Source organism: Mus musculus, chromosome 3, assembly GCF_000001635.26.
Source record: "Mus musculus strain C57BL/6J chromosome 3, GRCm38.p6 C57BL/6J".
Lineage (NCBI taxonomy): Eukaryota > Metazoa > Chordata > Mammalia > Rodentia > Muridae > Mus > Mus musculus.
This window is the reverse complement of record NC_000069.6, coordinates 123731980-123804068: the sequence shown is the minus strand read 5'-3', so window position 1 is coordinate 123804068 and position 72089 is coordinate 123731980. Positions and strand designations below refer to the sequence as shown.

General features: G+C 39.2%; 1 non-coding gene and 1 pseudogene across 1 annotated transcript; one reads left to right on the top strand and one right to left on the bottom strand.

Annotated features, from left to right (window-relative positions):
• Positions 1 to 42133: 42133 nt before the first annotated feature.
• Gm15400 lies at positions 42134 to 42740 on the bottom strand (annotated as a pseudogene).
• A 17925-nt stretch (positions 42741 to 60665) lies between these two features.
• Gm24456 lies at positions 60666 to 60772 on the top strand. The gene has a single exon (XR_003954850.1). It is a non-coding gene; the product is annotated as a U6 spliceosomal RNA (small nuclear RNA).
• The last annotated feature ends 11317 nt before the right edge of the window (positions 60773 to 72089 follow it).

The following is a 72089-nucleotide window of genomic DNA, read 5'->3' as shown; positions in this document are numbered from 1 at the left end:
AACAGCCAAGAAAAAGAAGAAGGAGGAGGAAGAGAAGAAGGAGGAAGAGGAGAAGGAGGAGGAGAAGAAAGCTCTGGTATAAAGAAATAACATGGAAAGCTTGAATGCTTTAGATAAAAGAGAAATTAACTCATCAATGCATTTCCATCATACCATATGCAATATCTCCAAATGTCTCTAAACTTTTCATCTTGCATATGGCTCTTGTTATCTGGCAAGGTTTAGTGGAAAACCAACTTAAATGAGAACCTTATGTACTTGGGGACATATTTGCAAATTTGGTTATTTAATGAGATTGGTGGCAGTCATCAAGAAAATGTTCAATTCCAATTTTATTTGGAAACTTCCCCAAATCAACATTGTTCCTCAGCACATAGCTGTTCCTTCTCCCTGAGTTTAGTGTATGCCATAATGAAACAGAGACAGAGCATCCTGTCATTTTTGCTTCTCTTCCATCTTGGCCTTCTCACAAGAGGAGAATCAGATTCTTTACTCCTTCCCTACCCCCTGAGTCACCTCATGAACTTGAGGCTTCTGCCTATCTCCATTGACTGTCATATCCTTTCTCTCCAGAGTCTGCTGACATGGCATAGATACACCCACCTCTCTTTCCAGAGTAATACTATCCCCAACTCAGCCCTGCTCAACTCAACCAGAACCCCTTTCTCAGAAGTCCTTGATGTTTGGGCTTCCTAACACTTTCTGACAATAACAGGGAGGAAAAAAACCTAAAACCTAAAACACCTCTAACTACCTCCTTCTTTTATTTCCTTTCCATCTTAAATACATGTCTATACTTAATATCTTCAGAAGAACAACCAAAGGAACCACATATGGTAAAAATACTAAGGATCAAAGAGTCCTAAGCATGGATTTGAAGGATGAACTTTCCCAGGACATAGATGCCATCATTAATTCAGAAATCTAATTAATCTCAATGTGCAAGAGATTTTCATTATTAATTGCATCATGCCTGTCCTTTCCCCAAGCACCTCCAGAGCTCCATCTCTAGACCCAAATGTTTCCACTTCCAAAGTTGGTAGGAGCTGAAATTTCCTTCACACCCAAGAGAGATTTATTTGTCTTTTCCTTTTGATTAGCTAAGCTAATTACCACTTAGGCTTCTATTTAAATGTTTGAAACTTTTATTTCTATTTTTCTCATCCTTGTCAATATTTTCCTGTTACTTTAACCTCCTGAAAATTACATACTGTCATTTGAAATGAGTTTAAAGATGGAATTGACACAAGTGCAGTCATGTACTTGCACTGGCTCTTTATTATCCAAACTTTACTGGCATGGTAGCAACCCAACAGCGGGAACTTAGCAAGCTGGGTGTGAACATTTTAGGAGCTCCAGGCCAGAGAGTCTCGACAAGATAAGAACAGGCTGGCCAGAATGCAGGAACTAAGAGGATCAGGTCACAAGTATGGGAACATGCCGGTTCTTTTTCTTTTTTTTTTTTTTTTTAATATTTCCCACAACACGGCTAACACCAGAGATAACGAGATGGTGAGAGGCAAGAGAAAGGCTACTTGGCATCATCAGAACCCAGTTGTCCCACCAGAGCAAGCCCTGGATACCCCATCACACCAGAAAAGCAAGACTCTGATTTAAAATCACATGTTATGATGATGATAAAGGACTTTAAGAAGACCATAAATAACTGTTGGGGCCAGCCAGTGGCTCACACATCCGGATTCGAGCCTGGAAGGCATCTTGGAATCTGGAAGAAAAGAGGGAGCCTAGGGGGGTTGAGAAATAATGGAACCAAGACATGCTAGTCTGCTCAAGGTGCAAATTTTTAATGGCGGACAAGCTTTATAAAAGATGGGAGGTGGAGAGTCCATTCCCACCAATTCATCCTTGGAGCCTGGAACCAGCTGCAGGTGATGACATGCAGAATAGGGCATAAATCCGGAATAGCTCTGGGGCCTCTCAGCAGGTAGCAGTATCTTGGAGAGAAACAGCAACAGAGGCAGAACAATAGAGTGATCTAGGGAGGAAAGCTCCACCCTAGATAATCTCCTTAGTGGCAGCAAGGTCAAGTTCAAACTGGTGAAGGAACTGAACAAAACCATCCAGGATCAAAACAACAACAACAATAAATAATCACAAAGGGAGACAACATTGGAGATAGAAAACCTAGGAAAGAGATTAGGAGTCATAGATGAAAGCATCACCAACAGAAAATAAGAGAGAGAAGAGAAAATCTCAGGTGCAGAAGATACCATAGAAAACATTGACACAACAATCAAAAGAAAATGCAAAATGCAAAAGGTTCCTAACCCAAAACATTCAGGAAATCCAGGACACAATGAGAAGACCAAACCTAAAATAATAGGTATAGAAGAGAATGAAGATTCCCAACTTAAAAGGCCAGTAAATATCTTCAACAAAATTATAAAAGAAAACTTCCCTTACCTAAAGAAAGAGATGCCCATGAACATACAAGAAGCCTACAGAATTCCAAATAGATTAGACTAGAAAAGAAATTCCTCCTCTCACCTAATAGTCAAAACATCAAATGCACAAAACAAAGAATATTAAAAGCAGTAAGGGAAAAAGGTCAAGTAACATATAAAGGCAGACCTATCAGAATTACAGCAGAATTCTCAGCAAAGACTATGAAAGCTAGAAGATCCTGGGAAGATCTCATACAGACCTTAAGAGAACACAGATGCCAGCCCAGGCTACTATACACAGCAAAACTCACAATAACCATAGATGGAGAAAACAGATATTCCAAGATAAAATTAAAATTACACAATACCTTTCCACAAATCCAGCCCTGCAAAGAATAATAGATAGAAAACACTAATACAAGGAGGGAACTATACCCTAGAAAAAAGAAGAAACTAATCTTTCAACCAAAAGAAGAGATGATAACCACAAAAACATAAAAATAACACCAAAAATAACAAGAAGGAACAATCACTATTCCTTAATCTCTCTTAACATCAATGGACTTAATTCCCCAATAAAAAGACATGGAATATCAAACTGGACACATAAACAGGACCCAGCATTTTGCTGCATACAGGAAATGCACCTCAGTATCAAGGGCAGAAACTACCTCAGAGTAAAGGACTGGAAAAAAACTTTCCAAGCAATTGTTTTCAAGCAAGAAAAAAGTCTGGAGTAGCCATTCTAATATTGAATAAAATCGACTTTCAACTAAAAGTTATCAGAAAGGATAAGGAAGGACACTCCATACTCATCAAAAAAAAAATCTACCAAGATTAACTTTCAATTCTGAACATATATGCTCAAAATGTAAGGGCACACACATTCATAAAAGAAACTTTACTAAAGCTCAAAGCACACACTGTACCTCACACAATAATAGTGGGAGATTCAACACCCTACTCTCATCAATAGACATATTATGGAAATACAAACTAAACAGAGACACAGTGAAGCTAACAGGAGTTATGGACCAAATGGATTTAACAGACATCTATAAAACATCTCACCATAAAACAAAAGAATATAACTTCTTCTCAGCATCTCATGGTACCTTCTCCAATATCAACCATAAAACAGACCTCAACAGAGGCTGGGCGTGGTGGCGTACGTCTTTAATCCCAGCACTTGGGAGGCAGAGGCAGGCGGATTTCTGAGTTCGAGGCCAGCCTGGTCTACAAAGTGAGTTCCAGGACAGCCAGGGCTATACAGAGAAACACTGTCTCAAAAAACAAAAAACAAAAAACAAAAAAAACCCAAAACAAACAACAACAAAAAAAGTGGGGTACAGAGCTAAACAGAGAATTCTCAATTGAGGAAATTTGAATGGCTGAGAGTCACCTAAAGAAATGTTCACTATCTTAGTCATCAGGGAAATGCAAATCAAAATGGCCTTGAAATTCTACCTCATACCACTCAGAATGGCTAAGATCAAAAACTCATGTGACAACAGATGCTGGTGAGGATGTGGAGAAAGAGGAATACCTCCATTGCTGGTGGGATTGCAAGCTGGTACAACCACTCTGGAAATCATTCTGGCAGTTACTCAGAAAATTGGACATAGCACCACTTGTAGACCCAGCTATACTACTCCTGGACATATACCCTAAAGATGCTCCAAAATGTAATAAGGACACATGCTCTACTATGTTCATAGCAATCATATTTATAATAGCCAGAAGCTGGAAAGAATCCAGATGTCCCTCAACAGAGGAATGGATACAGAAAATGTGATGCATTTACACCATGGAATACTAGTTAGCTATTAAAAACGACTTCATAAAATTCGCAGGCAAATGGATGGAACTAGAAATTATCATCCTGAGTGAGGTAACCCAATCACTTTGTGAACACTCATGGTATACACTCATTGATAAGTGGATTTTAGCCCAGAAACTCAGAATATCCAAGATACAATTCACAGACCAAATGAAGCTCAAGAAGAAGGAAGACCAAAGTATGGATACTTCAGTCCTTCTTAGAAGGGGGAACAAAATACCCATGGGAAGAGATACAGAGACAAAGTGTGGAGCAAAGACTGAAGGAATGACCTTCTAGAGACTGCCCCACCTGGGGATCCATCCCATATACAGTCACCAAACCCAGACACTATTGTGGATGCCAACAAATGCTTGCTGACAGGAGCCTGATGTGGCTGTCTCCTGAGAGGCTCTGCCAGTGCCTGACATATTCAGAGGGGTATGCTCTCAGCCAACCATTGGACTGAGCACAAGGTCCCCAATGGAGGAGCTAGAGAAGGGACTGAAGGAGCTGAAGGAGCTTGCAGCCCCATAGAAGGAATAAAAATATGAACCAACCAGTACCCCCAGAGCTCCCAGGGACTAAACCACCAACCAAAGAGTACACATGGAAGGACCAATGGCTCCAGCTGCATATGACAGAGGATGGCCTGTTGGACATCAGTGGGAGGAGAGGTCCTTGTCCTGAGAAGGCTCAATGCTCCAGTGTAGGGGAATCCCAAGACAGGGAGGCAGGTGTGGGTGAGTTGATGAGTAGGGGGTGTAGGGATGGGATGGGGGTTTGGGGAGGGGAAACCAGGAAAGAAGATTACATTTGAAATGTAAATAAAGGAAATATCTAAGAAAAAAAGAAAAAAGAAAAAAAGGCTAAACAATAGAAATATTGGGGAAAATTTTTAAAAAAGAAAAGCTAAAAAAAAAAAAAGAAAAGAAAAGAAAAAAAGAAAACCTTGGAGTATATCTTAGTTCTACAACTTTAGGTAGTCTTAGTTTTACTACCTCACTGAATATTTTTGTCCCACCTGAAGTATTTTGGATCTTCCTGTCAAAATGTTAACTCTTTTTTTCTACTGCTTAATAAATTCATGCTCACCTTTTAGGCCTTGAGGTAAGTATGTCCAGCATAGCATGTCCTGGCACCACATCAAAATTAAATCTCTTGATTATTATAGCTGGCAATATCTCATATTTTTACTGTCTCACTCCTCACTCTTGTCATGATGTCTCTCTCTCTCCCTCTGTCTCTCTGTCTCTCTCTTTCTGTCTCTCTCTGTCTCTCTGTGTGTCTCTCTGTCTCTCTGTCTCTGTCTCTTTTTCTCTCTGTGTCTATCTGTCTGTCTGTCTGTCTGTGCCTATATGTCTATGGTAATATCTGCTGTGGTTGCTTTTAAACTCAGAGGTCAAGATATATGCTAAGGTATTAAACAAATCTGTGTAAAGTTCATGGAAAAGATTCAATGAAGACTTGTTGAAAAGAGAATGAAAAATAATTGAATAAATAGAATTTGAAAAGCTATCCTAGTCTTGTGATGCATTGCCTAGGTTGGATATCTCATAGACAGAAGCAAGTATACTTCTTATTTTATTTTATCTGGTCTTGGCAGGACTATAGTACTGAATATCTTTTTAAATGTGATGCATAAAATATTTAAATTCCACAAATAAACTTTTCTTCTCCCTTTTATTCTGCAAGCTATAAATATTTAGTACTCTATCCCTTTCACATTTTCTAGCATAAGCTAATTTCTCTTCTCTACAAACAGATAAGCAGGGCTAGTAGAGTCTGTGTGAATGGTGGTGTTAGCATTTGTGCTTCCTAATCTTGGCTGAGCACTTGCATACATCACAACCATGTGATTTCTTTCAGCTTCCCTTATTTTCCTCATTTCCTCTCTCTGTGATAATTTTTCTTTGGACCTATTTTCTTTTCTTTACAGTGCAGAGGCAAGAAAGCCAGTAAATATCATTAACAACTTAAGTATTGTTCTGTGCAGTTTAAAATGATTTATGTTTATGATTTGCTTTTGTTTCTCTTTCTCAGTTTTTGTATTCGATGTTAGTCTTGTTATAATTTCTTCTTTTTCTTTAACTACTTCCACTAAATGTCAGCTTAACCCATTACCCATGTCATTTCACATCCTAGAGTTTTTCGGCTAAGCCAGATGTTTGGTTCATTTAGGAGTCATTGAATGAATATTGGTTAAATGAATGAATGGATTAGTAAGTGATTATTTATTGTGTGTATGTATTGAATGAATGGCCCCTAAATGAATTAGCTATTTGGTTTTATGAACTAACAATACAGAAGATAACAAAATGGGACCTTGCCATCATGAAATTTAGTTTTAGCAAAATCATAGAAAATAAATATTATAAACAACCATGTCAACATAGTATATATGGACTCTGAAAAAATTATAAAAAAGACTAAATAGAAATGGCTATGAGAATGGTTTCTACTATGAACACAGGCAAAACTTTGTGTCAGATTGTTTCAGAACAAGGATACAGGGAAGGAGGCAAGGATGAAGGGAAATGGGGAGACAGAATAAGGAACTGGCTAATGTAATGAGTATATTGTGGTGAATATGAAACCTTTCAGGACAGTTGCTGAATGCAGTAAGAGTTAATGTTGCAACTTTGTGTTGCAAGCAAGTCTGAAGACAGAATTCCTCAGGAGACTTCTACCTCCTTTAACACTGACCTCTGACTGAATGAGGTCTGAAAGATGACCTCTGATTGGATGAGTTCTATCTGTATTACAGAGAGTAATTTGCTTTATTTATATTTTGAATTTTAGAGTCATAGTAATTTAAATGTTAATCATATCACTACCATTTAGACTAGAGTTTGACTAAACAACTTAAATGCTACAGACTAGCCAAAGTGATGCATAGAATTAACTATTACAGTCTGATGTGAGAAAAGAAAGTTAGAAAATGTTGCAAGAAGGACTTTGTGAGCATCAGGCAGCAAGAAGGGGGAAAGATTCTATAGGCGGGTAAATGGTAGTGCAAAGCTCTGAGGGAAAGCATTTTAGGACAGAAAGGAGTGTTGATGAACTAAATATATATGCACATAAGGAGTCTGGGGAAGGGAGTCAAGCTCTTGAATGTACGGAAAGATTGGATTATGGAGCCTTTTGCAAGAACAACACTGGTTCTAGATTTTTGCCTTGAGGCATAGTCAGAGGTGGTTTCGATTTTTGCAAAGATAATGTTTAGCAGTAAGTAAAAGGTAAAGAGGTGTGGGACTGAGGTTCATAAACTAGAGAGCCTCTGAAGGACTAAAGTTCTGCCTCTATCTAGGTCACAGAATTGTGCTTATGCCCAGGAGTTTATACTCCAGCAGTCCTGGAGTTCATCAGGGGGCACAGGTTCTTCAGTGGACACAGAGGTCACAGAGGGACTGAAGTTCTTATTTAGCCAGTTCACAGGGTTCAATGTGTAACCAGAGTCCCCACTCCTGTAGACCATCTTGTTGATCAATATGTGTCCCTACCCAGGTCCTGTCATCACCTAGATCAGATCATGTCATTGCCTCCACCCAAAAATTAGTACTAAGGTTGACCAATTCCACTGAACTTCATGCTGATATCTCTCCAGGAAGATGACTCTCAGAAAGCAAAATGATCAAGTAAAATTAGAAGAAAGAAGAGCCAAAAGTTCATTCCAACAGAAACTTACATGGGGAACATAAACTACCCACTGCATCCACTATCCCCATTACCAACCTCTGGAGGATTAAAATCACAGTGATAGTCAAAATGTCTGAGAAATAATTCAAACCATACCTTTTAGAATTATTACTCATATGGAAGATTCAAACAACAGGTGCATGAATTAAAGTAATATACCCAGGACCTTGACGAGACAGTCTCCAACATGAATGAAGACAGTATATTGGGAGAAAACATTGAAATATGTAGGAAAAAAATCAGCGATGAAATTGAAGCATTAAAAAAAATGCCTTAGGATTTCTTTAGCTAATTTGAAACTCAGCTGGTAGAGCCTTGCCCTGAAAGCATCCGTTCCTATGTTCCATGGCAGAACAGGAGGTCTCTCCTTATTGATACTTATCTCTACCTCTTTTGGCACAAGCCTTGGCCAGAACGTTAAATTTGCTGTGCAATTTTTTCTTCAAACTATATTTTGTATTTCTTTCTATCCCCCTTTTGACTCTTTTTCATTGTAGACCTTCAAAGCAGGCATGAATAATAACCATACTATAGATTAAGTATTCTGCTACCTTGAAATCTTCTTTACCAGCAATGTTGCTTTTTAATTTGACCTCTGCCTAAGTACTTAGGACAAGGACAAAAGATATCCAAATTCTTTGCCAAAATAGAGGAGTGGTTTCTAGCTCAGTTGCTGTTAAGTTATTGCTTCCTTCAGAATCCTTGTCAGTCATGCCTCCACAGCCAACTTTGCTCTCAAAGCTGCCTTGCAGGCTCCTATGTGGATGGATGGCCTGCCAAATTCTGCTTACAGCATTCAACCCCTTTTCTAGCTCAAAGTTCCAATATCTCCCATATGCCTTCAAAAACTAACAGAATCAGGTTATTCACAACAATAGTCCACTCCCCAGTACCAATTTCTATATTAGTTATTTCTGTTGCTAATTCACCATGACCAAAGAAAAATTAATGAGGATAAACTTTATTTGGGTTTATGGTTTCAGAAGAATAAGAGGCCATGGTGGTAGAGGAGAGGTGTGGCATTAAGGGACAGGCAGTATGGCAGGGACTGGAAGCTGGTAGTTCTCACCTAGAGTGACAAGCATGAAGCAGAGAGAATGGACTGGAGATGGCATCAGAAATATATCTCAGACCTCATCCTCAGTGATGCACTTCCACCGGCAAAGCTGCACCACATAGACCTACCCAAACAGTGCTACCAACTGGAAACTGTGTATTCAAAACCACAAAACTCTGGAGGACATAATTTATAAAAGATGGGCCTATACTATTTTTTTTTTGGTTTGGGGGTTTTTATTTTTATTTTTATTGTAAAAAGGTGAAATGCAAGGAGGATTCCATCTTTTTGTATCTTAAAGAATAATTTGAGGAGTACTAGCATTAGTTCTTCTTTGAAGATATGATACGATTATATATTGAATGTACCCAGCTCTGAACTGCTTTTAGTTGAGATATTATTATTATTATTATTATCATTATCATTATTATTATTATTGTTATTACTTCTTTCTCATTGGTTGTTATGGGTTTATTTAAATTATTTACTTCATTGTGGTTTAATTTTGCTACATATCTAGACATAAATCTATCTCCTTTAGATTTTTCAGTTTAGTGTAATATAGGTTTTTTTTTTTTAAATCTGTCCTTAAGTGTCTTTAAATTTCTTTAGTATCTGTTGTAATTTGAATTTTGGTCTCTTTCTTTTGTCAATGTTGTCAAAGAACCAATTCTTTATTTTATCGATTATTTTTATTGGTTGTTTGTTTATTTCCTATGGGAACCTGTATAAGTGCTTGCTTCTCACCCTCAGGGTAGCCAGACATGTTGTACACTGGGCTGGACTAGAGGGAGAGGAGTTTAGATGGGCAGATGGGTGCAGACAGGATCTTGGTTGGTGGTAAGTGTATGACAAAGGACACACACTAAGAGCAGCTTTGAAGAACTGGTTGAGTTTATTTAGGAGGTGACAGACACAGGCTATTTAAACCTTTAGGTGTGAGTAGAGATGACTGGGATGGGTGTACATTATTGCCAGGGGCAGCTGGGGATGCTCATTTGCATAAGGAAGAATTTCAAGTGTTGTTGGACATGACTACCAGCTACATAGCCTCCTCTGGTGAGGCAAAGGTGGGACTACATGTCCTGGAACAGGCAGGCCTGTAGCAAAGTGGGGAACAATCCTACTTCAGAGGATCGCAGGATGGGATTTCCAAGGTTTGGACATGCCTGTGGGAAAGATAAAGACCTAGGAGGAAAATTCTTGGCTTTTTCACATGATCAAAGATAACATTTGTAAGAAATAGCACAGGTATATCCCCTTACTCCACTTGTATTTGCTTAAGCTAACTGTAAACATTACCTCATGTTTTAGTTACTTTAATAATAAAAAACGAGAAGTGCTTTGCACTACTCTGCTCAGATGCCTTGCGCTCCCTGAGCCCCCTTCAGATCATTGGTATTTTTTTCAATTCACTGGTGAGGGGAGTCAACAGTCTCTATTGCATGAATGAATGAATGTCTGTCTGTCTGTATGTATGTATGTATAATTTTTAGGCTTTTACCCCTGTCTTTCCCTAGATATTTCCAGGTGAAATAAACTTGAAATTTTATTTTACTTTTGCTTCTCTTCAGGGATTCTATATCTTTTTAAAAATCTGATTTAATAGTTTTGAGTATTTTACAAATATTGAAATATTTTCAATATCTTGAATAATTCTCAGTATTTCCTTCAACTATTTGTGTTTCTGTTGTCTTTGTCCATGCAATTATTCATATCCTCATTGAGTTCCTTGAACATATTTATATTTACTGTTTCAGAATCACTGTTTTATAAGCCATCCTTTTTAAAAGCAAGTGTGTTAATTTATAATGGGATGATCATTAACTACAAAACAAAGCAATAAAATAATATTACATATTTATTTAGTTGAATATAACTTTTAAGTGGACATATCCAAATGAAAAATCTGTTCAGCATTTTTCAATTTTTTTGTTAGAAATCCAAGTTCTCAAATGTGTACATGTACTTAAAGACTAGAAAGAGATATGTCATACTATATGTCAGAAAAAGAAAATGATAGTTTCTCATTATTATTATTATTACTATTATTTTATTCACACTCCAGCCATTGACCTTCTCTCCCAGACCCCTTCCACAATTCCTCATCCCATATCTCTTCCCCCTTACCTCTAAGAGGGTGCTCCTCTTCCTCCCTAACCCAGGTCTCTCCTTTCCCTGAGGCCTCAGGACTCTCAAGAATTACTCATCTTCACCAACTGAGGCTAGACCAGGAATTCAAGGCTTACTTGGCATTTGCAAACATGGATCAAGTTTATCAGACTAGCATAATAAAGAGACAGAAACACATGCATGAAAGTTTAGCTGTCCACCTCACACACCTAGAAAGACAGACTCTTTATTCAAGACCTGCCTCCATCAGATGAATTTTAATCCAGCAGCATGGTTACTCTGGCAAGAGATCACATCTAAAGACCTTCTAGGGCTATGTGATCTGGCTGGAATACAGACTCACCCTTAGAGCACAATTTAATCTCAAACAATGAAGTTGTTTGTAAAAGCAATCAGCCACGTTTGAAAGCAGTGTCTAATTGAGTGGCAGGCAAAATGATAAATCAGAGAAAAGTTGGTCAGAATGAATCAGAGACAGGATACACCCAACTGTCATGAGAATACACAAGAAAGAAAGGCAACTTAAGAGAGCAGTGCAAAGGCAGGGGTGGGGAGAGGAGGCGGTTTTACAGAGGTAGGTTGCAGGTGAAGACAAAAGAGCTAGAGAATGGGAAGGAGCCAAAAGTTTAGAACAGATTGCCAGAATTAGTTTGAGGCCAAGAAGAACAATTTAGTCAGAAGCTGAGAGAGGCTGGTTTGAATCAGTCAGGTTGGAGAGGAGTTTGGGTCAGAGCAGGTGAGTTGAACCAGACAGCCAGAGTTCATATATAAGTAGAAAGGGCGAACTTATTCAGCAGTAAGCCTCTAAGATGACAATTACACCAGGCAAACAGAAGTCACATTTACAAGAATGACCTGTAGCCATGTCTGTGGGACATTTTTACTTGCTAATTGATGTGCCTGGGCTCAGCCTATTACAGGAGGGCACCCCCCCTTCTGGGCAGGTCCATCTGAAGGTTGACTGGAAGTAAGCCAGTAACCAGTGTTTCTTCATGGTCCTTGCTTCAGTTTCTTAGCCCAAGTTCTTGCCTGAGCTCCTGTTCTTTGATACTAAACTGTAACCTGGAAGATAAAGTCTTTCATCCATTAAGTTGTTTTTGGTTAGTGTTTTACCACAGCAGCAGAAAGCAAACTAGAATAGTATGTATACAAATATATACAAATTTATCAAAACCCAATAAACTATATACTTTTAAACATATTTATTTGTATCATATATATATAAATAAAAATTTAGTGAGACTAGTTAGCTTCAGTATTGCCTTTATAGAACCACATCCACAGACTGGAGGTGGCCAGAGGATACTTTGGAATTATCAGTCTAACAACTTTGTCAAGGGGCTTTATACGGAGTCTGGAAACAGACTTGAAAACATAGGGATTTTTTTTTTTGCCTGTTTCATCATTGCTGTAAATTACAGTAAACGCTATAAAGATTTACAGCTACCACCTTGCTTCTAGTTTCCCAGACTGCATCCCAGTTTCTTTACTACAAAACCCTAAAGAGAATTCTGGGAAAATAAATTCGGTATTAACCAAGTCGATAACCTGCAAACCACCTCAGTCACTGAATTACTTTAGTTCTCTTTGTGAGAGACCCCAAGCCCAACAATTCCCTGCATCAGAGTTAGAAAAAGATGCCTGTGGTAATCATTTTCAGCTGGGTACTTTCCACCTCATTTTACTTCCTAGTGTTTACCGCCTGGCTATTATTACTAACAGTTTGTAAACATATAATTACACGCCATGCCACGTTTCTCTCTAGCTGAGCAGCCTTCTCCAGCGGGACGGAGGTCTTCCGTAGCATAGTTGCTGTTATTATTGAGCTGTTTTTCAGGCTTGCCACCCAGGACCAGAAATAATAAAAAGAAAAGGGCACACTTCTGTTCATTATTCTTCTGGTGCTGTGAAATGGATTTGTAGTGGTAAATAATGATTTTTCTTCTACCAAGTTTAGATACCAGATGTGACTTCTCTTAGGCAGCTAATGAGCAACTCCAGCATATGAGTGAGCTGCTGCAGAGAGAACACCCATTCTTACCCTGATAGCCTAATGCATTCATGGCTTCCAAACTGTTTCCCAAGTTCTATCTGCTTCCTTTGATATTAACATTGATAATGTCTTCATTTGTAAATATACATATGTGTGTATATGTGATATATATTTTTTTCATTGTACTCTCATTGATTAATCATCAAATTCCATTACTACCCATCTATTCCATTTGAGACTAAACCTTCATAAGGTATTGGAAGAACATGAGCTGAGAGGGTGGTAGGGGAATGGTGAACAGGGCCATAGTCACTCTTTTCCCATGAGTTGTACAGTTCTTTCCATGCCAGACTCCAAAAGCCAGCCACTTCCTGTCCCAGCAAAGCTCACTAAGCTTATACTGTCTGTCCTCTTGAAATCACTTGCCACAGCTTCTAGCAAACTCAGCTGTCCCTCCCCATCACACCAGTCTCCAAAGATAGGGGAACAGTCTCAGCATGACAATTTCTATCTACACCATTCCTCCACTGCATTAATATCCTGCCTGTGCTTTTAAAAACAGCTTTCATAATAGCAGAAGGTACTAGGCAACCATTCTAAGGAGGAAGGCAACCAACAGTGCTACCCAGCTATAGCACCTATGGCATGGTAACACTGTGGGCTCCGTAGTGGCATACACATTTTGATGGTAACCAACAACTCTCTGGCTGGACCCATTCAACTGGAGGAATAGAACTGTTATTGGAAACCTAGCTAACTATGCAGGGCTAATGAAATCATGGTTATTGAATGAAAATCTACAACTACTAATGTTCTAAACCAGCATAATCTGAAACAATAATCTATGGACAATTGTCCTTGTACTTACAGATAAGTATAGTCTTCATGTCTCATCAAGGAAGCTACTACACTTTTTGCAACAGACAGAGACCACTACAAAACCAAAAAATAATAAAATAAAAAAATAAAAAACCACAACCAATCAAACTGCAGAGCTTTGGAACTCAAGCCCAATAGATGAATCTACAAAACACTCTTGTATCTAGGGCTCAGGGACAATAGACTGAAAAGGGGCAGAAATATTGTAAGAGTCAGAGTACCAGGGAGTTTTCTGTGAGAGTGTGTCTTCTAGAAACCTTAGAAGCTACACCTGCAAAGTCATATGAACTTGACCCCTGGAATGTGAGCTGAACAGGATGGCACCACTGAACGTGCCAAACCTGATGAGGAAAAGGCTCAATCATATACAAAGAACTACAGGCAATGGAGTCAAACTGAGAGCAGTGGTGTGATCCTCCCCAGGAGAGAATATATCAGTTGGTTATCCAGTGTGAAAGGTCATATATAAATAACATTACATGGCCTTAACTGATTATATTTAGGAACATCTTAGTAGGTAAAAAATACATATATGAATACAATAATAATTAGTGAAAGGGGACCCTGAATTTGAAGCAGAGTGGGGAATGTTTGGAGGAAGGAAAGGGAAGGGGGGAAATGTTGTAATTGAATTCCAATCTCAAAAAAAAAAAAAAAGAACAATGACAAAAAAAATGATGCTGGCATTTCCTATCAGGAAATGTTGCGTCCTAATATAATTGTTTTAATCCATTGTTCTTCCTTTGTTTGTTGGGTGCCTGCTCTCCTAAGTAATTTATTAAGGAAGCTTCACTTGTTTTATAATCTGTATAACGTCTGGCAGGTCATCTAATTCACGGGCAGTGGTAATGTTGGGAGGATGAACCCATATCTGAAATTCCATGCTGGATTTACAGCTTAGCTACTTACTGTATGATCTTGGGCTCACTGTTTAATTTCTCTCTGCATCAGTGCCTTCATCTGGAAAGCACCGATAACAGCATTAGCTCTCGAAGGGCAAGAGGAAGATTAAACAGTAAAACTACTGGCATGAGCATTAGAATAGTCCCGGAAACACTGCGGCTGCCAAGGAAATACCGACTATTATTATTGGCACTAAGGAAGTACTTGTTTCCTGGGAACAGAGGAATACGTACACTAGAATAAACCAAATACTTAACAAAAATACAGGCAAGAAGCTACTATTTCTGTCAAAATATATAATCTCCCAAGTTTCTCCACATATCATGGTCACCTGGCAAACGTCCTATCCTGAAAACTCTTTAAGAGGTTCTTCCTCCACTGAAGTTTTCATCTTCATAGACAAGCATATGTGAGGAAAACCAACCACACTGACTGCTCTCTGAATTCGTGGACACCGAGAGTGTCCAGTCCACAACAGCCATCTTGCTTTCATAATCCTTATCTGGGTACTTCACACCTTCTTACGTTCTTCTCCTTCCACTCTTTCTTCTTCATAAGTGTCACATATGTATAATGTTGGATTTAATAGAGAGAGTTTGTTCCTAGAAAATACTTTGGCCCCTCAACCCATATAACATTCCCTTTTGCCCCTCTCTCATCTTTCCCAGCAGTCTCTCTCTCTCTCTCTCTCTCTCTCTCTCTCTCTCTCACACACACACACACACACACATACACACACACATCACAATATATTGTATAAATAATATATAATATATAAATATATTTGTTAGAATTTGGCTTATTTCCCAAAATATGATGATCTCCAGGTACATCTTTCAAATGACATAATTTCATTTTTATGAAGGAGTAGGAGTAAGGCTTCATTATGTATATATATGAATATCAAGAGAAATTGATAAATATATCACGAGAGAGAGACTGATGTATAACCAATTTTGAACAGTAAGCATGAGTTTTCAGGCATTTCTGAAATACCCTGGATTAGAATCTCTGGGTATATTTACAAGATAAATATAACATGTTTATGCAGTAACTCTATTTTTAGCTTTTTAGGGGAACCTGCATATTGGTTTTCAGAATGGTTGGACTTATTTGCAGCCCCACCAGCAGTGTGTAAGAGTTCTCTCTCCTATTCATCCTTAGCAGCCTTATTATTTGTGTGTGAAGGTCAGAAGACAACTTGTGAGTGGCAGCTCTCTGTTTACACCATGTAGGTCCTGAGGACTGAACTCAAGTTATCGGGCTTAGCAGCAACCATCTTTTCTTTCTGCGTCATCTCACAGGCCTGTAGACCACCACTTGAAATGTCTGTCTTAGTGGTCATGCATTGCGTTAATTTGTGCTCATCTTAGAAGGTCTTTCTATCTGCATGGATGTCTTTCTTATGTATAATTACCTTGGTTGGTGGCTATTTACTTTTAGGATTTAAAGTATATTATTCTGTTTTCCTTGATTTGGGGGGTTTTGACAAGGATTCTTATATTACTTGGATAGGTTTGCCTGTGTGAATAGTGTTTTTCTCTTGTGTCTATCATTGTTTTTTTTTAATTCCTCTGTAGTTTTAGCATTCCATCTATAATGTGTCACACTGAGTTTCTGTTCTTGTCATGTCTATTTAGAATTATAAATAACTCTTGTATATGGATTTCATTTTTCCCTAGCTTGGGGGAAAATTCTATTTTAATGAGTAGTTTTCTGTATCTTTATTTTACATTTCAGCTTCTTCTACTACACCGATTCTTAAACTGGTTCCTTCTTGATCATATCAGAGATGTCCTGTAAGCTGGGGTCATACTTGTTTTATTGCTTCTTTATTAATGTCTTTATAACAAACTTTTCCTGGGGAGACATGGAGGCATAGCAAGCACACACACACACACACACACACACACACACACACACACACTCATCACAGAAAGTGAAACCACCAGAAAGTAAAATAATGACTGTATCAAAGTCCAATTTAATAAACCAGTGAGTTTGTACTAACAGGAATAGGAGTGAGGGGTTACAGGGACAGAGGCAATTCAAAAAGGCATCTGCATTGCCTAAAAAGCAGCCCTCCCTAAGTGACAATGTGCAGAAGCTGCAACCCCAACAGTGTGCAGGTTACCTTGTCAGCCTGAACCTAGCCTGGACCTCTCGTCTTTACAGCTCCTTGATCATCTCATTCCTCAGCAGTTGTTGGTTGTTTTATCAAGCTGGAGAGGGGACTTTGAGAATCTGTGAAGTTTCTGCTTTTCCAGGTATGGCCTTTTGTCCATATTCTGAGACTCGTGGGTCTCACCTTCCTTCCTAGAACAAATATTTCAGTTTGAAAGAGACTGCTATATAACAGGTCTGAAGGTAATATTTCCTCACTACGTCTTCTATTGCTGATATTCTATCTTCTACTTTATCTATCACATTAATGGTTCTTTTTAGTCTGTTGTTTTATCTTCTTTCTTGAGTTATTTATTCCCAACCTTTCTCTCTGTGTCCTTCCAGCCCCCAACTTCACCAGAAAAAAAAAAAATATCAGCAGCTAGGCTGAATTTCTCATCCATGTTTATGATTTCTTAATCTAGGTTTTGAATTGATAATTATAGGTTGTTCATTTACCAATTTGTATCCTCTATGAAGTCAGTGATTAATCACGCTATTTTTGATCTAGTATTCCAAACACTTTACTATAATTGGATTTTGCCATAATCTTCTGGAGAAGTCACCCATCCTGTGTTGCCTGTATTTCTGTCTTCTGATGTACACACTGCTGGACTGGTCAAGCAAGGGCAGCATTTACTTCAAGGGCTTCCCTGCTCTCCCCAAATTCCAAAAGCTGCTGCTGACATGGTAAGACTCTCACTCAGACTAAAGAAAACAAGAACTGGCTAGTGTTCTAAACAAGGGGCACCTCTGTAATATACTGAGGAGCCATGGCAGGGTGGGAGTGAACGGTAAACTGGTCTCTGAGACCTGGAGGAGTCTCAGAGTTGTCATGTCCTGTTCTGCAGAGAATATTCTGCCAGAGGGAGGAGACTGCAAATTAAATGTTCTGCTGAACCCAAGCTTAAAGCTTTCTGTACCATGGGCTGGAAAGATGAATGAGTGGGTAAAGATGCTTGCCCCTGAGCTGGACAAGCTGCGCTTAATCCCTACAACACACATGGTAGAAGAAGAGAACTGATTCCTGCACACACACCCACACACACACACACACACACACACACACACACACACACACACACACCACCACACCACACAAACATCTACACACATGCATGCACACACACAAAAAAATAGATTTCAAAAAGGAAGAGATTAAAAAAGAGACAGAGAGGAGGGAGGAAAGAATGGGGAGGGAGGGAGGGAGGAAGGAAAGAAGAAACAAAGAGAGATAAAAGAAAAAAGAAAACTGTAAAGTTCTCATTCCTGCTGGCAATAAATCATGTAGCAAAAAAGGTAACTGCAGAGGCCCTGGAGGTTGCTGAATGAAAGCTCAGAGTGATAAATAAAGAAAAAAGTCAGGTGATAATTTAGGTCTCAGGGCAATAAGTACATAGGCCAAGGAGAGTGTTGGCCCAGGACTCAGGGTTATAAGCCCAGTTCTCATCAGGTGAATTTTGCTCCTTGCAACTGTGTTAAGGCCTCTGATCACTGGGCCTTCCCAGCCCTGGCATCCTGCTGCATTCATTTCTCAGTGGGCTGACTTTTAGCCCACCTCACAAGACATTGCTCACTCAGGGACCGAGGCACGGTGTCCCTATTTTCTTCATGTGTGATTGTTGCTTGTGTACAAGCCCAAGTTATTCTCACAATAGACCCTCAGTCAAGATTTCACTTGTCTAAAATCCTCTTAAGACAATAGTTTTCAACCCGTGGGTTGTGACCCATTGAGGGGGGGGTCACATATCAGATATTTACATTATAACTCATAACAGTAACAAAGTTATGGTTGTGAAGTAGCAATGAAATAATTTTATGGTTGGAGAATCATCACAACACGAGGAACTGTATTAAGGGTCACAGCATTCAGAAGGTTGAGAACTAAGGCTCTACGAAATAGAGATGACAGAATAAGATTCACCTCCTGTACCAACTCACAACATAGAAGTTACTACTACATCTAATCCCCCAAGTCAAGTCTTAGGCAAACAGTGAATATTTCCTGTAACTGATGCTGACTTCTGGTATCTTTTCACTAGGTGTGTTTGGCTCCCCACTAGAGATGAAGGAGGATCCAGGAACGCTTTCTTGCATGTATTGTGCAGTCCCCCTTTCTGTTGTCACTTTATCTCTAGTGTGGTTCCTTATGCCCTTCCTCTCTTTATTTCACTGGATTAAACACCATCCTTTTCCTTACAGATCCCTCTCATTCACAGGACCCCAGCACCTCATCATCACCATCATTATTACATCATTGCCATTTACAAACCAAAAGGTTGCCCCAACTCTCCATCAAGTACTTTTATCAAGTTCAGTTTTCAGAAGACCACAAGTTCTCTGTCTTGTGTGTGTGCTTTGTGCACCATTTTTGACAATCCTCACATCATTCCAAGGTTTTCCTTATGATGTTCTCTGATGGCCTGCGATCTACCACCTTAATCCCACTATTCCAATTGCTCCAAGGATGCTATGGACCATGCATAGAGAAGATGGCAAATGAAATGAATAATGGCTGTCTTCTTACTGTTCCACTGCCTGGTATCCTGCACATATGTATATATCCCCTTCTAAGTTTCCCGATTTCCTGAGAAAACCAGTGTTGAAATCATGCCAATTAATCTCTTTATAATGGCCTCTAAGTGTCAGAATGAAGGAAGAACAGAAGCACACCCCTTACTTGAAACCAACAGCCAGAAATGATTTCATTTAGTGAGTGAGCCATGTTGAAAGCTTGGCACCTTGAGCCAATTAGACACATTGTGAATGCAGAGGAAACATTCATGAAAAAAAAATCAAAAGTGCTATTTCAATGAATTCATGAATAATAAAAAAGCAAAACAACCTTATTGCTTAGGTAAAAAGACAGTTTTAATGGTTTGTGGAGACCAAACCAGTCACAATAGTTCCTTAAACTAAAATCTAATCCATAACAGGGTAAAGTCTTTCTGATTTATAAAGACTTGGAAATAGGAAGAAGCTACATAAGAAAGTGATTGAAGTTTAGCAGAGGTCGGTTCGTGATACTAAAGACAGAAACCATCTTAATCACCACATCCTAGTGCACGATTAAGCAATGAGTGCTCAATCAGAAGCTTCTGGAAGCTTGCTGGGGAATGGCCCTGTAATTGATGGTTACCGTTAAGCACCAGAGTTTCCTTTTTAACTTTTTAATTCTATTTTATTTTATTTTATTTTATTTTATTTTATTTTATTTTATTTTATTTTATGAGGGCTTTGCCTGATGCATGTATGCATACCAGTTGCAGGCCTGGTATCAAGGGAGGCCAAAAGAGGATATCATAGTCCCTGGATCTACAATTGTAGATTAACCTGAGCCACTGTGTGTGTGCTGCAAATTAAACTTGAGTCTTCTAGGTGAGGAGCAAGGGCTCTTAACCCTCTTCTGAGCCAACTCTGCAGTCCCCAATTTTTAACACAACTAAGATAGCCTTTCTCGAAAGTTGACATCTAGGATCTTCACAGCCATAGAGAAGAAACTGCTTGCTGGATTCAAAGCTTCAAGAATCTACCGAATCTCTTTAAAAGACTAATAAAGATGGTGAATTAAAGTCAAATTCAAGACCCATTTACACACACACACACACACACACACCAAACTCTAGCATACTCAATAATACTCAATCTTCTCTGCACATGCTTGATAACTAGAAACAGAGCCGGGCCTTGTTGGCTTTGCAACTAACGTCACCAGAGAAGAAGGGACATAAGCTGATGATTTCTCTCCATCAGATTGGACTCTCACCATGTATGTGAGGCATTTTATTGATTAATGATTGATATAGGCGGTCCTTGCCTTCAGTGAGTGGTGGAAACCCTGGGCAGATGGTTCTTTATTGTTTAAGACAACATGCTAAGCAAGCCATAGAAATCAAAGCAATAAGCAATATTTCTTTATAGCCTCTGCATCAGTTCCTGACTCTGGGTTTCTCATTGATAATGTACTGTAACCTATAAGCCAAATAAACCTTTTCCTCTCCAAGTTGTTTTGACCATAATATTCATCACACAAACTGAAAACTAACTGGAATACCTGTATTATGTTACATCCTCTTACAACATGTTTAACTGAATAATTTCAGCACATTCTTCAGATTGACTGCTCTGGAAAAAAAAAAGATTCTTTAAAAGCAATAATGTCCATTGTCAATTAACGTGGGCCCATGAGAGCTCTGATGGAGGTGTGTAATGAGAGTAATGCTAGACATGTGCTTGCGAACACAACGTCAACTCCGTAGACAATAGAGTGAATTTAACCTTTCAGTCTTACATATCACAAAACTACACCTGCCAATGGCAGTGTATTTTTTGTTCTGCACAAAGTGGACTGGAACTTTCTGGAAAGTATTCTCCATTCTATGCTCTTCTAAAGGTATACATGTTGTCAGCTGATGAAGTTTATATCTGTAACCCTATCTCTTAGGGGGGCATAGGACAGAAGACGGCCAGTGTGAGGCCAGCCCAAGCTTCACTCTTCCTCAAAAACATTCAAAGGAAGTCAGCATACTTTATTAATGGGAGTTTGGAAGAAGTCTATTGTTTATTGATTGTTTTGAGAAACTCAAAAATTCACAAAAGAAAGAGTGGCCACAGATGTGGTGGGAGTAGAAAACTGCAATAGAGAAGTAGGCTAAGTGAGTATTTGATGGAGGCTACTTGAGATGGAGTCAAGCTTTGTGAAGATTCTGTGACTTTTCATGAAATGGATTTGAATATAGCCCAAATTTTGTGGATAGAGCAGCAACATGATCCCTTGCTTGACTATTATTCTAAAAGTCCCAAGAACGTTTGGAAAAGGACATTAGTGTTAACTTCAACTGAAAGCTACCATCTGCGTGAGCTTCTAGCAAGAGACCCAGCATTGAAAGAACTTACTTCAGTTCTGAAAGGAGGTCTCACCTGTGGGCAATGGTTTCAGATATAGATGTCTCCCGTTTGTCACCAGGCTGTGTTGCTCCTGGGAGATGACAGAATTTTTAGGAAGTGAATCCTAGATGGAGAGATTTGTCATTGTTTGTCTGCCCTTTGGGGGAGTTATTAAGATCCTCAGTTCTCATTCTTTCTCTCTGATTCCCAGTCACCAAATCAGTCTCTGTCTTGATGTTCTGCCTCCCCATGATAGCCCTCTCCAAAAATAAAATGTCTTCAAGTGACCAAGAACTGAAATCATATGCCACAAGAAACGTTTCCTTCCCATATTAAGTCACTTACCTTGGGTATTTTATCAGAATGAGTGAAAGCTGACTAATACAGTAAGCACATGAAACCACAGCATACTACAAAGGAATTACTCATCAAAGTCAATCAGCATAGCAGACACCTTTGTTGTCTTCTCTTGTGAAGCATCCAACCTACTGCAATCAACAGAATGAGGGTCTCTGATCTGTCAGTAGCCACCAGCATCAGGCAACACACTCTTGATGATAACAGCAAAACCCAAAACTTATTATAAACTTAGACCATCATTAAAATTTTTTGACAAAGAAAATTTCAAGATTAGAATATATACATTTTAAAAAGGTGTATTTAGTAAGTCGTTCATTTACCGAGCACATAATTGTGTAAAAGTACTTTTTATATAATTGTATATTATTCTCTAAATTTATTTACTATTTCATATATTACATCCTGACTACAGTTTTCCCTCTCTCCTCTCTTCTCATCCCTTCACTCCTCTCAGTCTACCCCTGGATCCACTCCTCTTCCAAATCCCTTCAGAAAAGAGCAGGCCTTCCAAGGATATCAACCAAACACGATATAAAGTCATAATAAGACTACGCACCTCCTCTCATACTGAGGCTGGAAGAGACAACTCAGTAGGAGGACAAGGGTCCCAAAAGCAGGCAAACTAATCAGAGACACCCTTGACACACTCCCACTGTTAAAGTCCCACAAGAGCAAGTACACGGCTGTAATATATGTGCAGTGGGTCTAGGTGACTCAGTCTATATGAGCCCCCATGAGACCAGGTTAGTTGATTTTGTTACTCTTTTTGTGTGCCCTTGACACCTCTGGCTCCTAAAATCCTTTCTCCCCCTCTTAAGTAAGCTCAGCCTAACGTTTGGCTGTGAGTCTCTGCATCTGTTTCCATCAGTTACTGAATGGAACCTCACTGATAACAACTGAGCTAGGAACCAATCTATGAATATAGCAGAATATCATATCATCACATATCATTTCATTGATTTATTGACTTTATTTTTTCATTTGTGTTTGGTTCTATTCTAGGTCTCTGGGCTATGCAGCCTGTGGGTCCTGGCCCTCCATGCAGTGTCAAGAATGGGCTCCCTCTAGTGGCATGAATCTCAAGCTTGACCAGCCATTGGTTGGCCTCTCATGATTTCTATGTCATCTTTACCCCTGCACATGTTGCAAGCAGGACAGATTGTAGGTAGAAGGTTTTATGTCTTGGTTGTTAACTTTTTTAAAATACTAGATATTTCTTTATTTGCATTTCAAATGTTATCCCCTTTCCTAGTTTCCTCTCTGAAAATCCCCTATCTGCTCCCCCTCCCCTTGCTCCCCAAGCCACCCACTCCTGCTTCCTAGTCCTGGCATTCCCCTATAATGGGCCTAGAACCCTCACAAGACCAAAGGCCTCTCCTCCCATTGATGCCCGACTAGGCCATCGTCTGCTACGTATGCAGGTAGAGACACGAGTCCCACCATGTGTTTTCTGTGATTGCTGGTTTAGTCCCTGAAGCTGGCCAACTCAGTCTCTGTATTTCCCTATTAGCTTAGCTTAGAGTCACCTTCCTGGATTCCTAGGAGTTTTTAATTGCACTAGGCTTCTACCTAACCCTCTAAGTGTCCCCCAATTCCAGTGGTCTCTCCCAAAACTCTCTCCCTTCATCTTCCTCCAACTTTATTCCTCCTGGTCTCATTTCCACCAGCCCCCCAGTCCACCTGCCATATCTATTCTATTTCCCCTTCCCATAAACAGTCATGCATGCCTCCTTGAAGTATTTTTAGAAGCAACAGGAAAGTGAAAATTCTACAACTACCTCTGTTGTGATGGCAGCTTTATTATTGCAGCCTCCAATATTTAGGAATGAGCCTTGAATTCCTGATCTCTCCAATACTTTTAACATGAAGGGTTAGTGTTAGTGTTAGGGTTAAGATTAATAATGAAAATAGACCCATATTTGTCACCTTGCACAAAGCTCAAGTCCAAGTGGATCAAGGACCTCAACATAAAGCCAGATACACTAAATCTAATAGAAGAGAAAGTGGGAAAGAACCTTAAACTCATTGGCACAGGGGGAAATTTCCTCAACAGAACTACAATGGCTCGTGCTCTATGATCAAGAATTGATAAATGGGACCTCATGTAACTGGAAAGCCTCTGTAAGGCAAAGGACACAGTCAATAAGGCAAATCAACAACCTACAGATTGGGGGAAAAAAACTTCACTAACCCCACATCCAGCAGAGGGCTAATATCCAAAATATATAAAGAACTCAAGAAGTTAACCACCAAAAAAACCAAACAACCCAATCAAAAAATGGGGTATAGAACTAAACCAAACATTCACAACTGAAGAATCTCGAATGGCTGAAAAGCACCTAAAGAAATGTTCAAAGTCCTTAGTGATCAGAGAAATGCAAATCAAAATGACCCTGAGATTCCACCTTATACCAATCAGAATGACTAAGATCCTCAGGTGATCACACATGTTGGAGAGGATGTGGAGAAAAAGGAACACTCCTCTATTGCTGGTGGGATTTCAAACTGGTACAACCACTCTGGAAATCAATCTGGAGGTTCCTCAGAAGATTGAAAATAGATCTACATGAAGACCCAGCTATACCACTCTTGGGAATATACCCAAAAGATGCTCCACCATGCCACAGGGGCACCTGTTTTACTATGTTCATAGCAGTCTTATTTATAATAACCAGAAGGTGGTAAGAAACCAGATGTCCCACAACAGAAGAATGGATACAGAAAATGTGGTTCATTTACACAATGGAATACTACTGAGCTATTAAGAATGAGGACACCCTGAATTACTCAGGCAAATGGATGGAACTAGAAAATATCATCCTGAGTGAGGTAACTCAGACACAAAAGGTATGTACATGGTATGTACTCACTAATAAGTGGATATTAGTCAAAAAATAAATAAAATTACAGAATACCCCGAATACAGTCCACAGAACTCAAAAAAGTCAACAAGCTGAAGTACCCAAGTGAGGACACCTCAGTCCCACTTAGGGGAGAGAAGAAAGCAATTGCAAGTGGGGACAGAGGGAGGGACCTGGGAGGAAAAGTGGACTGGGGGGGTTAGTGGGGAGAGGGAAATCTGATCTGGTATTGGGTGAGGGAAAAGGCCTGAAACCCTGTGGTCCAGCAGAAAGAATGGAAATAGGCAACCTCAGGAAATAGGAGGTTGGAGGAACCCTCCAAAATGCACTAGAGACCTGGGAGGTGAGAGACTCTGAGGACTCAAAAGGAGGGACCTTAGATGAAATGCCTGTGAGTAGGGAGAGGGAATTTGTTGAACCCACCTCCAGCAGGAAGACAGGGCATCAAGTGAGGGATGGGGTTGCCATCCCACAGTCACATCTCTGACCCCATAATTGTTCCTGTCTGAAAGAATTACAGGGATGGAAATGGAGAGGAGCCTGAGGAAAAGAAGGTCCAGCTACAGGCCCAAATTGGGACCCAGCTCAAGGGGAGGTCCCAAGGCCTAACACTATTACTGAGGCTATGAGTGCTCACAAAAAAAAGTGTGTGTGGGGGAGGGAATCTATCCTGACTGCCTTCTGGAAGACACAATAAGCAACTGAAACAGATATTTGCACCCAACCAATGGACAAAAGCAGCTAAACCCTCTTATTGAATTAGAGAAGGCTGAGGAGAAGGGCGATCCTGTAGGAGGACCAGCAGTCTCTATTAATCTGGACCCCCAAGATCTCTCAAACACTGGACCACCAAACAGCATACACCAGCTGATATGAGGGCCCCAACACACATACAGTAGAGGACTTCCAGGTCTGTGTTCATTCAGACATGATGCACCTAACCCTCAAGAGACTGGAGGCCCCAGGGAGTTTAGAGATCAGGTGGGGTGGGGAGTGGGGGCATCCACAAGGAGACAGGCAGGGTGGGAGGAGGTATGGGATGTGGAGCAGTCAGAGGGTGGATAGGGGTGGGGAATGGGATATGGAGTGTAAAAAATAAATTAATTTTTTTAAAACAGTAAATTCATGTGAAAAAGCAGTGTAACTAAAACTCAGTGATAGTGTAAATGTTCACTGAAGCACAAATATAGTATAAAATTCCATTGCTAATATGGAAGGTAAGATTATAAAACCCAAAGAATGCAGGGGACAGGATAAAAAGAACATAAGAAAGAGGGGTTGTTGCTGCTGTTTCAATTTGTTCCCTTTCATTGAAAATTGTTTTGTTTCCAGTGGGACTCCCTTACAGAGCTAATTTTTCAGTTCCAAGTGATTATCAATTGGAAAGGGCTTCTGGGTAAAGGATGGGGTGTGTGCCCCCTTTCAACCTTAGGAATCTGCTGGTGCAGACACACCTTAAGGTCCTGCAGTATTGCCAATATGTGCACCTGCTCTGTTGCGCCTGGTGCCCTCCATCTCTGGATCGCTTACCATACACTGCAGAGTTCCCTGAGCAATAGAGACATCTCATTTAGGCCATCGTGTTCTAAGATCTATCATTTCCTGCATATTGTCTGACTGTGGATCTCTGAACTTGTCCCCAATTCCTGAAGGAGGAAGCTTCTCTTATGGTGGCTGAGGAGGACATAGATCTAAGAGTATAGCGAAATAAAGTTTAGAAGTCATTTTATTGCTACAAACCTTCAGCAGAAGAGTAGTGTTTGGATTTTTACTAGGTCTTGGAGTGTCTAGTCTCAGGTTCTTGGCCATCCAACAAGCGTTATTAGATATGGATCCCATCTCATGGAGTGGTTCTTAAACCGGATATTGGTTGGTTGCTCCCACAACTTTGGGCCACTATTGCACAGTGTATCTTGTAGGCTGGTCACTTGTAGACTGAAGGATTTGTAGCTGGGCTCACGTTTACCTTTCTCCTTTGGTAGCATGCAGAATACCTACCAATACCATGAAGCTGATAGAAGTGAAGACTCTGGATGGGTACCAGTTCAAATTTTCTGCATTCAATGAATTATGTAGTGTAGTGAGTTTTGCTTTTTTTTAAAACCCAGTTATATTATATGATTATGTTTTTTATTTTTATTTTTAAATATTTTATTTATTTATTTTTAATTTTACTTTATTTGTAATTCATTTTTTACACTCTATATTCCATTCTCCACCCCTCCCCATCCACCCTCTGACTGTTCCACATCCCACATCTCCTCCCCATCTCCTGTCTCTACCTGGATAACCCCATTCCCCACCCCACCTGACCTCTAAACTCCCATGTTTTTATTTTAACCCCAGCTGTGGGATATGGGGCTGCTTCGATTTGTCATAGCCATTAACTATTATTTTCTAGTACTCTCATGGGGCATGATTTTTGCTAGGTATAGATAGTTTAATTCTGGGGACTCTGGAGAGGGCATGAATTTGAGAGTCCCAAGAGGACCTGTAGCACCTACTCTCCCCCCCCCCCCACTGTTGCTGCCCACACTGCTGCTGATTCATTGAGTTTGCTATTGCTGGTTTACTGGACTGCTGGACTGCTGGACTGCTGGATATTCTGTCAACAAAGGCTGGACTTGTCCCCAAGAAATCTGACAAACCTAAAGAATTTTACACCCCCTTTTTCCTTGTTATGTTCTTTCTCTTCTACCTAGTGTTAGGGGGTTGGAAGGGATCAAGATGGAATAAAGGTTGGAAGGGAAGTAGAGGTATAAGAACACAATAAAATCATAAAAACAAAAGCAAACAAGCAAAACACTGCCAACAGTGTAGGTGCTGCCTTCAGCAACAGGGCTTTGTCATCAGCCTTTGTAAAGAGACACCAATATCTTTGGCAATAGCCTGGGTTGTTTGGGATTCCCATGGGACCCCTTTTGCCAACAACTCAGTTAGATGTAACCCATTCCCAGTATTGTGAGCTTAATTTGATAACAAGAGATGACTAGTTGGGGCTCAGTCTCTGCCATTATTTGGCAATTTCATTTAGATTACCTCCATATATCTATGTATGACAGGAGCTTCTACTGTTTTAGGCTCCCATACAATCCCTCAAATGTCCCTTAGTTTTAGCCTTTCTGTATTTTCTCCTCTCGTCCCTTCCCTTCCCTTCTCTGTTTGATACTCCCATTCCAGTCCTCCCTGCTCATCCATCCATATCTATTTATTCTATTCCTAGGGAAATCTACCTCTCCCTCCCAGTCCCTTACTCTCGAACTAACCTATCTTTATATGGTTTGTAAATTGCTTATCAATGACTCAATAGCTAACAGTCACATACAGTATTTGTCCTTATGAGTCTGGGATATCTCACTCAGGATAATTTTTCTATTTCTATCCATTTAACTACAAATTTCATTATTTTCTTTTTTAATGGTTGAGTAGTATTCCATTGATAAATGTACCACATTTTGTTGTCCATTCATGCATTGATAAAACATCTGGGCTGTTTCTAATTTCTGGCTATTATGAATGGAAAAGTAATGAACACACTTGAGCAAGTATCTCTGTAGTAGAATAAAATGCCTGTCTGTATGTCCACAAGCAGTGTCGCTAGATTGTGTACATAGGTTCTCAACTTCCTGAGGAAACGCCACACTTCTTTTCATAGTGGCTGTACAAGTTTGCACTCCCACTAGAAATGGATCTGTGTCTCTCACTCTGAATCCCCATCAGCATAGGCTATATTTTATTTTATTGATCTTGGACACTCTGACTGGGATAAGATGAAATCTCAAAGTAATTTTGATCTGTACTTCCCTGGTGACTAAGGATGTTGACCATTTCTTTAAGTGAGTCACATCCATTTGAGTTCCCTCTTTTGAAAATTCTGTTTGGATCTGTACTCCATTTTTAAATTGAGTCATTCATTTTCTTGATTTCCAAGGGACATTGTATACTAGCTCTCTGAAAGAGACATGCAATTGGAAAAAAAAAAAAACTTTCCAGTTCTATAGCCTGGTACATTGTCTGAATGATGGTGTTCTTTTTCACACACAAGCTTTTCAATTTCACGAAGTTCCACTACTTAATGTTTATTCTTAGTGCCTATGCTACTGTTGTTCTGTTCAGAAAGTCTCCTCTTGTGCCAATGAATTAAAAAACTATTCACTATTTTCCCTTCTATCAGATTCAGTGTATCTGACCTTGAGATCTTTGATCCATTTTGAGTTGAGGGTGATAAGTATGGATTTATTCTCAATTTTTTACATATAACCAACCAATCTTACCAGTACCATTGATGAAGATGATGGCTTTTTCTCCAGTGTGTATTTCTTCTTTATCAAAAATCTGGTGTTCATAGGTGGGTAGATTTATTTCTGGGTCTTCAAAACCAATACCATGCTGTTTTCATTACTATATCTCTGTAAGACATTTTAGTATTATGGATGGTGATACCTCCAGCAGTTCTCTTATCACTCAGAATTATTTTAGCTATCCTGCGTTTTCTGTGTTTCTATACAAAACTAAAATTGTCCTTTCAAGATTTATGAAGAATTGTGTTTAAATATTAATGGGGATTGTATTGAATATGGAGATTATTTTCTGTAGGATGGAAATTTTTACTATATTAATTCTAGTGATCCACAAGCATGGAAGCTCTTTCAATCTTCTGGTATCTTCATTAATTTCTGTCTTCTATGTCTTAATGTTTTTATCATAAAACTCTTGTAATTATTTGGTTAGAGTTACCCCAAGATATTTTATATTTCTTGAGGCTATTGTGAAAGGTGTTCTTTTACTGATTTCTTAGACAACTTGTCATTTGTATATAAGAAGGCTACTAAATTTTGTGTTAATTTCATATCCCACTTCTTTGCTGAAAGTGTTTATCAGCTGAAGGAATTTCCTAGTGAAGATTTTAGGGGGTCTTATGCATACTATCACATCATCTGATTTTGTCAAAGGTCTTTTTTGCATCTAATGAGATGAGCACATGCCTTTTGTCTTTCAGTCTGTTTATATGATAGAGTACATTTATTGATTTATGTGTGTTGAATCATTCCTGGATCTCTGGGATGAAGTCTACTTGATCATTGTGGATGAACTTCTTGGATTAGGTTTGCAGGTGTTTTATTGAGAATTTTGACATCTATATTCATTAGGGAAATTGGGCTATAATTCTCTTTCTTTGTTAGGTCTTTATGTGGTTTAGGTATTAGTGTAATCAAGGTCTCATAAATTGAATTGGTCAATGTTTCTTTTGTTTCTATTTTGTTATATCTATTGAGATTTGCTTTCTGTCAATTTTTGTATATGGTAGGTTTCAGAGAAGGTTCTATGAGCTTTTGAAAATATGTATATCTGTATATATACATATATATGTATACATATATATGTGTGTGTATATATATATATATATATACATATATATATATATATGACTTTTAAAATCTTTTTAAAGTTATTTTATTTATTTACATTCCAAAAGTTACCCCCTCCTGGTCTCTTTCCCTAGAGTTCTTCATCCCTGGCCTCTGAGAAGGTGCTCGCTCATCCTCCCTCCCCCATCCTCAGCATCCCCTTTCCCTGGGGTATTAAGTAACTACAGGATTAGGCTCATTATCTCCCACTGGGGTCAGACAAGGCTGTCCTCTGCTATATATGTGCCCAGGGCCACTGACCAGCCCATGTATGCTTTTTGGTTGGCAGCTTAGTCTCTGGGAGTTCCTAGGGGTCTGGTTTAGTTCACACTGTTGGTCTTCCTATGGGGTTGCCATCTCCTTCAGCTCCTTCAATCCTTCCCCTAACTCTTCCATAGGGGCCCTCTACCTCAGTCCAATGGTTGGCTGTAAATGTTTGCATATATCTCAGTCAGCTGTTGGTAGAGCCTCTCAGAGGAGAGCCATACTAGGCTCCTGTCTGCAAGCACAACATACCATCAGTAATAGTGTCAAAGTTTGGTGCCTGCCCATGGACTAGATCCCAATTTGGGCTGGTCACTGAATGGCCTTTCCTTCAGTCTCTGCTCCATTTTTGCCCCTGCCAGGAACAATTCTGGGTCAAAAGTTTTGAAGGTGGGTTGGTGACCCCATTCCTCCATGGGGGAGACCCTGTCTATCTACTGAAGGTGGTCTCTTCAGGATCCATATCCACACTTTTGAGCATTTTGGCTAAGGTCATCCCCATTGAGTCCTGGGAGCCTCTCACATCCCAGATCTCAGGAACTTTCTAGAGGTTCCCCTACCTCCTACCCTGTCAGGAGCCATAATGGGACAAGCTAATAACTAGCAGGTGATCATCCTGAAATGGCCTGCTTTGGATTATTATATAGTCTGTGACAGGTGTGCCCTTATTAAGCAAGGCTATACAGGATTCATTTTAGGAAAGATTTCTGCTATTAATATGCTTTTCCTGTATTATTAAACATATATAATAATCACTAAGTAATAGCACACCCCTTTGGAGTGGATGTCTGCAGATCCACAAAGATGTGCTGTCTTATAGTTATGCTATATAGATAAAAAGATGACTTAAGTCCTTATGATGATCTTATAAGAATTCCTAAAATTATATCTGTGATTATTAAGCTCTTTCATAACAGGACTGCTATTAGGTCCTTTTCTGATAGTCAAAACTGCAATGAGAACTTTGCCACTCACAAGTATCACCAGTTAATTGCTCTTAGATGATAACCAGACTTTCTCCTACTCAGAGCACATTCCAAGAGGTTTGTAGAACAATTAACCAAAAGTCATAAAAAGGGAACTAATGATTTATTATAGGTGCTAGACAGAAGATAAAATATTAAATGGGTTTATCTATACAAAACTTCACTTATAACTTAGTTATGGTTTTAAATCTTTGGTGAACCTGTGGATCTGAGACAGGTGATGGATGTTTAGCTAGATAACTACTCCTAATAGATATGCATGTAAACATTCTCTGTTGTAAACTTCTATTTCAACTTATGATCTGATTTTCGGTGTAAACTTTTGATGAACTTTTTAACATGTGATCATGTATTCTGAAAGATGTTTAAGGGCTGAGAACAAGGAGAAAGGTCAGAGCTGAGGGACTGAGGTGAGAGAAACAGGTGAGAAGAACTGAGCTGAGAGAGAAACTGAGCTGAGGAGAATTTTTCAGAAAAACACTTTTTAGATTAGAAGGAGAATGCAGAGTGGAATAACTTAGAAACTATAAGTAACATAAAATACTAAGAGAGCAGTGTGCAGAATGCAGAGGGAAAGAGGAAAAAGGAAGATGCTGCAGAGAGCAGAAGGCGCAGGCAGTTTCTCCTTACCATGGGACAGAACAGGACAAGGCAGGCTTAGTCTTATTAAAAGAAGCAAAGCTATTTTTCTTACAAACATGGGTTTAGTTCAGTTAGCATTAAAATGGTAGAAGCCTTTTCTTTCTCTATGCAATAAAGATTGGAGCTCATTTTTCATCCAGAATGAGTGAGTTCTTTCTGCACTGGTGCTTGGTCTTTTGCTCCATATGCATATGTAAGTATGGATGTGTGTGTAAGCATGTAAATTGTGAGAATGCATGCAAGCTGAGCCCAACTGGGTTTGAATAGAAATGTACAAATGAATAAATGAGCATGTGTGAATCTGTATACGAATTTATGTGAGATTATGCAAATTCAGTTATGTAAAAGTTTCTCCTTCTGCAAATGTTAATCTCTTCTCCTGGTTCAAGTGAAGTTTGTTGCTCCAAACTTCTCCCTAGCCTGACAAGCAAGAGGCATCTAGTCAATAGTGAAAAGGCTCTAGCAATTAATCCTTTACTTAGTCTCCTGCTGTTTTAGGATGAGGTGTTAAGTGCCTGAGACTGTAGTCTTTGGCCTCAGAGGAACACAGAAAGCAGGTCAGCTACAATAGCATAGTAACTTAGACTTAGATAAGTAAACTTTTTATTATACAGCAATCCTAAATTTCTTGTAAGACAAAGTTTTACCCAGAATCTCCTAAGACAAAGTCTTACCCTCTGCCTATGCACTCTTCCCCCTCCGATGCCTCAAGAAGAACCAACAAGAAAGAAGAAACCCCATGCCAAGGCTGGCCCTCCCTTCCCCTCATACCCACCCCCACCCCCCACACTGCCCCCAGCAGCTGCATATTTCCATGTATTCTCCTGGCCCTCTGGGCTTCTTTCCTGCCTCCCCCCCCCCCATACCTGATCCTGACCCCTTTTCCCTCCCCCTCCTCTCTCTCATTCAGGTTGCTCCTTCCCTAAGTGGAATTGAACCATCCTCATTTGGGTCTTCCTCTTCATAAACGTCTTGTGGTCATGTTCTGTGGGTTGTATCATAAGTATTCGGTGCTTTTTGGCTAATATGCACTTATCAGCATGGTATGTACTCACTGATAAGTGAAGGCATGTTCTTTTATGTTTGTGTGAAATGTTCTATAAATATCTATTAGGTCTATACTGTTTATGATGTCAGTTAGTTCCAGTATTTCTCTGTTAATATTTTTTTTTCTGGATGACATAACTATTGGCCAAAGTGGAACATTGAAATCTTCCACTAACATTGTGTGAGGGTCAATATGTTATTTAAGCTGTAGTAGTGTTTCTTTAATGAACTTGATTGCACTTGCTTTTAGTGCATAAGTGTTAAAAATTGAAATATCCTCTTAGTGGATTTTTTTCCTTTGATGAGTAAGTATGTAGTATCCTTATATGTCTCTTCTGATTAGTTTCAGTTTACAGTCTATTTTAGCAAAATTTAAAATGGCTATACCAGTTTGCTTCTTAGGTGCTTGAAATATCCTTTTCCATTCTTTTACCTTGAGGTAATGTCTATCCTTGATGTTTAATTGTGTTTCTTACATACAGCAGAATGATGTATCCTATGTTTCAATTCATTCTGTTATTCTGTGTCATTTTATTGAGGAAATGAGACCACTAATATTGAGAGTTATTAATATTCAGCACTTGTTGATTTTTGTTGTTTTGTTATTGTAATGTGGTTCTGCTCTCTGTTTAATTTATTGTTCTGATATTATTTTTTGTGTTTTTTGGATATAGTTATCAAATTCCTTCTTAGTCATGGAATCTCTTTGTTTACCTATTGTGATTGAAATTTTTGCTGGGTATAGTAGCATAGGCTGGTATCTGTGGTCTTTTAGAGTTTGTAGAACACCCTGTCTAGCGTCTCCATTGAAAAAAAAAGATGGGTTATCCTAATAGGTCTTCTTTTATATGTAACTTTGTAGTATTACATTACAGCTTTTAATATTCTTTGTTCTGTACATTTAGGATTTTGATTAGTATGTGCCATAGAGAACTTCTTTTCTGCTCCAGACTATTTGCTCTTCTGTATTCTTCTTGTACCTTAATAGACACCTTCTTGTTTAGGTTATGGAAGTTTTCTTCTATGATGTTGTTGAAAATAGTTTTTGTTCCTTTGACCTGGGTTTCATCTTATTCCTATGTTCCTATTATTCATGATAAAGTCTTTTAATAGCATCTCAAACTTTCTGGATGTTTTGTGCCTGGATTATCTTAGACTTAAGTCTTTTCTTTGGTGGAGGTATCCAATTCTTCTATCGTGATGTCAATACCCAAGCTTTTCTCTTCCATCTCTTCCAATCTGTTGGTGAGTCTTACCTCTGAGGTTTCTGATCAATTTCCTAATTTTTTTTAGTTTGAGATTTTCCTCAATTTGGGTTATTGATTATATTTCCACTTGCATGCTTTGAATGTTTCATTCTACTGTTTCTTTGCATTTTCATAGATTTCTTTAATGGGTTTGTTCATTTCCCATTTAAGGACCTCTAACTTACTCATAAAGGCTATTTTGAGGTTCTTGTCTTAGGCTTCAGCTACAGTTCATTTCCCAGCATCTACTGTAGCAGGATAGATGGGCTCTAGTGGAGACATTGTGCTGGTTGTTATTGATTGTGACTTTACACTGGAGTACAGGCACCTGGGTTTGGGATGATTTTAATTCTAGATGCTGATATCTGTTCTTGTCTTTATTAGGCCCATATTCTGTTCCTTCTATCTCTGGTTCTTAGATCCTATGTTTGCTAAACATTTCAGTTCATTTAATACTAGTGATAAATAAACCTAAATTCATGTAATCATGTGCGTCTGTACTAAACATGTATAGACTGGGTTATTTTTTCTCATTCCTGAAACAGCACAGGTATAAAAAGCTTAAGAGGCACTTTTGTTGTATGAAATATTGTAAGTAATTGAGATGGTTCACAGTATGCTGGACGTACACCTGAGGATTTTGGTATAAAGGTTATAAGAAATACAAAAGCATGACTATTTAGCTATAGATAATTCTATAGAATACTAATGCTAGAATGGAATAAACATGTTACCATCCATACTAATACTTCAATGGAATTTAGTTTATTCATTTTATTTTTATGTGAATGTGTGTTTTGCCTTCGTATATGTATAGGCACAGAAAGCTGAATAAAATATAAATAACGAACTACAAATTGATCTATGGTGTTGCCCTACCTATACAGAGAGAGTCAAATGACTAACTCAGGACTCAAGGAAACTAAGAAGCTTGTCCTGTTACTGTCTGATTCCCCAAACTTGCCATTACATTGCCCTTTTTGCTATATTTGAAGTTCAACTGATATTTCCATCATGATTTCAAATGCATTTTCTACAAAAGTACAATGCAATGTTTTCTGGACTGAATCTGTAACTGGCAACATTTTAAACCATTCATTTGCACAGAATGAAATTCAAAACTTCCAAGCTAGCCAATATAATTGAAGATATAGGATTATCTCTGGACAAAATTGACATGTGTGTACAAACACATAGCTATGCAAATGCACAGTATTTTAAGGTAATAAGTGCAAGTATGTCATCTTGGAAGATAAAGCAGTGTTCGGTCCCCTATCCTTTGCTGGACCAGTATCTCATCTCTAGCCACTGTAACTCCTTGCTTATAATGGCCCATCATTCCTAATTAATCTCTGGAATTGTCCTTAGCTCAAAGGGAAAAGGGAAGGGGATGGTTCCCAGATCCCTGTCCACCTATGCATACACACAGCCAAGAATTATCTACTTGTCAGTCACTTACTTGAAGGAACCAGGGAATTGTTAGCCATCAATAGATGCTGTGTTTGGGCTCACACTCCTGATTCTCCCTGTTCCAAGGCCTTTAAAGCTCCCCTTTAGGTAAAGCAAGTCTCAGCTCTCTGCCTCCATCCTGCCGTACTCACTCTTTCTAAGCAATGGCATGCCCTTGATGAAACATACACTGGAAACCTAAATCTGCTTCCAGGAAACCCCGTGAAAACAGTACGCTGGCTTCTTTTCTTGGGAATTCCGTGACATCTGACTTCATTACTTTTTAACAGACTGACAAATACAACAACCACTTGCTAATAAAAATATAGTGAATAAAACAGAGGAGATGGGACATGCATCTGTTTCTGAGTATTTATGTTTTCTTTTTCTCTATATAAATAAATATATGCATTCCTGAGTCATATGGATCATGCTTCAAGCCAGAAATAGCTCCTCTCAAGCTCAATATTATTCATAATCTTCATGACTTCTTTCACAAATCATTTCTACCCAAAAGCCTGCTTGGATCATCAAACTCAATGCTCATTACCTGTGCATATGAATAAATCTATGCTTTTGATAGGGAACTTCCTGAAGTCACTTTGTCAAATTCCTATTTTAGACATTTAGACAGACTTCACGAATCCATTACATAACAAGCAACAAGATACTTACTGAAATAAAACATTTGCTTAGAAATAAAACAGTAGACGCAGAGCAACTGTGTTTATAATCCATTCGTGGGGTGGGGGTGGGGGAACACAAGCATTTCTACTTTCCAGAAATGCATGTGCGAGCTTCAATGTTTCAGAAATATTTTCTCCTGTTTTCAGCTTCTTCGTTAATGAGCAAATAAACCATTCTGTCACCTGGAATATAAAGGTAAGGGATTGGAAAAGCAAGCATGCAGCTTGAGCAATTTTCATTGCAATGCTATAGTCTGAACTACAGAGAAGAAAGGAAGCTTATAATAAGACATAAGTAGTTGTGAGAAAAGACATCACAGGCGGTTTCCTGACAGAAAGACTGAGGTTTAATCACCCCAAGCTGTGGCTGAGGCATGTTAGCTTCAGTGTCAGGAAGCAGGCTGCCCATCAAGACCGCTGTAAAGCAAAGGGACTGAAGGCAAACCACTGCCTGCAGACAACAGATGAGCGTCGGCTGCCATTCATTTCACTCCAGCACATTGTGAACTTGCGCTGTGTTATCTGTAGGAAACATACAGCTCATGTATCACTACAAAGGGGCAACAAGGACGAAAGCCAGGTATTAATACCATGAAGTGGGGGGTGGTGAGTGTCTTTGGAGGTTATTTAAGATCCTCAACAGAATCCTGCTGCTCAGCACCATACAGATTCATTTAATCATAACTTCAAAAGCTATTACATCCTAGAGGCACGTAATTAAAATTTCTGGCATAGAAAGAGAGATGGGGTAATGAGCTTTATATATTCTGTGTACTGTAGTAATGGCTATATGTAGAGATGTCCTTCAAGCCAGCCAAGTCAATGACACTGCTAATGTGACCTTGAGTAAATGACTTCACTGTTGTGTCATTCTCATGGCACCTCCTCATTTAATGGAAGAGCAAATGTGTTAGTGTATATAACAACCCTAAATGGATTCATTTCTTTCTGTTCCAGAATTAATTTCCACATTATCAAACTTTATGCTCTGTGTCATCTCCAAATCACTATTACTCGTAATGGTTTGAGAAATACTTGGCATGAAAACAAAACAGAAGTCATAATTGTATGTCCTTGTGCTTGCTTCACGTGGGCACACATGAGGATACAGAGATGACTGAAAGAGGAAAAGAAGTGGGCTATTGTCACAGTGGAAGAGAGGCTAGTGCAAAATTGCCATTAACCTCAGAATGTTTCCATTTATGACATTGTAGGCTCAGTGGGAGAATTACAGGAAATTTAATTCAGACAATGCATTCAAACAACTTTTACAAAAGAGCTTTTAGTATCTATGTAATTATAAAATAAAAGCATGGCACTGCCTGTGGAGCAGATAATATACACCCTACAGAAGCAAGTTGAGTCATGTCTTACATGAAAGCCACATCTTCCCAGAAACTATGAATATGAATATATTTTCAAAAGGATCATGATATTGTTAAGTCTCTTGATAGGAAATCACTCTAGATTGGGGAGGGTGTGTATACCCAATGATATACATCTTTATGAGAGAAACAACAGAATCAAAGGCACAAAGGAGGACTGTAGAGGTGCATTCGAGTCTACAAAGATGTAACATGGGGTGCAGAGTCACTGTGGGTCATGACTGGAGCTCACAGTGAAACAAAGCTCTACGCATATCTTAGCATAAGCTATCAGGATAACAGCATTTAAGAGAATATTTTCCTGTCCTTAGCCTCCAAGTGTGGCATAGGCAAGCTATACAGTGTTTTTTTTTTTATGTTGTTTTTATGACAACTATAAGAAATGGAGACCTGTCTCCCATTTTCCAGTTAAAGAAATTTTCTCAAACACAAAGGTGCTGGTTTGAGGGAGAATGGCCTCATAGGTTTATATATTTGAACACTTGGATCTCAGTTTGTGGAACTGTTTGGGAAGGATTAGGGGGCATGTCTTTGTTTAAGGAGCTGTGTCCCTGGGGGTGGACCTTAAGGTATCAAAAGATTCATTTCATTTCAGGTCTCTCCACCTCTCTTCTCTTACTAGAGGATCAAGATATCTGCTCTCAGCTGTCCTGTCAACAGGCCTTTGCTTTGCCATCAGGAAATTGTGACTACAAATTAAATGCTTTCTTTGATAGACTTTCTTGGTCATGGTGTCTTATCACAACAATAGAAAAAGAACTAAGACTCTCAGTCCTTGAACTGGAGACTAAGCATAGGTGTGTGCAACAACCCAGATTTCCCAACAGAGGGACTTCTTCAAAATTAAGTCTAAACCTCTTCCTGAAATAATCCTGAAATAGTCATTTAATTTATAGATTTTTTTTCTTGCCATTTGTTAGATTTCCCAGAGAATAACAGTTTATTCTGAACATGCATTAAGGTCACTTAATTGTAACTTTTTACGGGCCACTGAAGTTCTGCGTAGCCCTGGCAATTCCTATCTGAGACACTGTTGTCTAAATTGCTACTGTGAGTACTCAGCCTTGGTGGCTGCTTGAAGCTCCCTGACTCCTAGTCATTCCTGATTTCTAAAAGGGCCTAAGGGCTCTCAAACATGATTTGACAAGGATCTGGGAGTTTCAAGATCGCCCCAGAGACAACTATGACGGGCACCAAGAGAAGCAAGCAGCCATGTAAAAATAGTGACTGCCAGGAGATATCTCAAAACAGAGCCAAATCTGCCAATCAAATGAAACCTTAGGCATCCAACTGCACTTTCCCAGGGTTATTTGTCATAGACTATTTATACACAAATGCCCAGAAAAATGTAATTTCCTCTTCCTATAGATTTATATCTATTTTAAACAGTTTTTACAACCCATTTAGTTGCAATAAAATTAATCATTTAAGTATGCACTTCAAGCAATTGTCCTGTAACTACAGTCATTGTACTACTACTGCTCTACAGAATATTGTTTTTAACCTATGCAGCGTAATCATTTTCATCACTACACAGCCTTATAAGTTTTTAAAGACTAGTCTCCACCCCTCAAATCCAGCCTTGGACATTCCTCATCTGTTTTCTGTTACTATGGCTCTTAGAGCATCATATGAATGCAGTCATGGAGTAGAAATGTTTTGTCTAATTTCTTTCACTGAGCATGATGGCTTGCTCACTTAAAATGTCTTTTTTAATGTTCAGTAATGTGTTTCTACTTATGCTGAATTTCTATGACACAGTCATTCTACCACAACTTATCATTGATGAATTGATAGACATAGGGATTATCATTAATTCTAGTATGATTATGAATAATTTTAATATCCAATTCTATTTGCTTCAAATCTTCCTTTCTACTATACTGTTAAAAAAAAAAACCTTCCTTTTCCTTGTCTCAATTTATAAAAAAAAATAGAATTCCATATTTCTAGGACTTTGCCTCACAATTAGGGATAATTGTGGGTCCCAGGAGACCTGCAATGGTACCTGAAATTGCTTTCATAATTACACATTGAGGTGTGCGTTATCGTACTGTCTAGGATAAAGAACCTAGGGATGCTTACAAATGCCCCAGAAAAACAAAAGAAAGATTTCAATCCAAAATGTCATCGATGGTATGATTGAGAAAGAAAACCCTATAGAATAATCTTGCAAAGAAGGAGTATTCATGGAAACTATTGCTATGGTCTGAATGTCATTGTCAGAATTCATCTGCTTGACCTTAGTAGCCAATGTGGTCATATCAGAAGGTAGAATCTTTTGTAATGTGACTAAGAAATGATGCCTGTGTAGTCATCAAAAATCAAAAAGTAGAGGGCATTGGGGCCCCTGGGACTGGAGATTCAGATTGTTGTAAGCTACCATGAGGATGTTGGGAATCAAACCCAGTTGTTTTGGAAAAGCAGCCAGTTCTTTTAATTGCTCAATCATCTCTCATTTGAATTAATGATTCTACTTGAGAGACATACCATTTCTTTTACCTTGTTTATGATTCCCTTGTATATGCCTGATTTTTTAATTTTAATGTCTTCCTTTTGAATTGCAAAACCATTTGAAATGCATTGTGCTTAAAAGGTATTGTAGAAAAAAATCACAATGCATTATCATGTTTTAAATTGTAATGTAAATATGTTCACACCTCAAGTGAAAATTTAAGTAGAAAACAGTGAAGGAAAGAGAAAGGGATGAAGGAAGAAAAACACAGATAGAAAACTGCCTGCTTCCTTTGAACAACAGCCTAACACCCTTCTGTGTACAAAGACCTTTGCATCGTCTTATCTGGAGACCTTATTTCTTAGTCTCTGGGTCTGTCCCCTCATAGAACGTGCTAAGCTCATGATAGTAATGTATTCAATGATGTATAGAAAGTCTGTTCTTCCTCAAAGGGATAAAGGAAACAGATGTCTTTCTTTATGCAGGGCTCCCTCGGGGAATTACATAACTTGAAGAAAGGGGCTGAAAGAAGTGGCAAGAAGGGCTATACACCCGGAAGCATAAATACAGAGTGAAATTTTATGTGGTGCTCTCCTGGAGGTTGTGTGCACTGTTGGAGAAGGAGAGGCAAGCATTCTGCCATTCAGAATGACTTTTCCAAATACAATTTTTAAGTAGATAATTCCAGATGTATTTTTAGTACATTTAGTTAAAACCCAAGTGCTGATTTTTGCTTAGAAAGAGACATGCAGGCATTTCAACATTCTTCCCTAACAGCAGTGTCAAAGATTTTATCCTACCTCTAAACTGTAGGAGGTAGAGTTTAAGGTGAAGTAAAATCAAGTCTTGTAAAAATATGTAAGAAATGAGGGGAGAAAGATTGAAAAATATCAAAGAACTGTGTTAAAATATACAATTACTTGCATTTACATTGAAAATGTCTTCAAAGTCATTAAAACAAGTCTAATCCTGCTGCCTTTGGGATCAACTTTTTTGTGTGCTTTCTGTGAGAAACTAGCTTGAGTTTGTATCGACTTTGACCACTCGGGTCTCCCCGAGACACTCACCTTCAGCTATGTTGCTCCTTGACATGGGATACTCATTTGCTCATACATGCCTTGGTCACTTCTTGTCACTGTCACTTCCTGGAATCCAGCCAATTTTATGTCCCAAGGTTATATCTTCTATGGCAGGGTCCTGGTTCTAACTAGCTGACTTTTTTTTATTATTCTCTATGACTCTGTATCTTCCTGCTGTGTGGACATCTAAATATAATTATCACTGCTACTGTTAGCTACCAAATCACATTGTGAGCATGGAAATTCTTCCCATAATTATAAACTTCTTCTTTTCCTGACTATCCTAAATTGTTTATTGGATACGGATTTTACAAATATCACGTGTATTAGTGGTAACGGTGGAGCTGGAGAGTATTGAGCCTTCTCTGGGCTGCACGGCGAGAACCAACTGTGTAGTGGAACTTGTAGCCCTTTCTGAGGCCAGGCTCTTTCAGCCAGCAGATGTCAACCCATGTATTTCTCTGTGCTTGTAGACTGGTTTGGTGATCCAGTGGGTGTCAGGATTTCTTCTGATAGCTTTATGGAACTGATCAATGAGGATAACCTCGAAATATTTATATGTGGAATCTTCACCAACCCAGTAGAGATTCGGGACTCTCAAAGCCCTTCAATGGCGCCCAGCTCTCTCCTCAGCAACAGGCTAAAGGCTTTGGGCAAATGTCAGCTGGTTAACACCATGGTTGACAGGCTTGCTGTAAGTTGCATCCCTAGGAACCCGGCGCTGGCAACCACCGTGGTGGATATAAATCCTGTAAATGACATAACCTTGCTTAGCCTTGTATCCCAGACTTTGCGCTTTATCAGGCCGGGTGGGTCAGGGAGCCCTGTGCAGCGCAGAGTGCTGGTGGTGTTGTCAGCAGAGGACACTCAGAAGAAAGCACATCACGTCGGGCTGCTTCTTCATAGCTCCTGGATGTATTTGTATGCACCCATCTTGGCTTGCCTAATGGCTGCCACCAGAGGAAAGAAAGAAGCCTTTCTCCCACAATCCCTTTTGTGGCTCCTCCCCTCCCCTCAGCCACCCTCCTATAACTATGAACTTCTAATACGGGTTTGTGGCCTAAAAAACGTGAGTGCACAAATTGGCAGATTGATGAAACTATAAAGCGGACTGTTTAAAACCCAAAAGGTGCATATACACCCTGAACAGCACCTCAAGTTGGAAGAGGATCAATATTGGTTTATACAAAGAGTTTAAGAAATATAACCTGAACACCCTTTAAGACTCTATTTTATCACCTAAGCAGTCACCCAAACACACCCACATATAAGCCTTCTGTTCCTGTTCCCACTTACCACAAAATATTATGCTTTCAAACTTCTGCTCCATAGCACTCAAAGCTTTTACGGGTTGCAAATCTACCTTTGCCACGTGTCTCTCAGGCTCCATCAAGAAGGTGCCTCACTGCTATGATTCCCAAGGGAGCTTTCCTCAAGGCCTCAACAAGATACCGTCTCCAAGGAGCCCAGATCCTCTGATTACTGGCAAGATCACCTGCCCCTGTGTCTGTCGGGGCTCATCCGGAACCTCTATTTGAACCTGCAGCTTCTCAAGCAAACACATAGAAATCTTAGCCTCCCTCCGTGGTTGTCTGCATGTCTGCAAAGATCTGTGTGCCAACCTCTTCTCTAATCCTGCGACAAGAATTACCACGATTTCTTGTAAATAGATGACTGATTGGTCCTGACAAAACAGAGCCAAAGTAATTTGAATTCTCCCTAGGATCATCAAACATTTGTTCTGGTTACAAAGTTATTACCCTGATGTAATAATTTCAGAATCTTTCCCTCCTACCCTGAAGAAATCACCTCTAGGCCCATTTCGTACAGTCTTTTTCTGAGAGGAGAGAGAGAGAGAGAGAGAGAGAGAGAGAGAGAGAGAGAGAGAGAGCCCAACAGCAACATTTAGGACAAATCTTTGCTATTCACCTTCTAGAAATTCAGAAGACATACTTACATGGCAATACAGAGTATAACTTGTTTATAAATGAGAGGATAGCGTAGATAAGACACACAGAGAGTCAAAATATATATAATAAAGGAGAAAATATAGGTTGCCATGTTTCTAAAAAATTGCTATCTCTTTTGTCATCGGCAACAAGTAACTACGTAATGAGTGTGGCATCAGTTGAATCAGACAGTGACAGATTTCTCCAGTGAACACACTACTATAACCCAGCTGCTCAATGACAGCACTCCACTTTGGAACATCAGCCACTTATGAATAGGCTTACTCCAAGAAACAAGTCTCTAAGAGCCAGTCTGTCAAGCACACTTACCTAAGCAACTGTGTTTCTATCTATGTGACATCAGTCCACCGCTCAAGCACCAGCTCCCAGACTCAGTATTTCCTAATGACCATTTATGAATCAACTGCTTGTTCTGCTCACAAAGGTAGTAATTAACTAATGTAACACTCTGCCACTCAGTTAAGCAAAAGTCCCACCCATGCATATTTCAAGGTACTAAATGGTGCTATTATCCTTCACTATCACCAAACTTGAATAGGTACCATTGGCTGGAAGCACTATCCCCCCCCCCAAAAAATTAAATATTGGTGGTAATTACTAACAGACAACTTTTAGCTTAATATCAACCCAATGTGCGAAGAGCAGTTATTCCTATTTCCAACAACAAATTTACAAATTTATATTTATTATTGTTGTTATGGCTATTTATTGTGTGAGTGTGCACAATGTTTGCATAGGGGAGGGTGTATATGTCATGGAACGCATACACAGATCTGAGAACAACCTTGCGGAATCCATTCTCACCTTAGGACCAAGTAGGTCACCAAGCTTGAGCAGCAAGTATCTTGACCTGCTGAGCTGACACCATGGCCTCCATCAGTGATTCCAACATCTTAGTTTCACAAGCTTTATGGACCTAAACATTCTTAGCCTTCCATTTATACCTGTGATATAGATACAGTGTCTTTTAGTGCTAATATAATTGTTACATTAAGTAATAATGGCTTTACAGATTACAAAGCATTAATATTGGTAAAATATCCATTAACAATTTACATAGCCCTATCCATTCTGGAAATCAAAAAAGGGACAGAGAAAAGAAAAGAGGGAAGCACATATGCACACTCACATACACACACACATACACACACACTCACACATACACACACACTCACACATACACACACACACATACACACACACACACACACACACACACACACACACACACCTCTTCCTCCTTCTTGGCCCTGCACTGGCTTTTGTTCTTCTCATTCATACCCCAAATACAACAAATGTCAGGAGTTTCTGGCAACTTCTCCCAGACTCATTCTTATTCTAATGTAAGTATTTGAGTATGTTTTTACAAGTGTACAAGTTTATTTCTATTTTATTCCTATTCTGTGTCTAACTTTTTTTTTTCATCAGCAATTGACCCAAAGTTTCCTTCTATAACAATAAATGGACTCGCTTTGTTGTTAATGTTTCTGTGTTTGGGATGTAATAGTCTGTTCTACCTCTGAGGTTTTGATCACATAGATAAAATTAGCTTAGAGGCAGTATAATCATTGAATACCCTTATCTATTACTCCTTACAGTAATTATGTAATATTTGTGTTAAATCATTATAATTTGTTATTTTTCTAACTTGGGTGTGGTAGTGCACACCCATAACCAAGCACTAGGAAAACGGAGACAGGATCTGGAATGCCAGTTCAGGCTAAGATATATATAGTAAAACACTTCTCCCCAAACCACTACTTTTTTAAAAGATATTTTTAGCTACGAACTGAAAGGAGAGTGTTTTGCTTTGTCTGTTGAGCACAATAATAGTGTCCAAGACACTGCCAGTCACGGGTTCCAACCCAGTTAATGATACAGGTATACATTCCACCTTTTGGGGTGGGCTTTAAGTTCAGCCCAAAATTGGTTGGTTGTTTCAATAACATTAATGCCATTACTGTACCAGTGGACCTATTTTGCCAGGTCAGTTATTATTGCAGCTCAACAGGATTCATAGCTAATTATGACAGTTGATGAGTTTTCAACCCTGGTATAATGCACAGAAACTTCTAAGCCTATAAAAGTTTTGGAACAGGCTTGATTTTCATCATGTCTCATGACTCGTGTGTGTGCTATCTTTAGCAATAGGGTCTTATCACCAAGTTCTGAAGGGTAGCAAAAAGAAACAGCAATAGCCTATGATGTTTGTAGAAGTATCTATGGAACCCAGTTGATCACAATGCAAAAATAGGTGACTAATATATACCACTGGGCTTCTTATTCCATAGGCTTTGAGGAGACATTTGCCACATTGTAGGATAATTTCACTTAAACCTCTCTTATTAATGCGTATGTATATATTTTAGGAAGTTTCTATAGTAGGATTCCTATGGTGTTTCCAAAGGTCTTTAGTGTTATTCTTCCCCAGCCTCCTGAGAGAATCTATAAAGATGGGAAGGAAAGTGGTGGAGGGGACTTGCAGGAAGACATGGACAGGAAGGAATAGAAAACAGATTTTATTAAAACATTATATGTATATGTAAATATTAAATAAATTGGCTTTTTATCACTTTAGACAAAAATAATATTTCTGCATATTAATTTAATTTAATTAACTCATATACAATGGAGATCCTGTATAATGAGTGAGATTTATGTTTGCAGAATATCTCACCCCTCCTCATAATTTTATCAAGCATATGAGTACTTGTAGAACTTGACTTTATAATTTCTGAAAGTATATTATATGTGTAATTTATGATAGAATTGAACTAAGCACTTGAGGTCATAAATGAAACAAACTGTAAAATTGAAAATGTATAGGAAAAAAAATCACTCTTCAAACTCAACATGCATTTGAAATAAACTCTTTCACTATCATTTGAAAACAGTCGCCTTTACTCCTGTATCTCCATGCTCATAACCACAAGGCAAAACTCAAAAGGATATGTTTTGTTCTGGTTGTTCACTGCCCTGCAAATATATACTGCTTCCATTCAAATGTAAGCCTTGGAGCCCTGATAAGACCTAGCATCAGGAATAAGAAGAAATTCTTAAGTAATTTTTTTTAACCTTCTCAAGAAGATGTGAAACTGTTTGTGATACAGGAAGTAAACATTTTCCCCCTCTGTAGGTGGCCGATTTAAGTTGGGCTTTTAGATGGCCTTGGGTTAAAATAAAATAGAGGGAAAAGAATATGCTATAGATTTTAATTACTCCTTTGCCAACCACACCATGAACAGGAACTATAAAAGTTTATCATCTGATAAATGTTCCCTTCTCCTGAAGTGTAAACCCAGCTCTAACAGCCATTGTGTTCTAAGCTATTGACTTCAAACTGCTCGAAAGGGAAGAAAGTGCAGGCAGAGGTGCCAGGCTCCGCAGATGCTGCACCTTCAAAATCTCAGCAGCTTCCCTTTGGGGATCAGGCAGCCTCAAGTGACTGCCAGTGTCCCGCAGAACACAGAGTGAAAACATCCGAAATGCCCCCGCTCAATGCTGTGTGAAACAGTGTCGATGTCCTCTCTTCAAGAACAAGTCTAAAACTCTGAAAACTGCCATGAGACTGGGGACATAAGCAGATGTGAATTTTTGTTTGTATTACATCAGTTAGAATAAACAACTCTGTTCTTTCCCGTGTGTGTGTGTGTGTGTGTGTGTGTGTGTGTGTGTGTGTGTGTGTGTGTTTATATGATGTAAATGTATATATATGATGAGTTCATCTACATTCATTCTAAGTAAGAATACATACTTGGGAACTTATGTGTCAACATTTAGAACTCATTCACTCATCCACAAACTTTTTGAAAGCCTCGTGATTCTTTTAGGCTTCAGCAAGGGAGAAAAGAGGAGAGGAGGTTTGAGAGAGGGTCCCTGAAGGAGATGGATACTACAGATCTGATAGCATGGCTCTGAAATAAAGCTACAGCCTCATCCCCCATCATAAACAAAACAAAGTGTCTTTTAATTTCTCTGAAAAGAAGTAGAGAGCAGGGAGGCTGTGTAGTTCAGGAATGTAGGGAACGGTCTCTCCATGGTACCGAGTTAGGTTTGAAAGAACCTATTTGCCCTGTGATCTGGGCTGGAAGGGCCGGTACCTGGGAAAGCTGGGACACAGTTTAAGCTAAATATTGAAATGGAGACTTTTGAAGAATAATGGCCCTGGTTAATATGTATCATGTAGGATGCAAAGGGGTGGTAAATAGGTGATCTGTGAAATGTGATGGTAGTTGGGCTGCCTCTAACCCCAGGGGACAGGGAAGGCAGTATTACCTAAAATGCATCCCTCCCTCCCTTTGTAACATCCATGCGAGGCAGAGCAACACCAACAACAAGAATTGTGCATGCTGTGTGAAAGCAAAACAAAGCAGTACTCACACAAAGATTTGATTCCATATTGCTAGTTGATACTCAACCAATTCATATACAGGTAAATGTATGCTAAATAAACATTAATAATAACACCATCCATAACTGCTCATATTTATTGAGTGCAATCATGTTAAATAAGATGTTTATGTGTATTCTAGTATAATTTCCACAGAAAACTATATAATTCTTCAATATCATTCATCAAGTCCTATGGTGGATCTTCTAATACTTCTGGACACTCAAGCAGTCATGGAAACAATTCCCCTTTCCTTTCTCAGATGAGATAATTTCAGCAGAGAATCATAGATTTCCCTACAGTTGTTCCTAGTAACTTGTTATTACAATCTACCGCCCATGTAGACAGAGCAGGACCACCGCTACTGTAGCAGTTCCTGAAAGGTGGGAGTACGTGAGAATCTCTACACTGTACTTTACTGATTGCTGGACCTTTTGTCGTCATCATCATTGTCATCGTCAGACAATGGTCCAGTGATTGCCTACTGAAATGAGCCGACAGAGATGGAACACCACAGTCACCCCCTCTCTCATTGTCTTTGGTGTTATAGCTCTTGTATCTGACGTTACAGAAACCAAGGGTACCAACTGCCTGCTCAGAGGCATACATCCCAGCTCTGATGGCTGTTAGTATGAATATACATCATAAAAATTACTATACCCCTTTAAGAAAAAAAAAAATCTCAGGCCAGTCAGAACCATCCGCAAAGCTGAAACAACCATATGAAACAGAAAATGACAAGAAGGCATAGTTAAGGATTTGCCCACATCCTTTCTGAATGTATTAGCATATGACTCAGAGCTTCTGGAAGCTGCAGAGACATTTTCTCCTGGATTCTCTAAATGACTCACCTTTATCACTCAGCCTTGGTTTGTGGCTCTCAAAGTTTAAAGAAATTACTTGCTTGTTGGCTTGCTTGCTTTTCATTAAGTTATTTATTTATTTATTTTACTTATTCACTTTACATCCTGCTCACTGCACCCCTCCCAATCACCCCTCCCTCAATCCTTCACCTATCCCCCCATGTCCTTCTCCTCTGAGGGAGGGAAATGACTTTTTAAGGGGTACTCCAAAGATCAGAAATCCAAGAAGGTATCTCAACGACCAAATGGGAGAGATTTCAAAGCATAGGTATTTAAGGAGGAAGTGTTTGCACATTTTTATTAGTGTTCAAATGAAGCAACCCCATTCAGTATGAAGTTAATGACTGGGGAGGGGGGAAAGTGGTTCAACTATTAAAGAATTTTGGAAGGCCATTGATTTAGTAACAGTGTCATCTGAAAGATTTGTGAAATGAATATGTAAATCCCTTGATACAGATTGCTACTATGCATATTCTTCAAAGTAGTGAGTCATCCAGCCCTACCCAAGGTCTAATTTATAATTCTCACAACAGCTGTAGACTTGAAGTTATATAAACTTATCTGTTAGGGAAAGAGACAGACATACAGAGCTGAAAGAGCGGTGCGAGGAAACCAGTCCCCTTGGGAGATGAAGACATGTGGAGAACATGTTCTATTTTGGGCAGCATGCCTTACAACAAAAATGTTAAGGGTAGGGGTTGGAAAGGTGGGGGGGTGGTTTAAATATTTAACAGCTCTCAGTGAGATTTTGCTTTAACACATAAACATAAATTGTGAAGCTGCGCGGAGATGTAGTGCTATAAATGTTTGCCATCCCTGTGCTGTGGGTAAAAGGCATTCTGTCAGACAGCTCTGTGGAGAACTGTCATAGGAGGGGGCTACGTCGTGGGGACCCACAGGGAGGAGAGGAAGAACTGAGAACTTGGGAAAGTTGCTCGATGTCACAGGAGAGAATCTCAGAGAACAGATGGATATTCAAACCAGCATTTGCATGCATGATTTCATAAAATAATGTCAGGCATAAAATACAGGTAAATGTCTTTCTGAGGAAGCAAAACAAAAACAAAAATCAAAAAACAACCGACCAAACAAGCAAACAAACAAACCTTTTGGAAACCCTGGAACATTAAACTTCAGAATGGCTAAAGCACTGGAAAGTAGAGGCTTAGACAGTGCTCTGAAAAATCAACAGGTTTTCAGTTCACCTATTGAGAAACAGGAGTGTATTGCACCATTGTGTTTTAATCCCTTTCCTGCTTCTGCTATGTTCTCCTTTTATATACTGTCAATAATCAGACCGATTCCAGTGTGTAAAACTGTCCTTTTTCTTTGCTGTTATAATCATTGCATTGTTACCTCCCTTCCCTTCCCACCCTCCAAACCCTCTCATATATACCCTCTTGCTATCTTTTAAATTCATGACCTCTTTTTCTTTAATTGTTATGATGCAAGTGTGAAAGTAAGAGTGTGTGTGTGTGTGTGTGTGTGTGTGTGTGTGTGTGTGTGTGTGCTTGCGCGCGTCTAAACATACAAATAAATCCTCCTTGGTCTGTATAGTATTACTTGTATGTATGCTTTCAGTTAACCATGTGGTACTGGATAACTATTTAGATCTCTGCCCTGAGGAAGACTATTCTCCTACTGTTAGCATTCCTTAGTTACCTGTAGTTCTGTGTATAGAGTTGAAGTCTCTTGAGCATTTTCTCTTCCATGTTAGCATGTATATGGGTGTCTTCTTTGCTCAGGTCATGTTTAGGCAGTCATGCTGGTGAGGTTTCATGGGTGTAGCTTCTTTGACATCATTAGGAGACACAACAAACTTCCATCATTTCTCTGTATGTCTCTGTCAACTTTTGGTTCTACTAGCTAATCTCCAGCCCATATTTCTAGTTCAAATTCATTGTCTGATTTCCCCAGCTAATCTTGGTTTAAGCCAGTGGTTCTCAACCTTCCTAATGCTGTGACCATTTAATAAGGTTCCTCATTGTGGTGATCCCCAATCATAAAATTATTTAATTACTATTCCATAATGGTAGCTTTGCTACTGCTGTGAATCATAATGCAAATATCTGATAAGCAGGATATCCAATATGCAACCCCTGTAAAAGGGTCCTTCGACCTGAAAGGGGTCTCAATCCACAGGTTGAGAATTGCTAGCTTAAACAGTATCCACACATCAGAACTCAGTCTGTTTGAGCTGAGTTCCTAAGTATCCCTCTTAAGGAAGGTAGCTCTCTTTGAGATATGAGAAACTCATGTAGCACAGACCATGGTCACTGTTTTATTCTGCCAGTACTGAGACTTTTTGGGCACCATGGACAAAGCAGTTTTTCTGAAATGAATGGAAGAAAAGGAACGTACACACTGGGGAAAGTCTGGTACAGATATCATGTACCAAATCATAGCTAGAGCAGGGAAGGAGGTCCTAAGAACACTTTCTCAAATAATGCTGATTTGTTGAAGAACCTGTTTTAAATGATGCTATACCTCTTGGGCTGATAAGACTCATCACAAACAAAAAAGACTATCTAATGAAATTTCCAATACTAAGTATGAGAAACTATCTTTTTTGAGTTGTTGCTTAGGGGAGTTCAAGGGGCTCCCAAACTAATATAGACTATTGCTATTACCATTTGTCTCTAAGAAGTTGAAATCTCTATTGCTGAAGATAACATGGACTTCAGACCCAGGACTAGGAGAATTTGAGCAGGATCTAACTCCAAAGCCTCTCTCCTGGGTCCTAGCTTTCATATTACCAGGAGATAACATCAAATTAGCAAGCTGACAATGGAAGGAAGCTATCAGTAGACCTACCCAGTCATAAAATCTAAGAACCAGGACAAGCAAGCGCCAGTGTGGCAAGATAGGTCTCCAAGTGCAATAGTGGCACACAACCTTTGGCAATAACCAACAACTCTCTAAAAGAACCTAACGCCTACTCAATGAAAAGAAAATCATACCAGGTAGCACAAATCCAGCCAACCACCTGTGGTCAATGAGTCATGAATCTTAGAAAAGATCATACTATAGCCACTTTCATAAATGAGTATAATTCCTAATAGCGTTTTATATATTTCTCTTTATAGTCATAGATTAAAAGTATCTCACCCCTCATCCTTTTTCAGCTCCTTTTTCAGTGTACAGAAACCATTTCAGGAATTCATGATAGGCCAAAATGCCCCAGCTGATACACCTATAACACAATCCCTACATCTATGGCTCATGAACAATTAAGGAAGAGGAAGCACACAAATTATAAAACTGAAGGACCAGGCATTAAACTTTTAAGTGTCTTTAATACATGACAGGGAAGCTACACCCAGTGAATTTCAGTAATATGGATATCTAAACAAGACCTGAACAAAGACAACACCAGCTAACATGACAAAGTATATAGGGAAACTCTCTTAAGGTCCTACCCTAGATAAGGAGCTCCAGGCCATTAATAACTGCCAAGGGATGAGCCCCATAACTGGTTTTTCAAATGGTCAGCCCTAAACACGAATACATATAAGCAAGACTAGCTAGACTGAGCAAGTTGTATTTATATATATAGTCGTGTGTGGGTGTGTGTGTGTGTGTGTGTGTGTGTGTGTGAGAGAGAGAGAGAGAGAGAGAGAGAGAGAGAGAGAGAGAGAGAGAGAGACAGTAGTAGTTAAAGAAAATGTAGCTATTAATCTAAAGGATTCAGTCATGAGAGGAATTAAGAGGAGAGATGGTAAGCTATATAATGTTTTAGTTAAAAATTAAAAGATATTTTTGAGAAAAGAAGTAGTGCTGAGTTGAAGAATGTTATCATAAAGTCAATGTCGTTTGCATAGTCTCAGAAAAAAATAAATGACAGAAAAGAGTAGACTAACACTGTGCCATTTGAATGCTAAGAAACAACTACATTCCTGCCAATACTTTATCTTTCGCATGTGCACATAGCTCTATTAGCAGTGCCTCATTAAGTTAGCAGCTCCTCACTCAGACTCACATCAGGTCCACGTTAAATAAGAAAACCATGAAATCCATTTCACATCAAAACGTCATATCTGCAATAAAGCAAGATGGTAACAACAACAAAAAATTAGTTTATGCAATTTCAAATATAAAGTCATGTGATACAGAAAAGGTAAACACTTAAATAATGAGTTAATATCCAAACAGACAAATTATTTTTTAACTCAAATCAAGTTTATTACTACTTATGGAAGAAATTGCATTTGTTTCTTAATATTCAATTTCCCTTTTCTTCTATAAAAATACAGTATTAGGAAAAACATGATGCTAGTAAGCTGACGTTACAGCTAGTGCGGTTTTGTACCAACACAATTAGTCAATGACTTATAAAGAGAAATGCTGGGTCCAGATTACAATCACTGTCCTTATCAGAAAAATGAATGCCCTTCTCCCTGACCTTCATCTTTACTGTCTGCAAACGTAACAGCCATATCTGACATCAGGCACATGACTAGAGATCCTAACACCATTCTTGGATTTGAAGATCAGCTCACAGTAGCTAACCAGACTCATGGAACCCAGAAAAGCTATAATACTCAGCATAGATTATTACATATGAAAGGAAACAGACTTAATTAACAAAGAAATGAGACAGACAGGATATCGTCCAGGAGCTGGGGGTAATTTGATCATAGGGCTTCTCTTTCATGACCCGATCACTTCCCTAAGATGCCACAACCTAATACCAATGTCTTGGCCAAGCTAATCAAGGCAACTGCAAAGAACGGATTGAGGGACTGAGGAACAGACAGACAGAGGGAAATGTAGAGGAGTTCTCTGAGAAACTGAACAAAGAGTTTTGTATTTCCACAAAGAAAAAAGTCAAGAAAAAAATTAATTCTTCCCTAATGAGTGGAAGAGCAAGGATTAGTAGTGACCATGAGATGCATCTGGCTAACCCTGTCCAAGTCAATATGGCAGAGGTGGGGCCATTTTTGCTTTCATTGTTAGAACCCAGCAGCTTCTTATATTAGCAGATTGACATGACCCAGATTATCTGTGTGCCCCATTCACCCTGGATTCATGTTTCTGTAACCTTGTCTACAATTTCTCCCATTTAATGCATTACTATATAGAACAGGCTTTAATTTTTGAAGGGTCATTTATTGTTTATCTATTGACAATAAGCATCTGCTCTGAGTACCTGAGATTACTATCTTTATAATTAATGCCAATTATTTAATGTTATCATGAAAAAGGCTATCTTGATTTCTTTTTCATATGGTTGGGTATTAATGTACATATGTAGTATTGACTTTTATACATCAATTTTGCAACACAAACTCACCTACTAGTTTTTTTTTAATAAATTAGGTATTTTTCTCGTTTACATTTTCAATGCTATCCCAAAGATCCCCCATACCCACCCCCTCCAATCCCCTACCCACCCACTCCCCCTTTTTGGCCCTGGCGTTCCCCTGTACTGGGGCATATAAAGTTTGCAAGTCCAATGGGCCTCTCTTTGCAGTGATGACCGACTAGGCCATCTTTTGATACATATGCAGCTAGAGACAAGAGCTCCGGGGTACTGGTTAGTTTATATTGTTGTTCCACCTATAGGGTTGCAGTTCCCTTTAGCTCCTTGGGTAATTTCTCTAGCTCCTCCGTTGGGGGCCGTGTGTCCCATCCAATAGCTGACTGTGAGCATCCACTTCTGTGTTTGCTAGGCCCCGGCATAGTCTCACAACAGACAGCTATATCTGGGTTCTTTCAGCAAAATCTTGCTAGTGTGTGCAATGGTGTCAGCATTTGGAAGCTGATTATGGGATGGATCCCTGCATATGGCAATCACTAGATGGTCCATCCTTTCGTCACAGCTCCAAATTTTGTCTCTGTAACTCCTTCCATGGGTGTTTTGTTCCCATTTCTAAGAAAGGGTAAAGTGTCCACACTTTGGTCTTTGTTCTTCTTAAATTTCATGCGTTTGGCAAGTTGTATCTTATATCTTGGGTATCCTATGTTTCTGGGCTAATATCCACTTATCAGTACATATTGTGCGAGTTCCTTTGTAGTTGGGTTACCTCACTCAGGATGATACCCTCCAGGTCCATCCATTTGCCTAGGAATTTCATAAATTCATTCTTTTTAATAGCTGAGTAGTACTCCATTGTGTAAATGTATCACATTTTCCGTATCCATTCCTCTGTTGAGGGGCATCTGGGTTCTTTCCAGCCTCTGGCTATTATAAACAAGGCTGCTATGAACATAGTGGAGCATGTGTCCTTCTTACCGGTTGGGACATCTTCTGGATATATGCCCAGGAGAGGTATTGCAGGATCCTCCGGTAGTACTATGTCCAATTTTCTGAGGAACCGCCAGACTGATTTCCAGAGTTCACCTACTAGTTTTAATAAAACTTTGGTGGCATTTTTTTTTTTAGAAAAAGACGTCAACAAATAAGATGTACCATCTCTAAGCAGAGGCAATTTTGTTTCTACCTTTCTGGTTTAAATATTGTAAAGTTTTCTTTTAGTTATTCACTTGCTCTGGCTAGACCTTCCAGTAATACGTTAAAAAGAAGAACTGAAAATAGATACCTGTAGTAGTCATCTTTTCACTGCAAATTACCTATGGTACACCTAAGTTTACAAAAAAAGAGAGTTTGCTAAGTTCCTAGTATTTTAATTTCACACACATGACAACTGCTTTGGTTCAGTTCTGTCAAGAAGCCCTCTGACTGCATCACATCTTGATGGGAGTATTTGACGAAGGAAGCAGTCATTTAGGAAACAGAAGCACTTTGTTGTATGGCTGCCAATTATGATAACTCATCAAAGGAACCCATCAATCTCTTCTGAATGCAAATCCCCAAGGCCTTCCCATGAATCCTACTTCTTAAAGGTACCAGAGCACCATGCAGTACCAGCACTCTGGTATTAAACACATAAATCATCATCAGAAGACGAAACTATATCAAACCTCCAGGAGCTAAAGAGATGTGTTAGCCATTAAGAGGACATAATGTTTTTGAAGATAGCCTAACATTAGTTACCAGTTCCTATATGGTACAGGTCACAACTACCTGTAACTCCAGGTATAGGAGACCTATCAGCTGATTCTAGCCTCCATGGGTACCTGCACTCATGTGCACAAACCCACATACAGACATAAAGGCAAATACATAATTAAAAATAAAAATATAACTATATAAAAGCCCCAGCATATCAATGCATTGTTTCTCATCTTAGAGGAAAATCCATTCAGTTTTTATTACCGAGAATGATGTGAAACAGGCTTATCATGAATTAATATTTATTTTGTAGAGTATTGTACATCCTAGCTCTAATTTGTTGACAGTTTTATCTATTAGAATGTTGTTTTATCAAATACTTATTCTACAGGTATTGAAATCATAATATGATATTTATTCTTCACTCTATTATTAAGATATGCATTTCCTACTGCATAGTTCAAATTATTCTCTTATTCTGAGGCTTGTCTCATCTAGCCATGAAGGATGATCTTTTTAATATCTCTGGAATTTTGTTTGTTAATACATTGTTAAGAATCTTTTTTATCTGTTTCTGAGCAACAAAGGGAACAAGAGTGCTGCCTATAGCCTAGGAAAGTAATCACAAGCCATGTGTCTATGCATATGAGGAAGCGTCAGAGACTGCCCTTACAGCTCAATTGCAAAGAGATCAGTGACTAATTAAAAATGGGCAAATTAACTAAATAAATGGGTTTCCAAAGATGAAATTTGAGCAACCAATAGGCTTATGGAAAAGTGTTCCCCACAGATCTTCAGGGACTGATGAGATTTAATCTTTTATCAGTGATATACCCAATACAACAGAAACAACAGCACACACACACACACACACACACACACACACACACACACACACACTAGAAGAAAAGATTTGAATCTCTGAAAAGGAGACTGAAATGAAAAAAAATCCACACCCCATTCAAAGTTTATAGGGCCTGTCTGAGACTGATAAAAGCTGGACAAGGACAGGTACAATCTCCATCCGAACTAAAAACATGAAGTCTTGGGTTCAGCAAGAGAAAATGGAAAAAGAATGCCCACTGCTCAAAGCAGAGCATCAACCTTAAACCAAAAGGAATCTACCCAGCACTAAGAACAAGTAGTCTGCAGTCTGTCTGGAGGAATATAAAAGCTTTGCATCACTGCATTTCAATAAAGCAGAAAAAGCAAAAGCAAATCTTAGAAGAACTACTGATGAGAATTTTTCAATCCTCAAAGTTAATAACTAGAGAGAACAACACCCCAAGAGTTTAAATTGAAATACTATTTATGCATGCAAAACACATGAAAAATTAAGATGTAATATTGAAGTGGATGAGATCCACAGATACTCAAAATGTTAGATCTATTAAATTAAATCCTTAAGATAACAATACTTATTACACTCAAGTTTCTGACAGTAAAGACATATGAGATCCGCTGGGAAATTAAACAAAAGGTAGAAGTGATGAGTCAAATAGAAATGCAAGGAATAAACACAGCAAGGTAGAGAGTCACCTGGGCATGCCAATCAGACTAGGAAAGGCTGAGAACAGTAACTCCAAAGCTAGGTCACTAGAACTTACGAGGACATAAAGAACAATGAAGTGAAAAACAAAGCACAGAGTTCCAGAGTCACATGACAGTAACAAACGGTCTAATAAGGTCTGGAAGAAGACAACAGAGCAGAAGAAATATTTAAAGAAATAGCAGCTGAGAATTTTCAAAATTACTTCGTGATGGCAAACCACTGTTCTAAGAAGCTTGAAGGAACTTCAAGTGTCCTATGGACTCGTGAAGAGACACATCACCACTAAGGTATTGAAGGCACATTAGCAAGACAAAAGGAAAATGTTGATGATGGCCGAATGTCAAGGACAAGCAGCCTACATACAATTAAACTGAAGTTTTTAGCAGATTTCTCGACAGAGATTCATGATGCAAAACTAGTCACAATGGAGCATTGAAACAAAAACTGTCAAAGTAGAAACGATTGCTCCATAAAATAGATTGCAAGATTAAAAGCAAAACAAAAGGGTGTATAGACACTAGAGAGTAAGATGCATTAATAGAAGACCTTTGCTGTAAAGAACTGATGAAGAAGCAGGGGATGGCAGCACAGCAGTGTGATCTCAGCACTTGGAAGTTCGAGCTGAGAGGGTCAAGAATTCATTACCATCTTCAGGTATATAGTAAGTTCAAGGCCAGCATAGACTATATAGACCTTGTCTAATAAAAGAAAATTAAATTCAATAGGCTTCAGCCATTTTACCAAATAGAAGTTTTCATTTGTTTGAGCAATTAAAGACCTAGAGAAATGACAAACATTTATAAGCTATGATTTTGTGTTTGTTTTGGTTCTGATATTCAAAGATCTTCAGAAAATAATTGTTCAAAATAATAAGTGGAGAGATTGTATTGCAAATGTTTTAGTTAAGGTTGAGCACCCCACAAATTGGTTCGTCTCTGCATTTTGACCAGTTGATTTCTATAATAACCTCCATTTACTGCTAAAAAGAAATTTCTTTGATGAGGGATGAGGACTGCCCAATGGGTAGATTTGAGAGGCGGTATAACAAGAAAATATGATAGATCTGTTTTTAGTCTCTTTTGAGAGTTTTCTACACTGATTTCCATAATGACTGCACCAGTTTGAAATCCCAGCAACAGTGAAGAAGGATGTATTGTGAGATTTATACATATTATGGAAATAAATCTAATGACAACATTCTAACAAATGGAGAAGGTAAAAAGGAAAGGAAAAAGTTATACAAATGAATCTCTGACAAACTATGATAAATGCTGTGAGGAATACACGAGGCTTTTACAGACTGGATCATTTATCACTTGACAGCATGAGGTAAGAATCCAGGACTGCATGTGTCATTATTACATGATGGAGAATCTTTTGCATATATGCCCAGGAGTGGTAGAGCTGGGTCCACAGGTAGTACTATGTCCAATTTTCTGAGGAACCGCCAAACTGTTTTCCAGAGTGGTTGTACCAGCTTGCAATTCCACCAGCAATGGAGGAGTGTTCTTCTTTCTTCATATCCTCACTAGCATCTGCTATCATCTGAACTTTTGATCTTAGCCATTCTGACTGGAGTGAGGTGGAATCTCAGGGTTGTTTTGATTTACATTTCTCTGATGACTAACGATGTTGAACATTTCTTTAGGTACTTCTCAGCCATTCGATATTCCTCAGTTGAAAATTCTTTGTTTAGCTCTGTACCCAATTTTTAATAGGGTTATTTGGTTCTCTGGAGTCTAACTTCTTGAGTTCCACTATGTTCATAGCAGCCTTATTTATAATAGCCAGGAGCTGGAAAGAACCCAGATGTCCTTCAAGAGAGGAATGGATACAGAAAATGTGGTACATTTACACAATGGACTACTACTCAGCTATTAAAAATGATAAATTCATGAAATTCTTAGGCAAATGGACAGAACTAGAAAATATCATCCTGACTGAGGTAACCCAATCACAAAAGGAAACACATGGTATGCACTCACTGATAAGTGGATACTAGCCCAAAAGCCCCAAATAACCAGGATACAATTCATAGATCACATGAAGCTCAGTAAGAAGGTAGACCGAAGTGTGGGTGCTTCAGTCCTTCTTAGAAGGAAAAGAAAAACTCACATGAGCAAATATGGAGATAATTTGTAGAGCAGAGACTAAGGTCACCCAGAGACTATCCCACCTGGGAATTCATTCCATGTATACTTACCAAACCCAGCCACTATGTCGATGCCAAGAAGTGCATCCTGAAAGGAGCCTGGTATGGATATCTCCTGAGGGGCCCTGCCAGAGCCTTACAAATACAGAGGCAGATATTTGCAGCCAACCATTGGACTGAGCATGGGGTCTCCAATAGAGGAGTTAGAGAAAGGACTGATGGAGTTGAAGGGGTTTGCAACCCTGTAGGAAGAACAACAATATTAACCAACCAGACCCCCCAGAGCTCTCAGGGACTAAGCCATCAATAAAGGCATACACATGACTCCAGTTGCATATGTAGCAGAGGATGAAGTTGTCAGGCATCAATGGGAGGATCCTTAGTCCTATGAAGGCTCCATAGATGCCCTAGCATAGGGGAATCGAGAGCAGGGAGGTGGGAGTGGGTGGGTGGGTGGGTGTAGGAAAACCCTCATAGAAGGAGGGGGGCTGGGGAGGATGTGTTAGGGTGTTTCCGGGAGGGAGGGAAACTAGGAAAGGGGATAACATTTGAAATGTAAATAAAGAAAATATCAAAAAGAAAAAAAGAAAGAAAGAAAGAAAGGAAGGAAGGAAGGAAGGAAGGAAGGAAGGAAGGAAGGAAGGAAGGAAGGAGTACATGTGAAGAAGTGCTGCATTTGGGGAGCCTGGAGAATCTTCTCATTTCTCAGTGATAGGGGCATACGGAGTCAAGGAAAGCAAACAGGATGCTATTGCACAGCACAGGGACAAAATTGAGGAACTGGGAACTGCAGTGGAGGGACGCACAGGGAGGATGAGGTAGGCTGATGGCAAACACATTTAAAATGATAAAAAAAAAAAAGTTGGGTAAAAAGTTACAAAAGAAGTCCTGATGTTTCTTTTCTACTCTAGGTGTCATGCAGAACTCCTGTAGTGACACTTACATTTCCCATCACAAACAAAAGAAATAATATTCAGTGCTCGCTTCGGCAGCACATATACTAAAATTGGAACGATACAGAGAAGATTAGCATGGCCCCTGCGCAAGGATGACACCCAAATTCGTGAAGCGTTCCATATTTTTACTCTAACAACAAAAATAAAAGGGAGCAACAATTACTTTTCCTTAATGTCTCTTAATATCAATGGACTCAATTCCCCAATAAAAAGACATAGACTAACAGACTGGCTACACAAACAGGACCCAACATTCTGCTGCTTACAGGAAACCCATCTCAGGGAAAAAGACAGACACTACCTCAGAGTGAAAGGCTGGAAAACAATTTTCCAAGCAAATGGACTGAAGAAACAAGCTGGAGTAGCCATTTTAATATCGGATAAAATCGACTTCCAACCCAAAGTTATCAAAAAAGACAAGGAGGGACACTTCATACTCATCAAAGGTAAAATCCTCCAAGAGGAACTCTCAATTCTGAATATCTACGCACCAAATGCCAGGGCAGCCACATTCATTAGAGACACTTTAGTAAAGCTCAAAGCATACATTGCACCTCACACAATAATAGTGGGAGACTTCAACACACCACTTTCTTCAAAGGACAGATCGTGGAAACAGAAACTAAACAGGGACACAGTGAAACTAACAGAAGTTATGAAACAAATGGACCTGACAGATATCTACAGAACATTTTATCCTAAAACAAAAGGATATACCTTCTTCTCAGCACCTCACGGGACCTTCTCCAAAATTGACCATATAATTGGTCACAAAACAGGCCTCAATAGATACAAAAATATTGAAATTGTCCCATGTATCCTATCAGACCACCATGGCCTAAGACTGATCTTCAATAACAACATAAATAATGGAAAGCCAACATTCACGTGGAAACTGAATAACACTCTTCTCAATGATACCTTGGTCAAGGAAGGAATAAAGAAAGAAATTAAAGACTTTTTAGAGTTTAATGAAAATGAAGCCACAACGTACCCAAACCTATGGGACACAATGAAAGCATTTCTAAGAGGGAAACTCATAGCGCTGAGTGCCTCCAAGAAGAAACGGGAGACAGCACATACTAGCAGCTTGACAACACATCTAAAAGCCCTAGAAAAAAAGGAAGCAAATTCACCCAAGAGGAGTAGACGGCAGGAAATAATCAAACTCAGGGGTGAAATCAACCAAGTGGAAACAAGAAGAACTATTCAAAGAATTAACCAAACGAGGAGTTGGTTCTTTGAGAAAATCAACAAGATAGATAAACCCTTAGCTAGACTCACTAAAGGGCACAGGGACAAAATCCTAATTAACAAAATCAGAAATGAAAAGGGAGACATAACAACAGATCCTGAAGAAATCCAAAACACCATCAGATCCTTCTACAAAAGGCTATACTCAACAAAACTGGAAAACCTGGACGAAATGGACAAATTTCTGGACAGATACCAGGTACCAAAGTTGAATCAGGATCAAGTTGACCATCTAAACAGTCCCATATCACCTAAAGAAATAGAAGCAGTTATTAATAGTCTCCCAACCAAAAAAAGCCCAGGACCAGATGGGTTTAGTGCAGAGTTCTATCAGACCTTCAAAGAAGATCTAATTCCAATTCTGCACAAACTATTTCACAAAATAGAAGTAGAAGGTACTCTACCCAACTCATTTTATGAAGCCACTATTACTCTGATACCTAAACCACAGAAAGATCCAACAAAGATAGAGAACTTCAGACCAATTTCTCTTATGAATATCGATGCAAAAATCCTCAATAAAATTCTCGCTAACCGAATCCAAGAACACATTAAAGCAATCATCCATCCTGACCAAGTAGGTTTTATTCCAGGGATGCAGGGATGGTTTAATATACGAAAATCCATCAATGTAATCCATTATATAAACAAACTCAAAGACAAAAACCACATGATCATCTCGTTAGATGCAGAAAAAGCATTTGACAAGATCCAACACCCATTCATGATAAAAGTTTTGGAAAGATCAGGAATTCAAGGCCCATACCTAAACATGATAAAAGCAATCTACAGCAAACCAGTAGCCAACATCAAAGTAAATGGAGAGAAGCTGGAAGCAATCCCACTAAAATCAGGGACTAGACAAGGCTGCCCACTTTCTCCCTACCTTTTCAACATAGTACTTGAAGTATTAGCCAGAGCAATTCGACAACAAAAGGAGATCAAGGGGATACAAATTGGAAAAGAGGAAGTCAAAATATCACTTTTTGCAGATGATATGATAGTATATATAAGTGACCCTAAAAATTCTACCAGAGAACTCCTAAACCTGATAAACAGCTTCGGTGAAGTAGCTGGATATAAAATAAACTCAAACAAGTCAATGGCCTTTCTCTATACAAAGAATAAACAGGCTGAGAAAGAAATTAGGGAAACAACACCCTTCTCAATAGTCACAAATAATATAAAATATCTTGGCGTGACTCTAACTAAGGAGGTGAAAGATCTGTATGATAAAAACTTCAAATCTCTGAAGAAAGAAATTAAAGAAGATCTCAGAAGATGGAAAGATCTCCCATGCTCATGGATTGGCAGGATCAACATTGTAAAAATGGCTATCTTGCCAAAAGCAATCTACAGATTCAATGCAATCCCCATCAAAATTCCAACTCAATTCTTCAACGAATTGGAAGGAGCAATTTGCAAATTTGTCTGGAATAACAAAAAACCTAGGATAGCAAAAAGTCTTCTCAAGGATAAAAGAACTTCTGGCGGAATCACCATGCCAGACCTAAAGCTTTACTACAGAGCAATTGTAATAAAAACTGCATGGTACTGGTATAGAGACAGACAAGTAGACCAATGGAATAGAATTGAAGATCCAGAAATGAACCCACACACCTATGGTCACTTGATCTTCGACAAGGGAGCTAAAACCATCCAGTGGAAGAAAGACAGCATTTTCAACAATTGGTGCTGGCACAACTGGTTGTTATCGTGTAGAAGAATGCGAATCGATCCATACTTATCTCCTTGTACTAAGGTCAAATCTAAGTGGATCAAGGAACTTCACATAAAACCAGAGACACTGAAACTTATAGAGGAGAAAGTGGGGAAAAGCCTTGAAGATATGGGCACAGGGGAAAAATTCCTGAACAGAACAGCAATGGCTTGTGATGTAAGATCGAGAATCGACAAATGGGACCTAATGAAACTCCAAAGTTTCTGCAAGGCAAAAGACACCGTCAATAAGACAAAAAGACCACCAACAGATTGGGAAAGGATCTTTACCTATCCTAAATCAGATAGGGGACTAATATCCAACATATATAAAGAACTCAAGAAGGTGGACTTTAGAAAATCAAATAACCCCATTAAAAAATGGGGCTCAGAACTGAACAAAGAATTCTCACCTGAGGAATACTGAATGGCAGAGAAGCACTTGAAAAAATGTTCAACATCCTTAATCATCAGGGAAATGCAAATCAAAACAACCCTGAGATTCCACCTCACACCAGTCAGAATGGCTAAGATCAAAAATTCAGGTGACAGCAGATGCTGGCGAGGATGTGGAGAAAGAGGAACACTCCTCCATTGTTGGTGGGAGTGCAGGCTTGTACAACCACTCTGGAAATCAGTCTGGCGGTTCCTCAGAAAACTGGACATAGTACTACCGGAGGATCCAGCAATACCTCTCCTGGGCATATATCCAGAAGATGCCCCAACCGGTAAGAAGGACACATGCTCCACTATGTTCATAGCAGCCTTGTTTATAATAGCCAGAAGCTGGAAAGAACCTAGATGCCCCTCAACAGAGGAATGGATACAGAAAATGTGGTACATCTACACAATGGAGTACTACTCAGCTATTAAAAAGAATGAATTTATGAAATTCCTAGCCAAATGGATGGACCTGGAGGGCATCATCCTGAGTGAGGTAACACATTCACAAAGAAACTCACACAATATGTATTCACTGATAAGTGGATATTAGCCCCAAACCTAGGATACCCAAGATATAAGATATAATTTGCTAAACACATGAAACTCAAGGAGAATGAAGACTGAAGTGTGGACACTATGCCCCTCCTTAGATTTGGGAACAAAACACCCATGGAAGGAGTTACAGAGACGGAGTTTGGAGCTGAGATGAAAGGATGGACCATGTAGAGACTGCCATAGCCAGGGATCCACCCCATAATCAGCATCCAAACGCTGACACCATTGCATACACTAGCAAGATTTTATTGAAAGGACGCAGATGTAGCTGTCTCTTGTGAGACTATGCCGGGGCCCAGCAAACACAGAAGTGGATGCTCACAGTCAGCTAATGGATGGATCATAGGGCTCCCAATGGAGGAGCTAGAGAAAGTAGCCAAGGAGCTAAAGGGATCTGCAACCCTATAGGTGGAACAACATTATGAGCTAACCAGTACCCCGGAGCTCTTGACTCTAGCTGCATATATATCAAAAGATGGCCTAGTCGGCCATCACTGGAAAGAGAGGCCCATTGGACTTGCAAACTTTATATGCCCCAGTACAGGGGAATTCCAGGGCCAAAAAGGGGGAGTGGGTGGGCAGGGGAGTGGGGGTGGGTGGATATGGGGGACTTTTGGTATAGCATTGGAAATGTAAATGAGTTAAATACCTAATAAAAAATGGAAAAAAAGAAGAAAAAAAAAAGAAATAATATTCAAATAACAATGTAAATTATTTATATAAAGTTTTCTGGCTCTAAAGGTGGTCATGACTTAAGATATAGAACATGTTATAATGATTTCTTCTAATTTAGGTATCAAATTAATAGCCAGTAGATATTAAAGTCACAGAAGTTCCTTCCCCTTCATTTGGTCCCTGGGCTTTTTGTGTTCCTGCAGGCTACCATTTATGACAACAGTGAGCTGCAGGATTTTAAATATAGATGGTCATTAGTACACAACCATGACATTTTCTCACAGTTTGCTACCATTGATTTTTAATAACACATTAAACCCCCTGTTGCATTCATTTGCACAAACACAACATTTGCAACTTCTAAGAAATGTAACTTACTATATAGTTATTGCTCCAGTCCCTGCCATCTAAAATACCTTAAAGTTTCACAAAGCAGAATGGGATTATTAATCATACTTTACTTGGAATGTACTTTTTAGGGTTTAAAAACAAAACTACTGGAAATCTCTTAAATAGTACAACCAGCTTCATAGTTTTAAAGTGATCCCTCTGGCTGTTCTAAACATTAGTGTGAAGATAATCTGCTATTTTTCTGATGCTTCTCTCTTTTGCTCTTTCCACTCATTTAAAATCAAGAGCATAGACACATTGATCAGTCTCTAAATTGTACAAAACCTACATGTGCACATGTGTGCGTGTGCGCACACGTGCGCACACATACACACATACACACACACACACACACACACACACACACACACACACACACACACAAAGAGATTTTTGTTACATGTCTTATGGTTTCTATAAGGTTTTCCTGAGCATTTATACAGAGTATCATAGTTTAGCAGTATGTCTGCAGGCAATCTTAATTTACCACATTATCCTAAATATGTGGTTTTCTGGGTGTTCAATAACCATACTTGGAAGCCTAAACTGATGTGATCAGAAGGATTAAAGGGGATTAAAATATTTTCCCCCTTGTCCTCCAAAGTCAAATAGGTCTCAGAAAAATGTGGGATACTTCTCAAACTCTTCTGAGGTCACCTGTTTTTTGTTGTTGTTGTTGTTGTTTTTGTTTTTGTTTTTGTTTTTTGTTCAGGAAGGTCATGGACATTCTACTGGACAAACTATGAGCAATGTCTGATCTACAAAGAAAAGAGTCAACGCACAGAGAAGAATGTTCTCAAAGCTTCTAAAACAAAGTCACACTGAGCAAATCGTTTGACTTAGCCTCACAGGTATGGAACCACTGGTGTGTGTGTGTGTGTGTGTGTGTGTGTGTGTGTGTGTGAGAGAGAGAGAGAGAGAGAGAGAGAGAGAGAGAGAGAGAGAGAGAGAGAGAGAGTGAGAGAGTGGGGGGGAGAAAGGGAGGAAGGAAGGAAGGAAGGAAGGAAGGAAGGAAGGAAGGAAGGAAGGAAGGAAGAAAAAGAAATGCTAAAAGAACTAGATGCTCTTCCAAAGCCTGGGTGAGGACCAGACCCTCTACTAACATTAACAACAAAAAGGAAATGGTCTATCTTGCCTATTTGCATGGTTTTGAACACTTAACAGCAACATATAATCAAAGACTAAAATGATTGGCATATTTCAAATAGTTCAATATTTCAAAAAGTTCAATAGTTTCAGAGTTCAATAATCCAGATAGTTTAAGGGATCATGTTCTCCAGGCATGGATTATGCTTAAGTCCAAATGAGAGGATGACGAGACAGCTATTTTTCACTAATGATTTTCTTCTTGATGAGTGTAATGGTTTGAATGAGAAGGGCCCCCATCAGCTCATATGTTTGAAAGGTTGATTCCCTGTTGGTAGAGTGTTTAGAAAGCATTAGAGGGCATGGTCTAGTTGGGGGTGGCTGTAACTGGCAGCTGGTAGGCCCTGAGTTTTCAAAAGCCCATACCAGATTTAGTCTCCCTGCAATGCTATGTCTACCTTGCTGAGTTCTGCTTGGCCACAGCCAGCAGGGTATGGGGCTTCACAAGTGTCGATGGTTGCTGTGAGCCTAAGGCTTGTTTGTACAATAATGTACATATTTTCAAGTTCCTCCTTTGCGGGAAGTCCTCTTTACCAAGGCCAATGACTCCTTGATAATCAGAGACAGCATAAGTCCTGAGAGGCAAGGGTGTGGCTATTGTAAAATGGTAAATACAGCAAAATGGTAAATGCAGTAGGACAGTAACTATGACAATGAGAAAACTTCTTCCCAGGTAGAAGACATCATGACTGTGCTTCAACAAGGCAGCATTTATCTACAACCAAGACTCACAGACCCATTGCTGTTTCAACCAAGGAGCTGAAAGATGTTTAAACTTCTTCCATCTTTCCCTGCCTAGGAGTCATTGTGGCAGGCTCTCACAATGTGATTCTAACTAATCAATAGCTATCAAAGTGTTCCTCCAACCTTGGAGGCCAAAGGAAAATCAGGAGGAACTCAATAGATGGATGTGTTTGTAATCCCATTGAAAGAAGAAGAAAAAAAAAAAAAAAAACCTAATGGACTTTGATTTGGATGTTTAAAAGTATCATGTTCTGGCTTTTCCTGGTATTCTGCCTAGAACATGTAATTCTAATAACTCTTACTTTTCTTTCCCCTCATATGTCTTGACAGCCAGTAATCAATGACTCCCTTTTCTCCTGTCATTTGGCAATTATACAAATTAAAACACTGGTGCACTTTTGGGGTCTTTTAGACAGGCTCACTGGAGCCTCAACAGCCTCAACAACCTCAACTGCCACTGTTAGGGTTTCCTCTGGGGAATATTGAAAAATGGAAAATGAGCAGTAGCTCATGTCAGAGACCCAGAACAGGACAGTTTCCAAAATAGCCTTAGTTCCCTGGGAGAACTCTAATGTCTTCTCTCCTTATAAACGAGCAGACCTAGCTATCTTGGAGAGCAGGAACCACAGCCCCAGCCCCGGCCCCAGCACTGATCCCCTCCATGAAGAGCTTTGGAAATGGATCTCTATATTTCATGATAAAAGTGGTTTATATCTATTATCCAGCTTCCGACCACCTCCTAAATGATTTTAAGACTACCTCTTTGGAAGAAGGAATGTTTTCGTAAAGAGGAGGCTCTACCTCTAGGTGGAGACATGCCTTTAAGAGAGTCCTCCATTTGAAAGTTCTCCATTAAGAGAGCTGAGCTGGGCAGGTCCATGACCTAGCCAATGGTTACCTTTCCTGAAGGTGGGACCACCTGCAGGAAGGCCTTTTCACCTTAAACCAGGCAAAAGAGGCTTGCAGAATATTTTGCTCTATGATGAGATAATGCACGTTTCCTTCACAAAATTCTGGTTCATAGAGTACACCTGTGCTGCTTTTTAAGTTGACCCAAATGTTTCGTTAAAGAGTAATTTTTCTTTCCTTCCTTCTATCTTTGTAAGCATGCTCTCCCTAACACGTTATACTCCACCCTTTTTCTAAAGCTCACTTACGTGTCTCGTGGCTGCTTATCTTCCTCCAAGTAGCTGGCCTCTATGACTGCTTAAATCACGGGGTAACTTTTCTTTCCCTTCTCCTCTGAGTGGCACCTAGGATTTACAGCTTGTCTGCCTGACCTGTGGCGTTAATTTTTAAACTTAATAATTTTTTTCCAAGAAGAGAAAGAGGAAGAAAATGAGAAGGGTCAGGGAAGGAGATGGGAAGAACAAAGAAGCAAAAGCTCAAAGGCATAATAATTTCTCTGAAATCCTGATTTACATCTATACGAGTTTTTTTAGGCTCATTGGCTACCTTCCTAATTACACAATCACAGTTTAAATTAGAGACAATTAAATATAAGCTCCAATAAATAATTGTGACATTTCTTATCTGTAAATAGATTTATCTTAAATAAGAATATTACAAGAAAGAGGTGATTCAATTGTGTGCGTGTGTGTATAATTAAATATTCTAATGTGATCACATTAATTTTCAAAAAATACAACAATAATGAATCTAAATAAAAATATGTAATTAGAAAAGTATCTGCTATTTTTGACATTCTGGTATTGCATCACACATATACATGTTCTGGTTATTGTATCACATATATACATGTGCCTGTATTGTATCACATATACATACATACATGTGCTGGAGTTGACTCATACACATATGCATTTTTCCTTTCTGGTCTTGCTGAAGTTATAAAAAAAATTGTAAGAAAATATGAGGAAATTAGTCTGAACAGGTAAGAGGGTGCACCACAGACCCAGAGCTTCTGGGACAGGCAGAGCCACAGAGCCGCTGAGGCAGCACCCTTTTCGGGGCGCAGAGAGCCGGCCACCGTCCCGACCAGAGGACAGGTGTCCACCTGGCTCAGAAGGCCTCAGCCTCAGGAGCAGGGGACTCCACCTTGGTTCCGGGACTCCGCCAAACTTAGGGACTTAGTCTGCACAGGTGAGAGTCTGCACCACAGAAGCTGACAGCTTCTGGGACCTGCCAAAGCAACACAGCTTCTGGGAAAGGTCCTGTTTTGGGCCTTCTTCTTCGGCCAGGAGGAGGTCCAAACACAAGATATCTGTGCACCTTCCCTGTAAGAGAGCTTGCTAGCAGAGAGTGCTCTGAGCACTGAAACTCAGAGGAGAGAGTCTGTCTCCCAGGTCTGCTGATAGACAGTAACAGAATCACTAGAAGAACAATCTCTAAACAGAGTCAACTATAACAACTAACTCCAGAGATTACCAGATGGGGAAAGGTAAACGTAGGAATCTTACTAACAGGAACCAAGACGACTCACCATCATCAGAACCCAGCACTCCCACTTCGCCCAGTCCAGGGCACCCCAACACACCCGAAAACCTAGACCCAGATTTAAAAGCATATCTCATGATGATGGTAGAGGACATCAAGAAGGACTTTAATAACTCACTTAAGAAATACAGGAGAACACTGCTAAAGAGTTACAAGTCCTTAAAGAAAAACAGGAAAACACAATCAAACAGGTAGAAGTCCTTACAGAAGAAGAGGAAAAAACATCCAAACAGGTGATGGAAATGAACAAAACCATACTAGACCTAAAAAGGAAAGTAGACACAATAAAGAAAACTCAAACTAAGGCAACACTGGAGATAGAAACCCTAGGAAAGAAATCTGGAATCATAGATTGGAGCATCAGCAACAGAGTACAAGAGATGGAAGAGAGAATCTCAGGTGCAGAAGATTCCATAGAGAACATCGGCACAACAATCAAAGAAAATGGAAAATGCAAAAAGATCCTAACTCAAAATATCCAGAAAATCCAGGACACAATGAGAAGACCAAACCTATGGATAATAGGAGTGGATGAGAATGAAGATTTTCAACTCAAAGGACCAGCAAACATCTTCAACAAAATTATTGAAGAAAACTTCCCAAATCTAAAGCAAGAGATGCCCATGAACATACAAGAAGCCTACAGAACTCCAAATAGACTAGACCAGAAAAGAAATTCCTCCTGACACATAATAATCAGAACATCAAATGCACTAAATAAAGATAGAATACTAAAAGCAGTAAGGGAAAAAGGTCAAGTAACATATAAAGGCAAGCCTATCAGAATTACACCAGATTTTTCACCAGAGACTATGAAAGCCAGAAGAGCCTGGACAGATGTTATACAGACACTAAGAGAACACAAATTCCAGCCCAGGCTACTATACCCAGCTAAACTCTCAATTACCATAGATGGAGAAACCAAAGTATTCCACGAGAAAACCAAATTCACACATTATCTCTCCACGAATCCAGCCCTTCAAAGGATAATAGCAGAAAAAAACCAATACAAGGACAGGAACAACGCCCGAGAAAAAACAAGAAGGTAATCCCTCAACAAACCTAAAAGAAGACAGCCACAAGAACAGAATGCCAATTTTAACAACAAAAATAACAGGAAGCAACAATTACTTTTCCTTAATATCTCTTAATATCAATGGTCTCAACTCCCCAATAAAAAGACATAGACTAACAAACTGGCTACACGAACAAGACCCAACATTTTGCTGCTTACAGGAAACTCATCTCAGAGAAAAAGATAGACACTACCTCAGAATGAAAGGTTGGAAAACAATTTTCCAAGCAAATGGTATGAAGAAACAAGCTGGAGAAGCCATCCTAATATCTGATAAGATTGACTTCCAACCCAAAGTCATCAAAAAAGACAAGGAGGTGCACTTCATTCTCATCAAAGGTAAAATCCTCCAAGAGGAACTATCAATTCTGAATATCTATGCTCCAAATACAAGGGCAGCCACAGAAACTTTAGTAAAGCTCAAAGCACACATTGCACCTCACACAATAATAGTGGGAGACTTCAATACACCACTTTCACCAATGGACAGATCATGGAAACAGAAACTAAACAGGGACACAGTGAAACTATCAGAAGTTATGAAACAAATGGATCTGACAGATATCTACAGAACATTTTATCCTAAAACAAAAGGATATACCTTCTTCTCAGCACCTCATGGTACCTTCTCCAAAATTGACCACATAATAGGTCACAAAACAGGCCTCAACAGATTCAAAAATATTGAAATTGTCCCATGCATCCTTTCAGATCACCATGCACTAAGGCTGATCTTCAATAACAAAATAAATAATAGAAAGCCAACATTCACGTGGAAACTGAACAACACTCTTCTCAATGATACCTTGGTCAAGGAAGGAATAAAGAAATAAATTAAGGACTTCTTAGAGTTCAATGAAAATGAAGCCACAACATACCCAAACTTATGGAACACAATGAAAGCATTTCTAAGAGGAAAACTAATAGCTCTGAGTGCCACCAAAAAGAAACTGGAGAGAGCACACACTAGCAGCTTGACGACACA